Source organism: Hippoglossus hippoglossus, chromosome 6 (assembly GCF_009819705.1).
Source record: "Hippoglossus hippoglossus isolate fHipHip1 chromosome 6, fHipHip1.pri, whole genome shotgun sequence".
In the NCBI taxonomy this organism is placed as follows: domain Eukaryota; kingdom Metazoa; phylum Chordata; class Actinopteri; order Pleuronectiformes; family Pleuronectidae; genus Hippoglossus; species Hippoglossus hippoglossus.
In genome coordinates, this window is record NC_047156.1 from 22,578,126 (window position 1) to 22,650,214 (window position 72,089).

At 40.0% G+C, this 72,089-nt stretch overlaps 2 protein-coding genes across 3 annotated transcripts in view; one reads left to right on the forward strand and one right to left on the reverse strand.

The window, feature by feature from the left end:
* Positions 1-3,220: 3,220 nt before the first annotated feature.
* si:ch211-272n13.3 (ankyrin repeat domain-containing protein 26) lies at positions 3,221-31,678 on the reverse strand. 2 transcript variants are annotated; one of them, XM_034588080.1, is made up of 46 exons: positions 31,143-31,610; positions 30,183-30,471; positions 29,046-29,160; positions 28,740-28,913; positions 28,295-28,401; positions 27,620-27,757; positions 27,173-27,333; positions 27,020-27,046; positions 26,521-26,557; positions 26,368-26,437; positions 26,239-26,290; positions 24,430-25,750; positions 23,538-24,297; positions 23,157-23,343; positions 22,561-22,622; positions 22,373-22,472; positions 22,042-22,140; positions 21,485-21,543; positions 21,336-21,405; positions 21,202-21,246; positions 20,092-20,328; positions 19,889-19,996; positions 19,744-19,814; positions 18,314-19,276; positions 17,174-17,283; positions 15,977-16,210; positions 15,366-15,393; positions 15,127-15,268; positions 14,809-15,022; positions 14,502-14,685; positions 14,052-14,198; positions 13,381-13,843; positions 12,015-12,520; positions 11,721-11,873; positions 11,394-11,569; positions 11,027-11,120; positions 10,807-10,833; positions 10,346-10,423; positions 10,066-10,200; positions 9,419-9,531; positions 8,957-9,098; positions 8,572-8,862; positions 8,096-8,331; positions 7,001-7,250; positions 4,256-4,301; positions 3,221-4,142 (listed from the first exon to the last, which is right to left on the reverse strand). In XM_034588080.1, the coding sequence occupies exons 2-46, from the start codon at positions 30,380-30,382 to the stop codon at positions 4,012-4,014; spliced, it is 9,063 nt and encodes a 3,020-aa protein (XP_034443971.1). In that variant the 5' UTR covers positions 30,383-30,471; positions 31,143-31,610; the 3' UTR covers positions 3,221-4,011. The 2 variants fall into 2 exon arrangements, with proteins under 2 accessions (XP_034443971.1, XP_034443970.1); XM_034588079.1 differs by lacking the exons at positions 18,314-19,276; positions 22,042-22,140; positions 23,538-24,297; positions 24,430-25,750; positions 27,020-27,046 and adding an exon at positions 25,953-26,149 and having other exon boundaries at positions 3,462-4,142; positions 15,977-16,192; positions 31,143-31,678.
* A 39,453-nt stretch (positions 31,679-71,131) lies between these two features.
* Positions 71,132-72,089, forward strand: part of LOC117763227 — a 3,777-nt gene continuing 2,819 nt past the window's right edge. Inside the window, exon 1 of the mRNA XM_034588189.1 lies at positions 71,132-71,179. The gene's annotated coding sequence lies outside the window, so the exon portion shown is untranslated. The remainder of the gene's footprint in view (positions 71,180-72,089) is intronic.

Genomic DNA, 72,089 nt, shown 5'->3' on the forward strand with positions numbered 1-72,089 from the left:
AAACAAAACAAGCTATTTATTAGTTATTTCTGTAGGTGATTAAACAACCAGAAAATAAATTGATAATTAAAAAATATAAATCATTTAAGTTATTTTATGAAAAGAAAAAAATTGGACTGATGATTGTCTTGGGTTGGATGGGCAAAACGAGCAACAGTAAATCTTCAGAAAATTCTGATGAGAACTTTTCATTATTTTTCATTCGCTAAATAATTAGTTGATAAATCAATAAAATAACTGGCACAATAATGAATCATAATCGTATGATACTATAACAAATAATAATAATAATTCATAACATATATATAAAGCGGTATTGACAAATTAAATAACTAAAAGAACTAAATCAAGTCCACTAGTTACCTCTGCCAAAGAGGTGGTCTTCTTCTGTTTGTTTGTTTGATAGTTAGCAGGATTTCCATAAACTACATGAAGGATTACCATGAAACTTGGTGGAAGGATGCGGTATCACTCAGGGAAGAACCCATTAAATCTTGGTGCAGATCCAGGATTTTTGTTTTCATGTTCTTTAACATTGTAAGAAGGGGCGTTGTTCAACATTTTCATTTATATTTCAGGGAATTATTAATGGATTTTGATGACAAAAACCAGGCGCATTTAAGGAACTGATGTCAAAGAGTGTGACATTTGCTGCAGCTTGATGCAGGAGGTTGTTGGGCTTTGGTGAAGGTCTGTGATCTACTGAGTGACATTCTAGTGTTGTATTTGGACTCAGAGGGTTCAAACCAACAACATAATATATAAGTGAAGACTTTCTCCATCAAAGCTTAATTTCCTTTTAAATGCTATTAAACTAGAAGGGCACTCGGACATTACATGTTAGTTAGTTAGACCCCAGTTCAACCTTTTATAGAAAATGGTCTAGACCTGCTCTAAATGAAAATTGCCATTCGAAAACTAAGCTAAAATAACAAAATCAGCTATGATTTGGCAGAATAAAGATGAAACTGATTTGACTCGAGGTTTAAAATGACACTTTTAAATTACTGTTATAATAACTGTTATATGAATAAATAATAAGTAAATACATAAATAAATAGAGGAATACATAGAGGTCTTTTTGTTTTAGGTCAAAGTTTCAGGTTATTGATATGGTTTCACAAATGTTTGACTTTGCTTGTATTGTTATTTCGTGTCACGCTTTCCTTTGGGTGTAAAGTGCATTTGCACATGTAGCATTGTCTAAGATTTACAAATAAGATTCAGCCGACGGAGCCTCGAGGTCGAGAACTGACACCTTGTTTTTGTGAACAGTTGTTGGACTGCTTCTCTGAGATAACAACACTGGGCACTACAGACGTAGGACGACCCAGCGAGGAGCGGCTGGTTTTAAACCTGAGCTGCTTTTCAAAAACAACCCTTTCAACACTTTTTTTTTCAGAATCTGTCTATTTGTATTCTCGCCTTCCTCCAAAGCTTCATGACAACGGTTGTAACCTCCTCAATCAAAACAAGGTTTATGTGTAGCGTATGATGAGGCATCTATTGGAAAAAAGGGGAAATAATAACACCTAATAGTCAGTCTGTCAGATGTGCCCATCTGCTGTAAAGGAAACAAAAATAAATGTAACCAGATTTGAATATCTAACATTTGAGGCTGACGCCGAGAGGACGGATCAAAGGGAAGAAAGACACAGCGGAGGGGGGGGCAAATCATAAACACATTGTCTCATTTTAATAAGTGAGGGGAATGGTTTCTAAACCAGCGCATACAATCAAGTTTAACGTGTTTGGGAGTGTGAGAGGAGGAGGAGGAGGAGGAGGAGGGCGGGTGTGTGTGAGAGTGTGTAAAGTGAAGTACATCAAAACATGGCTAATGAGGGTTGGGTTAAAAATGGGTGTGCATGAAATATTGATGTTCAAGCTGCATTTTTATCTTGAATATACGACACCTGGAATCTAGAGACGCTCTGCAGAACAGAATAAGGAGCAATTCAAGCACAACAGAGTTCAGGATGAAAGATACTGTGTAGTTATACACCGAATTCAATAGTAAAATACATACGTGTAAGTTTTTGCTTGTTTAAACTATTGTGTGTTTGTTGCCACTCAGTCAGATACAAGGTATCAATTAAAAACAAGTGTAAATGCTTTTTAAAGAAGCAGATTGGAAAAAGAGAAAGAAGTGTGAATGTACTTTATATTTCAGTATATGTACTATTTGTATACTGACACAACAAATAAATCTGCATGTTAGAGTGTTTGTCACATATGCAGTGTTTGTGTCATACGTGCAATATTATTTTATCTCAGCAAGTTCATGCCACATTTAATCTGATATCTGGACAAATGCATTGTTTGTTGTTGCTTCTACCAAGGAGGTTATGTGTTCATGTCTGTCCATATGTTTGTTTGGTAGTTAGCAGGATAAAGCAAAAACTACTGGACAGACTTCCGACAAAACTTTTCCCCCCATTTTCCCAGATCATAATTCATGAATTTTGAAGCAAAAACATCTGGCACATTAAGGAAACTAATATCTTGAAGTGTGTGGGATTTGGTGCAGCTGGATTGGATCTAAGGCGTCTCTTGGTGGAGGTATGAGCTCTACTGAGTATCATCTAGTTTCTTGGTTTCATTTGCACCACCGGCTGTTCACGTGCTTACATGAAATGTACTGGTGATATATATTTTCCCCCCGGAAGTTGGCTAATGTTAGCTAGGTTAGTGTAATCTGATAGTTCCCATTAATGACCTCCGACCCCTACATTTATGAAAGACACTAACATGTAATGTAATATTAGTATTAGTATTATTTAATGTAATATGTCATTTGGCATCTGACATTTTCTTTTTGGCAGCTACAGTGACCTGCTGTTAATAGGTAATTGCTTTTGATTGGACAAAGACCAGGCAAACAAATTAGACATGACTAGTGACAATACATTGTAAACTAACTACAGTAGAAATTACAAAGAACTAAAGCTAATTCCCTCAGCCAAGGAGGTTATGTTTTCCTCGCTGTTAGCAAGATTACACAAAAATTACGAAACCGATTTTCTTGAAATTTGGCTGAAGGGTGGGGTACCAAGGAAGAACAAAGGTTTTTTCAGGTTCAATAACATTCTGAGACTAGTCGAGAGTGTGAGTTACTACTTCTAGTTTAGTGATGGACTCACCAAATGTAACCCAGGTGATTCGTCTTCTTGTTTTGTTTCCACTCAATATCCAAACATCAATGTCTCACTCAAGTTCAGGGTTTTTCCTGTTTTATTTATAACGTTAGAGTCTTCTGTAATGTACAGGCGTCATAAATGTGCATCAATATGTATAGTCTTACAATATTCATGGATGAAAATGAGTGCATTTCCCTTTTGATAGCCCTGAAAACAGACCAGGCAAAAGCTGAAATGACAAGTGTACAAATGCAGTCACCCTGTTTCAATAACTGGAGAGTATTCCAGCTCGTCTGATTCAAGTATATCACGGTCATAAAAAAAAAAGAAAGAATAAATAAAAGATTCATAAACACCATGCGCCAACAAATCTAATAATGTAACACCAAGACAGATATTGCACCATTTGATGGCACGTACCAAATGTAATATCTTGGCAAAAATAAATTCATGATGCATACATCAAATACTTATAAATTCAAATTTAGCAACACCAATATTCACAAACAAAAATCCAAACCACGGTTCTGTATATACAGTATCTTTTCTGCTAATCCAAACAAAACAGCTACAGAGGAATCAGAATTAGTCAGAAGGAACAAATACTTTCAAGGTTCTCTCTAATTGTACCCATCAATAATGCAACACACATATATTTCATATACATGTATATATATATATATATATATATGACTCATGCCCTCTGTTCCTGAGTGGTTAAGTGCAATGTGCATTATGTTTGATTTCTTTCATAAAAGAGGATACAAGGATGGATTGTTCTAGTTGCGTGACGAGGCTGTGGCTTTGGCCTTACAGATGCTGCTTTAATGGCTGATATAAGGAGACTGAGTTTGAGCAGCTGTGATGTGTGTGTTCAGATCATGTTGTTCTTCTTCAGTACCTCCAAGTACTGCTGTGTGGCCATGCTGACGGGGTCCAGCGCCACCCTTGAGACGGAGCTCACCGGGGACAACTGCGCAGAGGCCACGTCCAGCTCTGCTGTCGCTGAGGACGAGAGAGAGATGACACCATGAGGCAGGAGCTACAGGTCACATCTCTGATAGCATTAATTCCATGAGACTTTTTTTGTGCCGTGATTCCAGCTGCAGTGAACTCACCGTTGTTTAATTCCTTCGAGATGTTTCTGTCCAACTCACTCTGCATCTGGAAAAAAAGGAAGTTGGAGTTTGAAATGAAAACGGAAAAAACACGTCTTCAAAATAAATATTTACACAAATCCAAAAAGATGCAGGGATGATATTTCATCACCAAACACAACACATGGTAAATGAAAACATTACTGCGGGGAAATCTGAACTATTGTGTGCAACACAGCGGGACACGCCAAGCATGCAGGCTCTGCTTCGGTGTAGGATTATTACTGCAGGTTATTTCATGTTGCCTTTAAATCTCACTGCAGGTACAGGCAACGGTCAACTCAAGTCATCTGCCTCCACTAATTATACAAATGTATAGATAGAGAGATAGAGATATATTCATACTGAAGATGAATGCTTTTAGGTGAATATAAGAATCTCACATTAAGGAAACATGTTTCTGCGTGTTACATATATACAGTATATATATATATATATATATATATATATATTCAAATGTGTAGAGTTGCTGTTGAGATTAACTCAGTTTAGTTTTGCATAATTCATGTGTTTTCTACATTAACTGATTTTTGTTATCAAATCTTTTTTCTTATCAGAACTAACCCTGACCCTTCACATCTCCTTTGTCAGAGGTCAATGCCTGGATGATAATACATTTGAATGATGTGTGTAAAAACGTGTCATGCCTCTCCAACATGCTTACACAGTATTGTATGTTGTATCTGTTACTCTCCTGTGTTGTGTTAGACGACAAATAACCGATCAGATTTGATTCTGGCTAGTTATTCATTTGATCTCAGCAGGTTGTTTTCTTCTGTAAAATCTGGACACATGCTTGTAAGGAGGTGATAAAAGGAGACGAATTAAGTTTTTTCAGTTTCTTTCCTTGAGTGTGTTATCTCATTTCTTTGTGAATGTAAAAGTTCTGTAAAGTAAAAAAGACCAACATCCGTGGTAAAGTGAGTTCCTGTCCTCAGAAAACACTGTGCCTGAAGCTCCTGGTCAATAGTCAGGTATGACGATTTCATTTCAGGAGCTAAAACCAAGTGTTTCAGACAGAGGCTGAAAAGAGGAGCTGCATCAATGGATACTATAAGGAAAGGGTTTTCCCAACATTAAAGCATATAAACCTTTTCAAGTAATAAGACAAAATTATGAAACTAAATGAGCATAATAAGTCTCCTCTAAATGAATCTGACTTGATTTTTTAAATCAAATACATACAGGAATGTGGTGCGTACTTAATAACTTAATACAACTGGCTGTGTTTGAACTTCACTGCTAAAATCAGCTTTAGAACAGAGCATGAAGAAAACCAACTGAAAGACTTAGTGTTTTTACAAGTAGTAAATACAGAAGAAGTAAGAAGAAATACGAGTATTAGGCCCATGTGAAGAAATAATGAGAATAACGTCATATTATTAGAATTAAGTTGTAATTGAGACGAAAATCGCAATTTCAACAGAATAAAGTTGTAATTTAAAGAGAAAAAGGTCGTAATATTTGATGTATATTATAAAACGATTAATATAATTCATACAAATATATATATATAATTTATATAAACAAGTCATGTCAATTATGTTACTAACAACAAAAAGCACAATCCAACGTTCCTGCTCATTACAGTGGTGAAACCTATTGTTGACTTTGTTATTGTTGAATTTTCTATTTATAGATTTTGCAAATTTGACTTATTTTTGTAATTTGGCAAATATTTAAGAGATGATAACATCTTTATGTCGGCTTTTGACAATTTGTCATTTTAATTTAAAAAGGTTAAAAGAGGTAATGAGGAACAACCAGGACTCAGCTCTGCATCACTAATTTGATATAATTCTAACAGTTGTTGAATTACATGTCATTATTTGAAAAATAAATGCATGCATCTAATTGCAGTAGTGGGAAAGCTCAGGTGTTTAACATCTGTATTTTCCACTGTGTAAATCCTGAATGTGATTGTTTACACACACACACACACACACACACACACACACACACACACACACACACACACACACACACACACACACACACACACACACACACACACACACACACACACACACACACACACACACACACACACACACACACACACACACACACACGGCAAATAATAAAAAGCTGATTCTGATTAAATGGGAGCAGAGGTTTAAATGTGAGGCCACCAGTACAGTGAAGGCAACAGCAGCCGGTCAGACACTGAGCTCAACACATCTACACACCTGGTTATGAGTCTGGCTGAAGAGAGGAGAGATGAGAGACAGACTTTTGAGCTAGAAGCTAGAAGAGTGAGAAATAGAAGACAGGTTAGAAGTAGAGTCCCACTACATGAAGACTCGAGACAGAGCGAAGAAGAAACAATGTGTAGGAGGAAGAAAATAAAGTCAGGGATTAGAAATCATTTGAGTTTTGAAGGTGTTTTTGTAGAGGGAAGCAGGGCATTAAGAGAATTTAGAAAGCCACCTCCTCAATTTCACACCTATCGTCGGTTTTCTCACAATGTGAAATATTTGATGTGTAAAGTCTCGCAGAATAACACGTCTCCGCGGTGATGAAAACATAACAACACACCAACTGGTCTATAAAAAGCAACATCTTTGAATAACACGTCACCAGTTACACAGGAACAACACTGACAACCATGATGCTGTGGAAATGAGAATGACCCAAAATAAAGGAATGAAGTATAAACTTCAGTGAGTGAGTGAGTGAGTGAGCCGGGTTCATGACTGTACCGACCTTGGCCAGATAGTCCTCCACCCTGCTGTTCGGCGCATCAGTCACAGGGTTGAGGAGGGACAGGCCCAGGCCCAGGCCAAGGCTTCTGTTCAGGGACCCCAGTGTGGCCCCGTAGTTTGCCGGTGAACCCAAAGTGCCCATGTCCAGCGAGGGACTTCCAAGGCTACCGTTTGCTATACTGCTGGTGATAAGAGACCGGCTGCGCTCGTTCAGCAGCTTGGAATTGGCTTCTGTGAGCCGACTGTTGGACCTGCAGACAAAAAAACACAGCGAGGGTTAGTGGTTGATACAATACAGGTTTGGTGCCTTTGTCTAATTTTACTGTGCCACGTGCTGAGATTTGAATCATCAGCCAAGCTACAAGATTGTGAGGCGATGTTAAATGTTCCTGTAGAAGCCACAAGTTTGGATGATGTCAACTGTTATACGACAAATGTGTTTATTCACAGTGTCAAGGAGAAGTAATACACTAACTGCAATCTGCAGGTTTCATAGTGATGTCTCTGATTGGTGGAGCTTGCCGTTACCATGGAAACGTTAACCACAACTACTAAAATCACATAGTCTACGTTGGGATAGTTCAGCGTTACATTACGTTTACCACAGAGCATCCATGAATTCACTTCCTAACATGTTGTAGTCTTTTATAAGGAAAGGGTCCAAACAGGTGAAAAACACCTCAACAACATTAAATTGAAGAAGAAGCACTGGAGGTCATTGGAAAGGGATCATTCACCATGGTTTATGGGATGCATGGTTCCTTCACACTTTTATGTGCACAGACGTTTACCTTTTCCTTTTTCCAATATAATTTTTTCTCTGAATCAAATGTTTTCTGATCATGATTCATCTCGTAGCTCGTCGGTCTGGTTCCAGGCTTAAAAACGCTTTTTATAAAGATAAGCTGAAATGTCAGTGGAGAAAATGAATGGGACAATTTCCTTCAGGAACCAGAGCCGTTTTTTAAAGTGGGCGGTCACTGTCAAACATTATTTGTATTACATTAAATCAGTGATGGATATCAGGTTTTGAATACTTTGCAGACACCTGCAGCCGGACCTTCTTGTCCCTGTGGTGAGAACAAGCTGGTCTCACCTCTCTAGTTTGGCAGCCAGGGACTTGCTGAGGCGCAGCTCCTCGGAGTAGAGCTGGCGGTATCGCTCTAGCTCGGTGCGCGTGGACTCTTTTTGGTTAAGGCTGTCTTGCTGGGTGTTGCGGGCGCGGCCCAGTTCCCCATCCAGCTCCCGGATCTTCTGCTCCAGCTGAGAGCGCAGGTTAACCTCATTGGCCGCTTTAATCTGATCTAATGCTTCTTGGGATGCTGCCTGGGACTGGGAGATCGAAAGACACAATCATATTCAATCAGAGTTATACGATCATATAGTCGCTTCAGTAGCAACATTGGACATACTGTATATGCACAACAAGTTATTCAGTAAATTGTCCTGTCTCTTATTATACATTTTGTCGTTATGATTTTCTAAAATATTTTTTCTATTGTATAAACTATTTTTCATTACTATAACTAAAGATTAGCTTAATCACCACATTTTGCCAGTTAGAATTGTTACCTGCAGGAAGACGTTGACCTGCTCCAGTTTCTGTTGTATCTCTTGACGGGCCCTCTCCTCTGCGTCACGGCGGTACTGGTCCACCTGGCTCTGCTCCATGTGAGCCGTTTCCATCCTGCGTCTCAGGTCCAGTACCTCCTCCTCGAGCTGCCTCTTGCTCTTCTCCAGCTGGTCGGTGTTGTGGCTGAAGCTCTCCAGGGAGGCCAGCTGATCCTTGAGCTCCCGGTTCACCTTCTCCAGTTGGCTGCGATGAGACGCTTCCTTCTCCAGCTGCTCCCGCAGATCGTCCACCTGGGAGAGAATTGTTTGAGGTCAAAGGCTGAGGTCTAACACTACACCTCAGGGTTATTTGGGGGGGGGGGGGGGTTCATTCAGGCAGTCAAACCTTATCTCTCATTCGTCCCCCCTCAGCCTGGCTGTGTCTGCCCAGCTCCATCCTTATGCTGCTCATAGGAGAAGCAAACTCTGCTCCACCGGTGTCATGGTCCCTCAGTTTCTTCTTAGCAGTCTTTAATAGTGTACGCAGCCTTAAACACATATATGCACAAATAATATAAGTAATCAACAACATTAGGTTTGCAAAGAATCCGACAAAATAAATCAGTCACAATGAAGTGAGCACAAAAAAACAAAAACACTAGACAAACACCATAAATGAATAGTAATTTAGTTTAAAATAAAAAAACAAAAAACAGTGTTCCCTTACACCAGATACAGACATTGGTGCACCACAGCCACATAAGCCAGGAAAGACTGCACTCTACTGGATCCTACTTTATGTCTAAATGGAAGGAGAAGGCACTGCCATGGGTGAGGAGAGCCAGAGGAGGAGGAGGGTAGGAGTCACCTGTACATTTCTTTTTGAAGATCTGTGTTTCTCTTCATCTCTTGATCCAGACGAGTGTCTATGGCCTTCTTCTGCTCTGCTATCTTTTTGGCTTTCTTCTTCTCTATTTCCATCTGGAACATCAAGATCAGGAGGGATGATTATATGATGCATAATACTCATATTACAACTACTAATAACAACTATTAACAATTAAGCAGCACCAAATTTCCCTGACTCACAGATATCAGTCACCTAAATGTGCCTACATCTGTTTTTTCTCATCAAGATCCATGAATTATCCCCTGGGTTCTTCCCTGACCCATACCACATCCTGCGACCAAGGTTCACAGAAAACCGTTCAGATGTTTTTGTGTAATCCTGCTAACAAATAAACCAACCAACAAATAAAAGGATGGGTGAAAACGTAACCTCCTTGGCGGGGGCAATAATAGCATGCAAGCAAACGTATAACTAAAGCCCCTTTTCTACTGTTCAAATAACCCACTAACATCCGGCTTTTGTTTGCAATGGGACTGAGAGGGAAGAGAGCCAAACTCCTCTACTGGCAATGGGACGGGGGTCAATTGCCTATCTGAGCATGTTTACGCACGTTACAACACCTACATACACCCACTAATTTTGGTCTAAAAGAGATTTATGATCACCTGAGAGTTCAGTTCTCCTTTTTCCTTTTCGAGCTCTGCCAGGCGCAGTCCTAGTTTAGAACGACTCTTCAGCTCCTCCTCCCACAAGACCTGAGAGTCCTGGGCCGTGTGAGACAGAACACTTTGCTTCTGGACCTAACAAGACACAAGTTGAATTATTATAAATACAGTTGTGAATATCTATATAAAAAAGAAGAAGTTCCAGTCAGCTTCTTACTGTGATCAAATTTCAGATTGATCAGTTAGCCAAACATCCTGCTGTTCTTTCAGTGCCACCAACCTCTCTATTGAGTTGATCTTCCAAAGACATCTTACTGCTTTGGAGGTTTGTGACCAAATCCTCCAAATGACCTCTGACCTACAAAAATAAAGAAAGTCATTGTACAAATATAATAATTAAAGGTGGTGGGTTTTTAATACAAGAGATATATAAGAGAACATTTTTTAGATGTAAGGAATTAACATGGGTCATGCAGGAGGACATGAAAAGGAGTGAAAGACCCCACATACCAAGATCAGGCTTAGAGGACACATTTTAATATCACCAAGAAAACCCCAAAACCTACACCAAGCTATTACTACTGCTAGAAGTTTGGATTCCTGGTCGAACAGCTTGTCCAAAAAGCCCACACCAAAAAGTGCTTTTCATTTTGCAGATACATAAAGAATGATTTTATATTTAACATATATAACAGAGGTAAATCCACACAGAGTTACTAAGTCTACATCCACAATACCAACCCCTTCTCCAGGTGAGCAGTCAGATAGCTGGAAAAGATTGGATATCTTAAAATATGATAAAAGACTTGATAATTTTAAAATCATAACACGTTTCACTAAGTATGAGATTACTGAGATATTGTAAGATGTGTTTGGTCAAACAGAAGTAGACATGGCACAGTGAGGATCCTGTTTAAAATATGGATGTCCATGTTACTGGGTTATGTATTCAGTCACTCACCATGACAGCTTCCTGAGCCCCTTTCTGAAGAACTCCAATTTTGTTAGACTGTTGCTTTGCAGCCGCCTCCAGTCTGGCATTCTCTATCTCTAGCCTAATGGGACATTATACAGAAAACACACACCCATAAACTGTACATCAAAGTGTGTATACTCATGACTAAAAAGGCGTTTACACATATAAGCTCATATAATTATTATGTTTTATGGAGTTGGTGTAATTTACATTATTGATTTCATTGAATTTAAAATGGATCAATCTTTCTCTCAAATAAGTTTGTGTCCGTCTGTGTGTGTGTGTGTGTGTGTGTGTGTGTGTGTGTGTGTGTGTGTGTGTGTGTGCGCAAACAGCATATATTTGTAAATACCTCTGCACAGCTTCCTCCAGCTGTTTGATGGTGGTATCAGAGGCTGCTGAGGACGACAGCGCCTCCTGGAGTTTCTGAGCAGTAGTGGTGAGCTCCTTTTCCCTTTCATCGAGGCCGCTCTTCAGACTGTTAATACGTTTCTCAGCCTGCACGTACTGGTCTTCACTCTCCTCCAACTACAGACAAAAACAAGAGAACGCAGCTCATCAAAAATACTGACAACTAACTATTTATTTTAGGGGTTTACTTAACACTTCTTAACACTGCTGGTATCAGAGATATAGTGAGTGTATGTTGCCACAAGGTGTCACTGCTCCCTTCCATTACCTTTCTCTTTAGCCTGTCAATGTCTTTTAGGAGCCGAGTCTTCTCCTCCTCTAGGTCATTGCGATAGCGCGTGTTAACCTCCAGAGAGGCTTCGCTCATCGACAGCCTCTTGAGTGAGTCGGCGAGCTCCTGCTGCAGCTGCCTGAGGTTCGTCTGTGCTCAGGCAGAATCCAGACAAAGCAAAGATTGATTAGATGTGCAGGGAGATCCTTAACTGGCATGTAGTTATATTACTAAAAGTGGGTCTTGAGGAAGAGGTTAGTTCATTTTATTACCCTGCAGTCCTTAACTTACCTCTCTTTCATTCTTCTCTTCCTCCAACTTGTAGATCTGATCTCGGAGATCAGCAGCCCTACTGGCCAACTCCTTATTTCTCTCCTCCACTAGTTGTACCCTCTCCTCGCTGTCAGAGCGCAGCTTGGACAGAATGTCGCTGAAGCGCTCTTGGGCATCTGTCACAGCACGGTCCTTTGCGACACCTTTGTTCTGGGCCTCCTCTAGCTGTTGCCGCATTAACATACCCTCACTTTGGGCTTGGGCTAGCCGCTCCTGTGTGGCCTCTTGGCGAGCTGTGGAGCGGCTTGCCAGCTCCCTCTCGGACTGGAGAGACGCTTCTAGCTCCTTGGCACGTGCAGCCGCCTGGTCCTTCTCCCGCTGTAGGACATCCAGCAATAGGCCCTTCTCAGTCAGCTGCAGAGTGACCCGATGGACTTCATTCTCCAAGCTGTTCGTAGAAGCCTCTGCCTTTCCCAGCTTCTGGGACAAGCAGCTGACCGTCTCACGCTGAGAGGTTGCTTCAACTGTAGAGTAAATTTATTAGGAGTCATTTAGAAGCTCCCACTTATAAAAGATTGCAAACAAAAAGATTCACACACAAGCAAATAATCCAACAGACCCTCAGGCTACATCTATACTAATATATTTTAGTTTTAAAAGTAAAACGATAGTTATAGCTCCATATCTGTTATAATCCATTTCCATACTAACACACCTTAAAACACATTAAGTGACCTTTCACGTACACTGGCTGCAGATGATCTACTCTGCAGCCAGTTGCCTGCTTGCATCAAATACTATGAACAGAAAACAACAATGGTAAAGCTAAGAGAAGAGATTTGTTTTCATAAAGAGGTGGAACTGTTATTGACAGTAAATGTTTACAACATTTTGCCTTCACCACTGGTTCTCACGTTGTGGCTGAAAAGAGCCAATCAGGAAAGCAAATACAGGAAACTGCATCATCATTTTTAAACATCTCCTCCTTTGCCCGTCCAGACAACAACTACAAAGTTTTCAAAATAAAACAAGGCCTGAAGTGGTTCCAAACTTCTCCATTTTAGGTGCTTGAAAACTCTGGAGTAGTCTTATGGTTATGGCTGCCATGGTAAAGAGTGATACTTCCTTTGTGTAGTTACACTCCAAATGGGTTTGATTTAAATACAGTACAGAGTATGCCAAGAGTGGCAACCATATCAATAGTTGACTACGTCAAATCTGTTTCTCAGTGGCAAATAGGTAACTCTTTTAAATTTGATCTTCCTTTAAATGGATCATAAAGGAATGAAGCACATTATACTATTTAACACACTTTGATTAGTGAGTGTTTAAGTTATTAGAATGTTTAGCATGGCATTACCCAGCCATTCAAACTATCACTAACCTGTGAGTTTGTCTTTTAGACGCTGATGTTCCTCTTTCTCCCGGAGCAGAGCTTTCTCTGTGTCTGCGTGAGCTGCCAGGCAAAGCTCAGCCTCCTTTATTGCCCCCGCCAGTCGGGTACGGGTAGACTCCACCTCTACCTCCAGGGTTTCCCGAGTCTGCCGCTCATTTTCCATGCGGGTTGTGATCATAGCTAACTCAGACTTCAGGGTGGTCACCTGGTTGTTGCAATTGTAGACAGTTTGGGTCAGGGCGTCCCTGTTGAGTTTGAGATCTCGTCGAAAATCTTCTAGCTGCTCCTTGAGAGCCTCGTTCTCCTCCAAAATGTGGCTCTCTTTGAGATTGCTGTTGGCCTGCGAACGCTCCAGGTCGGTTCTAAGGATGGTCAGCTGCTCCTGGAAGGTCGCGTTCTGCTGGAGCAGTTCCCTCTCCCTGTCACTGGCTTCAGTGAGCTGAGATAAGGCCTGTTATTGACAATAGCAGAAAAAGCATGTAAATTTTGCCTCGAGTTGGCTGGTTCTCTTTAAAGTTTTGTCTTCAAAATACATTATTTATCCCCATAATTTTAAAGATACTAATATGAATCTTCTATCTTCAACACCACACTGTATCACTGTTATTTTAAGATACATGTTCCAAATTGATGTATAACACGATGAGTGCCAGGATTACCTCGTTGCTTTTGCTTCTATTTCTCTTGTTCTCCTCCTCTATCTGCTGCTGTTTATGCAGATGACTGTCGAGCAGATTCTTCTGCAGCATCCTTGCACTGCGCTCCTGAGCCAGCAGTCTCTGGGTCTCACTGTGGTCCTCTTCAAGCTACATACAACATAACCCATTAATGGAAGAATCACACATACTGCATGGACAACAAACAACACCATCTGCACAAGATAACATACAAGATACATACATACATATAAGCATCATTGTGAATTCTAAATAAATGATGCATAAGGAGTATTACTTATTGTACAAAATACATACTGTTTGTATGAACTGATCTATGAAAGTATCTTAAGTCAACTCAGGATGGGCTCTTCTAACCTTCATACTGATTGCTATAAAAATGACACAAACCAATATTATTGCAGTGAAAACAGAAAAAATGTGACAATGAACCTGTTTCATGTTGTTGACCAGTGTTCTCATCTCCAGCTCCAGGTTCCTGAGAGTCAGCTCTACCTTCTGTCGCTCCTGAACCTCTAACTGATGCTGCTCCTCCGTCCTCCTCAGCTTCTCTCTGGTGGTGTTGTACATCATGGTGGCATTGCGGCGATTTTCCTGCTCCTGTTTCAGCTGAAACCTGTCGCGCACAAAATAAAAACAGGCATTAGAGTTACAACAAGTACTGTAGGTGCGATGTACAAAATATGAGGAGAGAACAAGACAATGTTTCAAACTTTGGAGGAAAGGAAGTAATTCTCACTTGAGGTTTGTGACTTCAGTTTGCAGTTCTAGCTGATTTCGCTCCAAGGCAGATTTAAAATCTTTAACTTCCTCGAGGGCGCTCTTCAACTCTGCTCTCTCCATTTCCAGCTGGCTCACCTTATCTGCCAGGTATCCATGGCGACTCCTTGCCTTTTGGATGGAGCGCTCGTATTCGTGGAAAATGTTCTGCAGCTTCACCATGCTTCTAGAGTCTGTGATATGATATATTTAAGTTTTTAAAGGAATCTTTAAACACTTTATATCTTTAAAAAGGCATAAACATTAGAATTTGATTGTATTTGACCTGATTCAGTACCTAAAGTAGCTGAGTCAAGCTTCTGAATGAGGACAGATGCATGACGATAGCCTGAAGTGGGAGAGTCGATGTCGTCAGTGGCTGTGTCTGACGACTGAGTGAGTTCATCAAAGTCTTCAGCCAACTCCTCTTCTTCTGTGTTCTGAATATGAAAACAAAACATGGACTTAATGCTCAGTTTCTTTGTATTGTGTACATAGATTTAAAAAATGCAGTTACTGGCAGAATGCGAGTTTTACCTCATTTTTTGGTTTTCTGCTGGTTAACCTGAGTCCATGAAACACAGTGAAGAGATACAGGGGTTACTTTGGAAAAGTAATGTGCATTTTAAGAGCTAGATTAAGAAGCTGCTAGAAGAGTTATGGTATAATGCAGTATACAGTTCCTTTTTTAGAAAATCTGTGGTTAGTCATGCAGTTATGTAGGAAGATAGAGTGAAAATCAATTAAGATTGCAGCCTAATCATCACCCACCACCGATATTGTAAAGGTCTGTTCAGACTGAATGCAAAGCCAATTTATATCTAAATATCTGTAGTAGTGCAGACCAGGTCTGGACCACTAGAGCGTTAATTTGGGACAAACAACCAATCAAGACGTCATGTAACTTACCAAAATCTTTGTTTTCTCCCGTCTCTTATTTTGTATCTTTTCTCTATTAATTAATTTAATCAAGTTTGAAAGATTTAAGATGAGCATAAATGATTGGTTTGCATCGAGTCACTTCTTTCCATTGACCTTTGAAGCACTGGTGCCAGTACATTTCACCTTGACTTCAGCCTGAACTCTCATTACAGGTTAGTGACAAAGAAGTGAAACTGATACACAGACGTGGCATACTGCATATATACCTTCCTTCATCGTCCGACACGTCACTTAAAGTGCTATCGTCAAACACAGAGAGAGGATCTCCGTTAACATGGGTGTTGGTCTGAGGGGCTCTGCTGCGCCGGGCCCCTCTGACCAGCTCCAGCTTTAAGGTCTCTTCTACAGCCTGTCCCTCCCGTTTGTTGCTACTTTGGCTCTGCTGGAGGCGGAGATGCGATTGCTGTGGTGCCTCGTTGGTGCTAAAAAGAGCAATAAACCTGATAATCAGTGAGTTGTGGAACTTATAGGTACTGCTGATAAAATCATTCCTAACCCATTAAGACCTCGGATGTCGAAGAAAAACGCACTAACATTTAAGCATTGATTGAATCACCTTAAACACGAGGGTTTTTTGAGGAGCTGACAGATTTGCTAACTGTTAAGTGGGTTAGAAGGTGTCAATGTTGTTTTCATCAATGAAACTCTGCTGTACTCTGCTTTAATATCGCTTCTCTTGCTTTGATTGCCAGCCACCGTCTGAAACGCAATTTTAAATGATTTGCAGGCTAGGGGCACTGAAAAACAAACTACATCTGCCATAATGCATTTCACCTATCCTGGGGGGGGGGTAATCTCAGCAAATGTGTTTCATCAGTCTCATGTCTCGAAAATGATGACATCATAAAAAACACGTACATGCTCATCCAGCTCCAAAGGGAGAAGCATGCAAACGTTGCAAACGCTCTTTAAGGTTTATGCGCTTATGTTGCATCAGGTCTAAATGAGTAACTTAAAATACAGGGCTCTTTCTTTGAATGTGCCATTGAAGAATAAGTTGCATACAAACATGAGCATTACAGAATCATATAGAGACCACACACATGCCCCTTTTATACAGAGATCCCATTATATTGGTATAAGAAGACCCCTTGTTGAGCTTCTTTACACCGAACCATACAACCATATATTGCCGCCCTAGTGAGTGATTGTAGATAGAATAGTGGCATCCTGGAATCAGAGGCGTAACGTGTAAAACACAATGAGACCGTAAACAAAATGAGTAATAACCTAAAAGATAAAATCAGATTTTTAAATATGATAGAGTTGTGGAAGTTTTGTTTTGAAATTATAAAAGGGGGATACATTTAACATCAGGGCTAACAAATGTACAATAGGAAGAAAGAACTGCAGGCTGCTGTTCCTGCTGAATTGCTCCAGTTAGTCTCAACATGGATCCTAACCTGCTCTCCGGTTTCTCAGTACCCGGCTCTTCCTGGGTCATTCCACCAGTATCCCTGGAAGCACTGGATTTTTGCACCTCCGCTACAGTCTTTGTCATCTCTTTCCCAACCTGAAAAGACAAAGGCAAATATTTGATAACTCGACTTGTGACACTCATCCTAACTGGAAAGAGTCGGGGCCAGCCTTTTAAGATGCAGGTTGTGCGTGTACTTGCTCACTTTGTCGTGCATAATTCAGTGTTACCCCTCCCACCTGAGACCTAACACCCAGTGTGCTTACTCTATTTTACATTTTCAGTTAGTCACTAGGATGCACAATTCCATACACTGCAATGCTTGTGTCAATCTGTAAAACTGAATTGTGTCATGTGAATGGCAAGACACAAAAACTAGATGATATGGAATTCAAAGGTTATTTGTGAATTCCTTGTGCCCTCAACACATCTTTAGAATTAGTTGTTGTCCTCTGTGTGAGTTAACATGTCAAATCATGTAGCAAAGAAAATGTATATATCCTGTGTTTTCAGGAACACTCAAAAAGCTGGCAAAAATCACTCGTCAATTTTAATACCTCAATGTATGATGACTCACTTAGTCACATCATGCATTAATAGAGAACAAATCACAACTGCACTTCTTTCAAAGGCAAAGAAAGCATCACCTAGTTTGTACAACGTAAAGATACATGCAAAGTCCATGCATAATGACAGACAAGTCACAACTGGAGAACTCGCAAGACTTTCTGTAGTTTTCAAAAACAATCAAGAAATTCTTTTGTTTACTATAAGTCAGTACCCAAAAGCTTCTTGAGCGCAGCTCAAATGATCTGCAGCAAAATTTAAACCCAGTTTTATATGTCTTAGTTAAGGACACACAAAAAAACGTAAAGAGAAACATGCGGGATTAGATCTTCTACTTGAAATCAAACCTAAAGAAAAGAAATATTAAGACATGACTGACAAAAACAAGACAATGAACTTTTAACATGAAAGTCATAAGGTGAGGTGATGATGCTCGGTCAGTTTGGCCCTTTGGAAACAGCTGATGAAAAAGAAATGAAATTAAGTACATGAATGAAAAAAGAAAAAGAGAAAGAGAGGTGATCTAGAAGGGACTATGGGAGGGGCGGCCATCGTCTACCTCTTTCAGGAGTTGGGCCTTTTCTTTCTCCAAATCCATGAAGACAACCTTCAGCATCCCTACCTCAAGTTTAAACCTCTCCAAGTCCTCCTCCAGCTCCTCGTCAGAGACACCAGGAATAGATGCTGAATGCCTGCTTATTAAGGGGGGGCAAGACTTAGTGGCCTCCTCACGATCCTCTTCTGAACGGGCATTGTTCACCTCAGCTCCCTTTAGATCAGCAGTTTGGTCCTTTGAGATCAAGTCCAAATGTTGCTTGTGGAACGGCCCTTGTTTGGTCTCGTCCTTTAAAAATGAGCTAAAGTCAACATTCAAGTCGGGTATAATGTGACCACCGGTAAAAGCTGTGCTAGCGTGATCTCTGTAGCACTCTCTCTGTGCTGTGGTGAGTTGTGGTGAAGGAGACCTGCTCTCCTCCAGAGAATCATCAGTGAGTAGCTCTGGCTCCTGGTGCATGCTGCTGTCCCTGACCGGAGGCGGAGCGAGCTGCATCCCATCTTCACACCGAGAGTTGCCAGGTGACTCTGTCAGCGAGTCTTCCAGTCCAGACTCCCTCTGCTCAGGTATGGTGAGAAGGATAGTACTTCTTGCCCTAGCTGCCGGGCGCACAATGATTTCTCCTTCATCTTCATCACTCGACTCTTCTTCTGTAGAAGTAGATTCAGCTGTGGCCTGCTCCTCTTCTGCAGCATCTTCTGCAGCATCTTCTGCAGAACATCTTGAATTAAACAGCTCCCCAAACTTCTCTTTTAATTCACCAGCCACGTTCTTGAAGGTGGATTTTACTTCCCGCTTCTCCACCTCTACCCAGAGCTTCTCGTAGCGTTTCTCCCATGGGCAGTCTTCACCTCCTCCTTCGGGACTGGGTTGATCTCTTAACTCATCACAGTTTTCTCCTACACGGCCTGATGGCCATGGTTTATTTAAACCTAACTCACATGTATCTCCTGTATCATCTTTCTCCTTTGATGGCATGGGTTGACAAGGAAAAACACAACACACACAAGACAAAAACGCAAAAACCATGTTTTGATTTTAAATGACATACACAACAACACTGACATGAACGTGAAGCCATTATCACTTTCTACTTTTGTTGTTAGAAAATTAAATTACAGTGTTATTTTTTAAACACATTAACCATTCACCATTCAACAAAAGCTAATAATCAGAATTATCATTCAAAGGTGAAGTCAAAATCTACATTCACAAGCTGCAACTTCTTTGGCAATAAATTGTTATCCCCACATATGTTATACTCACATAGAAGCATTTACATATTTGCAAATACATATGTTACGATAATGAATTTGCATTTCTCCTATGATTGGGAAAGCATGGGAGATGCTGTTTTGTCTGGGCCTGAACTTGATGAGGAATGAAAATATGTTAAGATTGTGATACACAGTATTTTTTTTAGCATTTCTCACCTTGTGCTGAGGCCCGTCCAGCTCTTTATCCGTTTGTCTGTGTCCTGCCATTGATGAAAGCTCAGGAGAACCTAGGGAGACAGAGTGTCTTTATTAGAGGGCATGTGTGCACAAAGGCCTATTTAAAAAGACCAGTGATCCTTACCTGGTTTAACTACTGCCTGATGCTCAGCTGTGTATTGCCACTGATTGACAATTTTGTCCGTGATGGTAGAAGCAGAAGGTGCTACATTTTCTGGTTCCCAATCTGATTCTGAATGAGAGCAAATCAAAGAGAGAAATAGAAAATGAAATCCTATGTCTGTAAACTGAAAAAATAAGAACATGAAAGGTCTTCATACACTTTACCTTCTTCACTGTCTGGTTTCTGAGGGACCATCTTCCTTGCCCGAGGTTGAGGATGGGGTAAGAGTCGATGGGGTGTAATGCTGATGCTCCTCTGAGGTGGCGGGGGCGCTGCTTCATCTTGCTCATTCAAAGCTGGATGGGTGCATTCTGGGAACTCATCGAGTCCAGGGGAGGCCATTTTACGACCTGGCAGCGTTCTCTTGCTGGCCGTACTGGCTGAGTCCCAGTCTGATGCATCTGTGACATTAACACAAGAAGCTCCATGTAAATGAACACAGCCACGCACGACACAAGTGAGAATTTTAGAATATAGGACGAGAGTTTTGGTAGTCATTACTAAATGTGACTGCACTGACTCTAGTATCGGATTTGTGCAAACCTCCATTATACAATGCACTTGTACACGACGATGGGATATGCTATAAAACTATTGTCATAAACTGGGGTCTCAAAAAAGAACTACAGTTAACAGTAAATAAAATAAAGTTCTACTAATCTAATCAGCTAGTTTATATTTACCAACCTGGTTTTACAGCTTCAAGACGTGTGATGACACAAAGTAAACATACAAACAATAGAAAGGTCAGGCTTGCAAGCAAATGTATAACTTCCATCAAAAGCTTCAAACAGTCAGCAGCTCCTGCGTATTTAAAGGTGAAGCTTTCATTGAGTAGAGATGTCTTGTTTATGCTTATTTTTTTATTGAGATTTAAAACGAATCACTTTTTTTTTATGTTTACGCTGTTTACATCTACATCTCTGGAGGTTTTGAGCACCTGAAACAAATACTTTTGGAAACACTGCTTAAAATTCATCCATATTATCGTGTAATTGTCTGACTAGCACCTCCGCTTGAGTGTTTCTTCGAACACAATTTGATTTGCTGATGCTTCCAGTGCCGCATGAAACTTCCGCCATATGCAGCAACAGCAACATGATGCAACCGAACCACAATGCAGATGGCAACATGTCAGCCCATTCAAAGTGAATGAGCAGTGACGCGTCCAACCCGTACATTTGAGTCCAGCAAAAGTCTGAATGTGTAAGCATGGCTGTAAACCAATGCAGAGTCAAAAACCACCACCCAAAAATAACTAAAACTTATTTTACCTTCAAGATCATCAACGTCACCCAGACCAAGCTCTTCCATCAAGTCTGTAAAAGAGGAATACAGTAGTAAGAAAAAAAATCATTCTTCATGTAACTTAACTATTTGGGATTATACAAATCTTGATTTTATTTACCTGTCTTTCGGCCATTATCGCCTTCAAGTTTGCTCAGAACACTAAGTGGTTCCCATTTTGGCTTCTCAGTCTGGTAGACAGGCAAAATATTGCTACTTTATTTTAACAGGTCACAATTTTCTTTTATACCATTTAGTTGCTGAACTTACCTCTTTCTGTGTGATTTCATCTTTAGCGTCATGTTCTTTTCCATTATCATCATTTCCAACTACAGAAGAGAAAAGACATGTTATGTTTGAGAAGACACATTAAACACCATCAACTCCTTCTGTGAGAAACAAAACATCAATGTGATGAAGTTGGGTGAGTTTGCCAGAACGATGTGAAAACAAAGCATTCCCATGCAAATGTGCTCATGGGTTAATCAGCATGACAACAACATGGTTAGACAGCAGACGAGCATTCAGATTCCCCCGTTCTGGTTTTATTAGGACACAAGTTCAGCATCAGCCAGGAATTCTGACAACACCTGTAGCCATGTGTTAATATTATTAAAGCCAAAACATAAAAGAACCCCAAAAAAGCTGAAGTCGAACCCGTGGCCCTTTACGTCCCAAATTTGGGAGAATGGGGTTCATAGGTAGCAGGAGGAATGGAGTGGTGTATGCTGCATGCATTTTCTTATAATGATCATGAAGTGATAGTCAGGCCTCTGGTATGGTTAACATGCGGTTCTTCAGACCTTTGAGTCAAGACATGCATTTACCCTGGCTGCCTCTTGGCCTGTCTACACTCCTCCGAGGAACTAGAGCGACCATCGTATTGCCTCCTTCTCCTCTTAAAAATGAGGGAATATAAAACAAGTCTACAAAAGAAATGTAACATATTGTTCGCAAGGGTGTTTCTATTATGCATTTCAAATTCTACATATTTGCTGTAAACAGAAAGCTTTAACCATTAAATACTGATAATATTAATACATGCATTAATGCAGATTTTTAAAGTTTAATAAGGTCATTGTTGCTGTAGCATGAAATGGTGCCTGGAATGATTTGATTGCTCTTAAAAACAAAAGGAATTAAATAAAATGCACCTACTCTCTTTATTTGCTTCTTCAGCAGTGGACGTCTCTTCTTGATCCTGAGTAGGCAAGCTTTGTTTCTCCACATGTGGCATATTGGTGTCTTCAGAACGGGACTGGAAGGGTAAAATCGGTCTTAATGACGACACGTGTGTAACAAACATTTAATCCTACATGGTGATTAGAAACATGTCCTTACTGTACCTCAGAGTCCCAAGAATCGTGCTCTTCTTCTCCCTTCTCTAGACCCAGCTCAGAGAGGAAATCTATTCAACAAATGTAAATTAATTCAGCTGAAAATATTGAAAAGTCGTGCAAATCAGTCCACTTTATTTTGAAAGGGCACAAACATTGTCAACTGCATTTTTAAATTGCATTAAAACATACATTCAATCAAACTAGTGCAGTGCCGATTGTAAACCTGCCTGTTTGGAATGGGCGGTTTGCTTGGTTTGTGGTAATGGTGGTTGCAACTTTCACTCTGAAACTGTAAAAGGGACCTGCAGTAATTGAGCTGCAGAATTTAAAGACTGGCTGCAGGACTCAGATTAGATAACTTTTTTGTTGATAATACAATTAGTAGGAGGAATGAGGACTGAGTCTTTTTTCAGATTATGTTTGATTCAAATCATAGCTGTACTGCTCAGGAACCAGTATTATTCTCATACAATTAAATTATGTAATTTTGCTAAATGAACAAACGCAGCATATTGTGTGTCTGAGTGCCACCATGTTTGCTGTTGTTATGATATTAGTAGCCACAACAGCTTTTCTGTGATGATAAATGATTTGCCACTGACCTCTTTTCTTATCTTTTTCTGTCTCTGGAACAGTTGAAGCTGCCCCAAGAGACTCTCCACTCTCAGCAGGCTGATCGTTTTCATCTGACATGTCTCCTTCTTCCTCATCCTCCTCATCATCATCTCCCACCTGCTCTTTGTCGTCATTGTCATCATCCTCATCCTCATCATCAGTGGAATCTTCTTTCTGTGTTAAAAACATATTTTAGAAATCACAAGGCATCTCTGATGAACAGAGAAGTGCTGAACAAACCAACAATAACCATCTGAAAGAAAATGGCGATGACACAACTAGAATATTTTACAGTCCTTATACAAACCACATTACACTAGAAAAACTGCCACTAGTACTAAAAACTACCTGTTGTATTCCTGTTTTACCTGAGAGACACGGTCCTCAGTGTTTTTGGACTGTTGATATCTCATGCCTATTTTCTCTGCTTCATCAGGCGAGTCTAAATCAACATCATCAATGTCAGTCTGAGGTAACACTGGATCAAAAAATGTCTTCCCGTCATGCCTTTGATTAGGAGTGACCTCATCATCTTGATTTTGCTCTCCATCAATGTTGTGTGATGAGACTCTTGTCTGGGGAACAATGGCACCTTTGTCCTCTAGTGGAACATATGCTGTTAATCTGGCTGCGTGTTCATCATCTGACTTCTCGCCTCCATCAAGCCCGTTATCAGAACCGTCTCCCACGTCAGACACTTTGACTGTGGCGCTGGCAAAATCGTACTGCAACCGCTGGTCCAAGCTGTCAGAGTCTTCACTTGACTCCTCGTCCCTGGGGGGATCGCTTTTTATAACATTGACCAGCTTTTCTTCCTGGCGCCCGGTAGACTCATCATTTCCAACAATAACACATTTGGAATTTTCTTCATTGTTTTTATGTCCATTACCTACTTCTGTTTCTTCCTCTAACTGCTTGTCCATTGCACTTGTAGACCTCGATTTAGGTGACCTCACACTGGCAGTGGTAGAAAGATTCATCTTCAAGAAGCCGTCCCTGTCTGCCACTTCATCCTTTGTCTTCTGCTTTTCTGACTCATCACTTTCATCTTCATCATCCCAACTACTGTCATCACTTTTCTCTTTTTCCAAGTCTAATTTTCTCTCCATTTGTGATGACTCAAGAATTAAATCGACATCATCATTATCTGGTATTTTATTTCTGGTTGTGTTTTCATCATCGGGTACCAGTGACACTGCATGGGGAGGACCATTTGACTCTCTCTTATGACTTCCTTTATTTCCTTGCCAGGAGCCATCAGAATTGTGCTGCTCTCCAGTCTTGTTTGGTGTTACATTTGTTTTAGGAACTTTACCACAAACCACTTTACGTTTAGTGCAGGAGCCATTATCATTTTCATCATTTTCAGAAGAAGAACTCCACTCTGATACATCTACTGGTGCTTTACCTGGTCTGCTTTTGGATTGATGGACTCCTGGAGAGGATTTAGGTTTCTCTACCATTTGCTTTGGCGAGACACATTTAGAAGATGGCACCACAGGTGATGAAGAATCCCACGAGGTATCCGCATGGTCTTCATTCGATTGAGTTAATTTACTTTTCTCATTCAGTGCTGCTGCTTCTTGTTGTAAATCTAATCCTCGAAAATCACTTTGCTGATCGAGCATCTCCTTCTTAACCTCATCTTCTTGTGGGAGATCACCGTCACTGTCCTCTAATGAAGACCCCCAGGACGACCTGCGTTTGTCCTCTTTGAGCACTCCTTCTTTTAATCCAGTATCATCTTCAGCATCAGAAGCACCGTGTGTATTTTCTGCACAAACCTCAGATAACTTTTTTTTTTGATTATCAAGTACAGTGTTGCAACCAAATCCCACTGTTTGATTATCCTCGTCATTGTCACTGTTGTTCCTCACTGTATCACCACTGTTTTGTTTATTGCTCCAGGAGTCATCATCAACATTATCCTTTTCCATTTCTCTCTCAAACTCTTCCTCCTTAATCTTGCAAGGTGAAAGAGTCTCTGTGCCATGCCTGGATGGCATAGGACCTCCTGTTGAAGCCAGGTGTAAAAGTTTGTTTTGGTCTGATGACCAAATGCATTCCTTCCCAAGGCTGTCATCCTCATCAGAGAACTTAGACTCGACCCGAATGGCTGACACGACACAGTCGTCCTCTACATTTAATGTTTTTAGCATTGCAAAACTTGGAGTTCCAACTGGGCAGACAAGGCCGGTATTCTGAATATCTGTTTTGGCATCTTTCTCTGTGGCATCTACTTTATCAGGAGTAGTTCCATCACTGTAAGAGATGTCAGTGGCAGGTATCTTCTGACTATCAGCACAGTCAATAATGTTAAGGGCAGAAGCAACAGGGGGTTTTAGGATGTCTTCATATTCAGAAGTGTTGGCCTGGACAGCAGCCACACAGTTGTTGTCATCCTCCTCACATTCATTCTCTTCTTCGTCCTCTTCATCCTCTTCCCCATCTTCCTCATCACTTTCCTCATCATCTTCTTCTTCTTCATTGTCATCCTCTTCTTCCTCCTCCTCTTCTTCTTCATCTTCTTCATCATCGTCGTCATCTTCTTCTTCTTCCTCCTCCTCCTCCTCCTCCTCTTCTCCAACTTCCTCCTCAGAGTCCTCTGCTTCAGGGCTGCCCTCACGAAAGTCTGATGTTCCTTTACTGCTTGATGGTTGCTCTGAGTCTTTGCTTTTCCCCTGCTCAGCTACCCTGTCTGCTTATTTTTGGGCATTCAAGACAAAAGGAGAGAAAGATGTCAAAGAAATGCAACAAGCAAAGCTTTAACAGAAATATTTTACCTCTCTGTAGCTAGGAAGAGGGGTGGAAGTCATCTGGGGTGCTTTTGAAAGGAAGGAAATGGGAGTGGGATCTACAGGTTTCCGCAGAGCGTTGCTGGATGGTAACGTTTTTGGGAGGGATGGGATTCTCTGGACTCTACTTTCGCTCTCTGGATCAGATTCTGTACCGCTCAAGGATCTGTCAAGCAGTGCAGAAGCTACAGGGTAGGCAGGGACAAAAGATTACTATATAAACTACAGTGTTGACACAAAACAAAAGAAGTGAATGTTGAAGGATTATTTGTACCTTCTCCCTTTTTAGATGCAATCATTCTGCTTAGGTTTACTTTCTGTGGTTTCTGAAAGACAGCACAAATGATGGTCAGAACAAAATTTAGGGCCAAAAAAATACTAGGAAAGGGTGGGTAGCACCAACCTTTTTGTTTAAAACCAATTCGTCATCATCTTCAGATGAAGGCCATTCATCAGAGGCACTTTTTGAAACCCTTAGGAGGGAGCAAGAATGGTTTGAGCTGGGAAATCAAATTTAATTGGAAGTTGCAGATCAGAAGAACAAGACTGTGCTCACCGACTTAGTGACTCTGACTGAGAATTGTCTTCAAAACCTGAAACACAAAAGAGGAATCAAAATCAAATCAAAAAATGGCTTCTATTAGTGTTACAACTTTCAAATTGCGACATCTTGAGAGCATCTAAATTTTAAAAAGCTGAAAAAGTATTGGACACAAAGCACTACAATCTAGGCCACATAGAAAAGTATTTCCTAAACCAGTGATTCTCAACCAGGGGTCACCGCATAATTTCTAAAATTACATATTTTGATCTGTAAGTTGTTTTTACATTAAATTAAACTGTGGGTTAATAATTATAGTGTGGCCAAAAAACACATCCCACTTCCCCATCTGATCAGATAGGAGCTGCAGAACGACAACAGTGAGTGACAGGAAAAAAAAAAAAAAGACAAAATATCTAAATTCGATAGGTTAATTTCTGCTGACTATACTGGTGGGATGCAACTCGGAAAGGTTGAGAACCACTGTCCTAAGCTCATCTACACCAAGTAATACCTCCCCCTGCTTCATTTGCTCCATGCCCTAGATCCAGTCAAGAGGTAATGCATGAGGAATGAATGAAATAATCAGAGTCAATAATGAAGAGACACAATAATATCCTCACACTACTGGCATTTACTGTTACATGACAACAACTTGCACTCCTACCATCTTTGTCAGTGGCTGGTCCTCCCAGAGAGAAGCCTGCTTCCACATCTTGGAAAGGACTGCCCGACGCCCTTTTCTTCTTCTTCTTGCCCGGACCTTGGTGTGACAGGGAGGGGCCATCGCTCCTCTGGGTGCCATGCTCAATGATCAGGTGGGAACAACTGCAAGATAGGCAAGACACTGAGGACGTCGTAATGTCACATGCCTCCATATGCTGCTGTGATTTCAGATGTGGAAATGTGATAGATATAATGTGAGAGAAAAATGCGATGAATAAAACTGTAAAAAATGATTCCTAATAAAGATCAAAAGCAGAAAGGAGCAGTTGGTGGGATTTGGTTGTTTGTTTTGTATCAGTTTAATTTTCCACTCACACACCACTAAAGCATATATTACATAAAGAAATGCCACTCCAGGAAAATAAGTGCAAAGAAAAGAGCAGCTTACGGATGGTGCCCATTCATTCCTGCGTAGTCATCAGCCGACCATCCTTTGGTATCCTTTAGTGTTGTGTTTGCGTTGAACCGCAAGAGGAGTCGCAACATAACGATTTGTCCATTGCCAGCAGCTATCATTAATGGGGACCTGCAGATACAAATCAATGATAGCAATATATACAACTGTGAATAAGAGACCGTCTTGTGTTTGGTTTACAAGAAGAACGTCCATCTACATGTTGACATTCTGACCCACGAGTAGTCATTGCAACATTGTTACACGAGTAATGCTGGATTGCAGAGCTTTCTTCATTCTCTTCTTTCATTTTGACCTTAACTCAGACAAACACCTGTAAACATCTGCCCAACTACTCACAAACACACAGATAGTACACCGTTTCCTCTCCACTTCAACAGTCAACAAATGAGATAGTCTTCACTTCCCAACTTTAACCAACACTTAACTTTACTCATATCCACCAACCAAAAACCATCACTTTGCCCAAATGGGACAGGGGACAAAGCTTTTGTCCCCAATTAACTGGTCTTTAGTCTGAAATTTGTCCCCGAAGGTATCCCAAGACAGTCAGACAGACACACGCAGAAAACAATACCAGCCCCGCTGTCACTGATGGTAAAAAGTTAATCAGCAACATTAAAATCATTAGATGTTTATAATAGTTACCTTTGGTCTTGGTCCAGCAAATTCACATCAGCACTCTCGTTGAGGAGAAACTCAGCCATCTCAATATGGTCCTCGCGGACTGCCACAGTCAAGGGGGTAAATCCGTCCTAGAGAATGTATTACAGTCAACAACCTCATGAAATGTAGACATGTCATCAGAATAGCATACCTCATCCTGCGTGGAAGGAATGAATGAATACATACATACATACATACATACATACATACATACATACATACATACATACATACATACATACATGACCAAAACATGTAGATTGTTTTTCTGAAGATCCTTCATTTACAAGACCTTTACAGAAGCCTACTGACATCTACTCACAATTCAAATACAGTTTATCTGACACCATGATATTAACTGTGACTGTCCTAACGTATGGCTTATAGCTGACAAATAGAGCGGTGGTGGATAGAAAGACAGAACCACCTTGTTTGGGGCGTTGATGTTAGCCTCATGCTGCAGCAGCAGGATTGCGAGGGAGATGGATGGGATGTTTGCTGCTAAATGTAGGGCTGTGTTGCCATTGATGTCCACCAGGTTAGGCTCGGCATGATTCTCCAGCAGCATGCTCACACATCGCTCATGCTGGCCCTGCACTGCCTGATATGGTCAAGAATCAACACAAATACAGAGTAAGGCAAATACAGCTTAACACAATGTAGAAAGATGATCATCAAACATGTTTTTCATTAAATTAAGATTCAGTCTTCAAGTATCATCATCCAGGATTACCTTCATTAAGGCAGATCTATTTTGATTGTCACATAGGTTAAGCTTGGCTTTGCTTTCGACAAGGAATTGCACCACCTCCACATGTCCACTGGCACAGGCAATATGTAGTGCAGTTCTGTAATAGTAAAGCAGAGAGTTTCTTATATCCAAGTATTCATGTTCTAACTAAAGCACTTTCACTGACAAGGATCTCCTGTCCAAATGATAGACTGATTTTTAAGTTCTATTACTTCACTGCAGAGTTTGACATACTACAGTATACATCAAAAAACTTCTTCTCTGATCATGTTGATCATTGTGGCATTATATTATATTCATATGACAGACACTTTTCCCTGAAGAGACATACAATAAGTCCATTATTTGAGCCAAAATCCAGAGATGACTTGAGTGATAGTTACTGGTATACAATGCTAATATGCAGTTACAACAATCACGTTATATAACGTGTATTGTATAATTTGCAAATGAGTTGATTATATATATATATATATATATATATATATAGGGCAATAGTCCATTTTACCTATTCTGACATGTTGAGCACCTATCATCTTTTCCTTATTACAAGCTATTCAAAAAATTTCAAATGGTAACTTAAGCCTAACCTGAAACGTAAGTTGAAAAGAAACAAAGAGGTATCATTTACATTTGACTCATTTTGCTCACTCAAAACGCCTGGCAGTTTGTTTTAACGGTTAACAAGCTGGACATCATTTTACAGTACAACAACACAGCTATAGTTTATGAAACACTCCATACTGAAAGATATACTTAACAATTACACAAGGGTCTTAGACTTTTTTTTAACTTTATCATTATTCATATTTCAAAAGTGCTAGAAATAAAGCGACATATTAGTATTGCGGTGTTCACTTGTGGGAGACAATTTGACTGTTTATTTTTTCTGCACTAGTCAAAGAAAGCCTTTAACTATATCTCTTGATTTAAAGGATGTATTGGTCTGTTGTGGAATGCTAAAATACACTGATAAAACTTTAAAATAATTTATACAAGAAAATGAGAGATAAAACAATACCATTTCATAAAATATCCTGTATAGATCTATTTTAAAAGAACTATTCACCGAAGACCAACTTTGAAGGATGTGACAACAGCTGCTTTAATCCCACATACCTGTTCTCCTTGTCAAGCTGATTGACATCGTTCTTTTTCGCAAGCTGCTTCAACTTTGCCACATCGCCCGTCCAGGCAGCCTTGTGAACCTTCCCGAGGTCCTTCTCTTTCAGTTCATAGCCAAGGGAGAGCACACTACCGCTGTCAGGGGTACCGGACGGGTGTTTCTTTTTCTTAGTGAAGCTGAATATCTTCTTCATCGTGCACAGCAGCACAACACTGCCTCAGCACCTCCACTACCTGCCACTCATCTGGTGCTGGAGGATCACCGCGGGTGGCTGTCCCATCCCTAAGAATAAGACGTGCAAAGCGGATTAGAAGCCTATAAAGCTGTGCAGGGGGCACTGTGGTTTGCTATATATAAAGACAGAACTGAGTACCAGAAATACTGCTCTCTACACGGTCATTTAAACTGACGTAATGTTGGTTTTAACCCATAAAAAAACCATAGATCGGGTGCATGTAAAGGGAAGCAACATGCACAACGTTGGAGTATCTAATTACTGACGGTAAACACAGCTGTCATGCTAACAGGAGCGTTTCAGTGCATGCTAAGCTACACGTAGCCTGGTTTTCTTGACCATACCTCACAAGACGTCCTCTTCCGCGTCTGTTGCTCCTGGGTTTGATAAAACATGTCAGCGACCCATCGCTTCAGTGTTCAACGTGCACAGAGCCGATCATGTCCACGTTAGCTCACGATAACGCACAGCGTTGTTCATGTGCACGTAGCGTTATATCTTGTGGCGTTGTTACCATGGTAACTGAATGTACAAATGGCAGGCTAACGTACCCAGTCTGAGGTTCATCCTCTTTGCTGGTGTTCAGAACTGTGTAAGCACCGTGTTGTGTCATGAACAGACCCTCATCTAATATTACCGGGTCGAAGGAGAAAGACCCTGAGCTTTGGTCACTCATCCTTATATTTACGAGTATTTGTTGCCTAGCAACATCACCTACCTTCAGCTGACTCCGTGCTGCGCCTCCCACGTCGTCACTTCGCGAACGATGCAAACCGCCACATTTAAACAGGACTCAGAGCAGAGCCGAGCCCAACAGGGAGCAGGGAGCCGTGGCTGCAGCGCTGACACACCGCGGCGGATTTACAAGAGACTTCGGCTCAAAGACATCTGTCCTGCTCCTCCAGAGACAGAGCGGCGGTCCCTGGCTAACCTCGGTGTAACGACCGTAGCCCTGCTAACTCACTGCTAATTAGCACAGGATTTAAATCAAAGCTGAGCTGGCTAATACGTTGCTCAGCACGATACGTTTGAAAGGCATACACATAGTGTGGGAGTATGCTACCACAACTCAGGCTAGCACCTGTAGTAGAACAAACAACAGTATGTAAACTCTAACACTGACCTGTTGATTGTCTGAATCAGAGTAGTTTCACAGAGCTAAAGCTAACGAGCATTCGCTGAGAAGAAAATCATGCTAGCTGTTGGGATTTCGCGGAGCCAATCAGAAACGAGTTTCCCGCTCCCGACTGCGTAGCCTGACCAATAGGAGGCTGCGGTGTGTTAAAGGTTGGTTTACGGGACACAGATGGACGCTGTTTTCTGCTTGAGACGAAGGAGCCCTGGAGAAGAGTCACAACTTTACCACTTGATGGAGACATTTGTCCTGGAATAAAAAAGACCCCGGCACCAATTCACAGTCTGAGGCATAGAGAAGAAGAAGAACATTATTATGATCAGTGTATTATACATTCAAATAAGCTCATTCATAGCAAACAGACATTAGACAAGGCCCACAATTCTCGTTGTTGTGGCACAGTTTAGACCTTTGACTTAAGCTTTTTTTTTTTTTTTTAACAATAAGCCTATAAACTACAATATTATGGAACACGAGGAGATAACAAAAATATATAAATAATACCAACTGGCAGTATTGAGGCATCCAATGTGTGTCTATAGGGCTGGCAAATATCACTTTTGACCCCAATGATCAAAGTTTGCCAGCAAAATCGAAGTCTTGCATACTGTCTCTTCATACAGTTACAACAATACCATTTTAAAATTCAAAGATGATATATGCTTCGAGTGTTTTCTGTGGTCAGATATTTCAGGCAAATGTTTGCAGAAGCACGTTTTGTATACTTGGGGGGGGGGGCATCCTCCGTGTAGAGCAATTTGCCTTGTTGTTTTTGCCTTTTAATTCTTTTTAGTTGACATTAATTGAAGTCTCAAACTTTCATAGATGCTCGGGCTATAGATCTTCAGATGTTTTCTCAAACAATCCCAAAATTTAAATATTCCCAACCATTTCAAGGCTTATGAAAGATAATCATCTAGGAGCTTTTCTTTATTTCCAAACAAAGAGAGTATTATTGAGTCCATGTGCTTTAGACACCAAAGTCTATAGTTACCAAAAGAAAATTGCACTGCATAAAAAGAAAATAGATCTTCTTGTTACTATTGGGAATACAATTACAGCCCTCACTGGATGAATGCACTGTAAATATGAATGTGACTGCTGTGCATGTCCACTTGCAACAGTTGTTTCAATTAAGGTTGATGATTCCAACTAAGGGTCTCACCATCGCAGGATCTAAAGTAAAAGCCAACCCTAATAACTGGCCTTATTCAGGTGTTGTCCAGTATTATATCTTAATGAGATTCATAGCATTACTGAACATTGTGCTAGACATCATTAAACTGGCATTAAGTTCTTTTCAACCTCCACTGGAGCACAGCTGCTGTTGTGACATGATTGACAGAAATTTTACTTTACGAAATCATCATGGCTCTGTGTTGTAAAGCTTCAGAGGAAGAGAGGGAACTGATGCTGTAGATAAAACAAATCAGATAAATAGAATCAAATACAAAAATATTAAGATAAAAAAAACAAATGCAACGGATACAAAATGTAATTCCTTTTTTGTAACACACTGCCTAACTTTCCTATTAAATAACTTTCCTATTAATAAGATTTTGTTCTTGCACACAAATCAAAGGTCAATGCCAACTGTTGAGGGCCCACTGAGATAAACCAGCCAGATACTAGAGGTGATATCTGGAATCAACACTCAATAATAACCCATGCTTCTGATGTTATTTTCTGAAAGCAGGGATATTTTTGATCCAGTAATCAATGAGTCAGAGTCAATTCAAAATCCCAGACGCCAGTGACCAGCGATCCATTAACCAATCTTAATGACAGCACCATGGCAGTCGAGATGCCAGACACATCATGCATGCAATCAAATTACATGATAAGAATAGCAAAACATATGATTTGGATTCTGCTCTGTATTAAGCCAAATGAGAAAATGATTCAAAACCATGAAGTGTTTGTTAAACACATTGTCAAGTTACTGCTTGTTTTATTCTTTTTTAAATATACATATACAAAATGGTTTGTGGGTTTAGGATGTCTCAAATTAGATTAGTAGATTTACTCAAAAAGCCTCTGTTTAATAATCGTTCATTATCATTCTCCATTTAACACTCTGACAAATAATGGAATTCATTGCGATACTTTTGACGTTATATGTCTTTTGTGACTTCAAAGATATCCATGCCACCCTAAATCCCTCCTCTAAATGAACATAGGCTGCAAATAAGACAGCCAACTTCACCAAAAAGGTTGTGCTTGTATCATTGACTGCCTGGTTTTGTTTTCTTCGGCTTTTAGTTGTTTGTCTGCTAGTTAGCAAGATTACAAAAAACGACTTAACGAATTACCAAGAAACGTGGTGGAAGGATGATGTATGCATCAGGGAAGAAACCATAACATTTTAGTGTGGATCCAGCATTTCTGTTACATTGCATGATAGGACATTTAGCAACATTTTTATTGTTTTCTCTGAGAATATTTCATGTATCTTGTTAAAAAACACACACATATTAAATGGACTGATATTTATGATTGTTTGCAATTTGGTGCAGATCCAAATAAAACTGTGGATCTAGTCCATTTAAATGTGGTTTCATAAGGAGACTGTTTGAGGGCCCATTCTAAGGAACAGAAAACAACAATTCATACAATTTGGATAATTACACGCTGGTGAAAACATCTCTATCACGATTATTTTATAGTCAATATCTGCCAGTAGATCCTTTTCACCTAGATCTTGCACACTGACCCATTTAGTGATTTTTTTTCTTTCTCTGCAGATGCTCTTGCTAAACTTTCCACTCATCCAGCTTCCTATACTTTATAACTATGTTCTCAAATTGAAGTTGGCTTGTTTCAGAGCCATCCAGCGATCACCTCAGATGTTCACCTTCATGAAAGCTGTGTGATTTGAAGATATCCGTCTGCCCCTTGAAAGGAGCTTAAAAAAGGAAAATTACACAATTGTCCTTTATTTAAAGATAGGATGAATTATACTTTCATTGTGAAAACCTCACAGACAGTTCTTGTAATTTCTGCAAAAACCCAGGATGATGAAGGAGATATTATGAGTGACCACAAGAATCAGCCTTCCACTCTGTGATAATAATATGTTAATCCACAATATGAGTTTGTGTAGAGGATGGCTCTCTACCTCCAAAGTCTCAAATTATTTGGGTGACTCCATCATGTAGTGTTATGAGTCCACCATCACCTCTGTCCTCTGCCTCTTGTGGATGATTCATTTTATTTGTTAAGATTCCCATTTGGTCCAAATCCATAACAATTATTAAGAATATCTTCATGAACTTTATAGCTTGATCAGGTTATCCAATGTTCTTCATTTAGCATAAACATGGCTTTATCTTGTCTGTGATTCATGTTTTTTTGTTATAATAAGGCCTATAACTAATAACTAATTCTTAATCATTAAACCTAAACATGCACATGCTTACCTCCTCGTCCATCCTTATAAGAACATTGATCATCACTCACTATATCATTTTATGGCTTTAATCTGAAGTGTAAAGTATAACCAGACTATAGAAGTCTCCGAGGCTGTAGGGCTAGGTTAGTACTTAGATAGTGTTTTGAGATAAATGTTAACATCGGCCTGTTAACATTTATCATGCTAGCTGGTATGTTTACAATGTGCACCATCTGGCATGTGAGCATTTTATCATATGGAGATTAGCAGAAAAGAAAAAGTGCGGTTAAGATAGGTGGTAATTTTTGCAGATATTTCCACGGCAGCTGGTGCGATCATTAGCACCGTCAACTCACAGCAAGATGACCCCTGTTTGACTCCCAGATCTTGGCTCTGCCTGAGCTTTCTCCAGTTACTCCGGCTTCCTCCCATGCAGACATAGATCTCTTTCTATTGGCCCTGGTCCTGTCCAGAGAGTGACCCACCTCTCGCCCCTCAAAGGATAAGCAGTATAGATAATGGATGGATGGTTTTACACAAAAGTATTTGAAATATGTCAACCCTGACCTGATGATGGCACTGAGATGAGAAGTCAAAGAATGAGCAAAGTCATTTTGTGGTGGACATGAATGTTGCTATGGTCTCACTGCAAATCCTCCAATAGTGGAGCATGGCTCAAAGGTAAATATCACATTACCCCTCTACTGTCTGATTTGTGAACAAACTTAACACACAATGTAGAAATTCTGTTCAGTGTTCACAGCTTTGCATTAAAACAGGACAGGAATTTATTATGCCAATGTAAATTTGATTTTCACATACATGCAAGAGGCTAAATGAAAAATAGAACAGCCTAATGCCATCCCATTTACCTGACAGCGTTTACACAGTAACTGCTTGAACATGAATTTAATATACTTCCATACTGTTCATGTCCTGTGAACACACACACTTTTCCTGTCAAAACACTGGTGCACTGATGGAGGCGTGCGCTGCCTCACAAGACTCTTTCCTCACCGGGAGCTAATCAGCACCACATCGAATTGACTGACAGTCAACAAATGGCTGCTCCGCCAGAGCTGTGAAAGGTGGTAGTGTTAATGGGGGCTTTGAGCCTTGAGGGCGGGAGAAAAACAACATTGACATATGAATTCAGGATCAGTAACCCAGCCTGCATTTGTGGCAGATTGTTCATAAGTACATCTCAAAAAGAATTTCTTCAATTGAGCATAATCTGTCATATTCAATGTTAATCTTTACATCATTTATCACACTGCTTTTTCTCCTGCATGGAGACACTGACTCTCAACTTCCCTTACAACTAGTGTCATATACATGTCATATGATCTTTACGTTTCTTGCGATTTAACCGTCCGTGACTTCACTAAAGGCCCGCATTTCCCTGGTGGCACATGAGTGTGAGAAATTAGTGACCTGAACAGGGGCATAATTGTGGGACCGTGGATTTTTCTTAGTCTGAGGCGAATAGGTGTTAAGCAGGAGGACGTCAATAACGTCCTTTATCAGCTTTGTGTTAGAAAGGCATTTTGTGGTATGGTTAATTTAAACAACTCATGTGGCTTCAGAGTCAAGGCCACTTCATTTTTGGCTCAGGACGGAGCCAGCATTAAGGAAGTGGGTGCAGAAATATCCCCTTCCACAAATTGTTTCTTATTGCTCTCCCCCTGACCCAAAGAATGCATGGAAGGATATACTATGAATACTCAAAGACTCATCTGCAGGGCATATTGTGAAATAATGAAATTAGAGCACGGTCCTTCAAGGGGTAAGCTACATCAATGTCTCCATGATATGGTCAAATGCTCTTTTCAGTGTCCATGGTTTCAACTTGCTGCATTTAAAATAGTGTGGATGTGTAAACTGTAACTGTACATGACAGAGGAGGAAACGTTTTGACTTGAGTTACCACATCTAAATTGATTGGGCCCTGAACCTGGCTCACTCATGGTTGTGGTTAGAAGCTGTAAATAGTTTCATCTATCTGACATTTTCAACTCCTTTTACCACTGACACTGAAGTGGCACTTCAATTGCTTTTACTGTTTACAGCACAAAAAGCACTTTGGGCTCTAATTTACACCCAACACAAAGTGGCACTAAGCCCTATGATAGTTTCAGACTTATGCAGTTGTGACTTTTGTGTCCAGAGGTCACAATGTTTAAATAGCAATGTCTTGTGTACCTGTAAGTATCGTTGGTGCATTGCCATCTTAAAACACAACTGACCAACAAATTGACCAACTCCACCATTTTTCCACAGTATGAAGCTAGATTTGGTAATTGTGGGAAAGCTAGCAAGAGCATGCTACACTTAACAAAATTTAACCGATACACCCCCCCTCCCTCCTCTCATCAAATCAACGCCCCCAAAACAACTTTTCCGTGACTTGCTCAGTAACTTCTGGCTATTGCCTCTGAATCAGTGGTGTATGTCTCTCCAGCTTAACACAACTATAAATATGGAGTGAGATTAGGGCAGGATGCATGCAGGCAGGCAGGATGCATGCAGGCAGGCAGGTCTGTTAGTGACAAGTTTGCCGGTAAATCACCCCATTGATAGGTTGTGTTTATTACAGTCATGCGAGGGCCACAGCCACTGTGTTTTTTTAATAACTTTTTTAATGATTGCTATCAGGACGTGAAGAGGTTTTCAACAAATGAGATAAAAAGGGTTTCAGAAACAGTTTACCAATCCTATCTTTAAGTATCAAAATTGGATTTGGATAGACCACAAATGCTTTTTTGCACCATGCACTTTAAAGCTCATTTATGCTCAAAGTGAGATACATATACGGAAAAGGATGAAGCCTTCTGACTGTACTCTGCGTTCATTTCATCTGTATTTGTGCAAGTCATCTGAACGCTTACAGATACAGACGAAACAGAAGAAACAAAGCACTAACACTGCAAATCTAGGGAGCAGTGTAGCCAGTGGAGCAAGTGAGACGACCACAGGACATGAGGAAGAAATTTCCACAATGTCGGAACTTTACAAGAAGAAGGGTTGCAAGTTTTTTTTAAAGCTATATGATCACAACCTCCTCCACCATCGCCATGTTTATTGTTGTCAGAAACTCTCAACTCTGCTCTGGCCTCTAGTGGATGTATTGCTTAACAACCATGCTAACGTAAAGGGCATGGACGTATGTGGGCACTGACATTTAAATCGTTTGAAACTGTACGTAACGGCAGCATAAATGAGCCTTTAGACCGTGCACTAAGATTGAGCCCTTGAACTGAAAGGATTAGTTGTGGATTCTTTCTCACTTAAACGTCAACTGATATTATAATTCCATTCAGTCCTTAAACATTAAGCTGATGTCCTCATTTATAGTGAACTGCTATTTATTTAACATCAACTGGTTGTTATGTAATTACATTCATGTAAATTGTCTTTGACCATTTAATGATCACAACCCCTTTTTGTGACCCTGTGACCTTTCCTCTTGCCCTGACATTAACCCAATCTTCAGTATTGACATTACGTACCCCCCTGGCCGGTTAATGACACAAATGGTGTTAATTAAGAAAGCTATTGACTCTCAAGACCCAATAACCATTCCTTCAGTTCCATCACCAGTATACCTTTCAACTCCCTTTAAATGAGCTAATAAGAGATGAATGCACACAATCTGCTGCGTGTATGTATGAAGCAAACATGAAGACTCCTGATTTCCTTTATATGAATCAACTGCTTTATCTAGTGCTGTATTGACTGGGACAATTACAGCATAAATGTGGGTTATTATTGCCCTCGCTGCACTCTTCCGAGTCAGTCTTGTTCCCTTTATAAGACTGATGTTTCCAGCATGAATGCAAGATCAGAACATAAACACTGGGTAGCTGATGCTCATATTTGTTGCATTGGTCTGTCATGATCAAAAACATAATCACGATTCTTACACTTCAATAGGGAATTATTAGTCCAGTCAGGTTTGTCCTATAGAATAATTCTGAAAAGGACACGATTAAAGAAAACTGCTCAATACAATCAAGATATAAAAGAATTGGTACATACTGTATGTGGTTATCGTTGAAAATGACAACATTCTCTATATTACTAAAATCAACATTTATAGTAGAATAACAAACAAGTACATTTCTGTGCACCTGTCCTCACACACTACCTGCATATCATTTTTATTGTGGGTGGTTTAAAAGACTGAATAGAAATATATCCCGTCAAACATGCTTGGGTTCCTAATGCAGTTGTCAGCAGTGTTATCTCTTCATGCAGAGGTTTATTTCTTTCCTGCGTACTCCTGACAAAAAAATTTAAACAAAAATTAAAACTGATGAATTCCCTGAAGAAATCAATTATTGCCTCAAATAAAATTGTTACTAAGGCAAAAACGTTCTTGTAACAGAAATGAACAAACGTGACACTGTGTATCCAAATTTTGGATGACATCATTTAATGACAACCTAAGAAAACGAGATGTGGCTAAATTAACTTCTCAGGAAACTTGTGTGAAATATTACTGTGAATGTTTATTTTTGGCAACAGTGACAGATGGGAAAGTTTAAGTAGGTTACCCAAAGCTGAAAATAATCGGATTTTGGGGGAAAACATTATAAACAATTACAATACATGAACAATAAATAGTCTTTAAATGAATAATACTTTTATGAAACACAAACACACAGCCTAAGTTTAGACAGGCAAGTATTTGAAACCACCTACAAATCTAGTCTCATGAAAATAACATGCTGATGTAAATAAACTAGGTTTATTTGAGTGATTTTACGTAAGTTGCTCCAGCTCTGTCTGGGTCTCCTACACCCTCCGTCTTTTATACCCTTTGTACCAAAATTAGCAGGTATACTCAAGTTTTTTAAACGTGAGTAAACCCCCATGAGTCATGTTCACCGTTACAATTACGCTGGAAACCAATGCATTGGAAACCTTGCTGTCTTGCAAGTGTTGCATCTTGAAGGAAAAATCATTGTTTCACGTTGTTCCAAACATGAAAAATCAATAATCGAACAAACGTTCATCACTATTTACTGGACGAGGGTCGAAAATTGAATGTGCATCATAATGTTGGGCCAGAAAAGGTGCAGGGTCAGTCTCTGGACTGCCAAAATGAAGAAAAGATGAAGAAATTAGGATGCCAATCAGGTGAGGAGTGAATACTGATTCTATCTATTCCCATTGCAGGCAAAAGCCAGATGGAAAAGTGGCTGTAGTCTTGTCTGTGAAGATTTTCAATCATCCAGGTCACGGTATCTTCAGAAGTAGCACAAGTGTACGTAGGCAACTGGACTTGCTTGTGTTTGAAGACGTTTCACCTCTAATCCAAGAGGCTTCTGTACTTTAAACTGACTAAAAAACTGTTGCGGCTGGTGATAACATTTATTGGGGAGGTTTTTTTTCACACAATATGCCAGTCCTGTAGCTTTCATCGAAATTGTAGCGTCATTGTGATTGTGGCAACTTCCATGACATTTCCATTTTTCGGAGAGATGTTCTAGTTCTCGCAAAACAGCAATCCAGTGAAGCAAGAACAGACATCACTTACACCACATCCAGTTCAACTCTGTTTCTCATAACAAGAGCCGGAGATGCTCCAGGTGTGAGCTCGTCCTCATCCTTTGCTGCTGAATCTGTAAAACAGCTCGGTCCAGACCAAGCCCCTTCATCCTCTTTTTTTTCATGTTGGGGTGTTTGTAAAGAAATTACTTGATTATCTTCGCGGGTCAGCCTGCAGCCAAAGTAACAGCGGACGTATCTGAGACGGCGTCAAGGGTCGACCAATCACATTAGATTAAAAAAACGTAAATCAATACCTATTGGCTGTAAATAAAAGTGGGAGTGCCTGGGGCGCAGAGAGCTACGTGCCGTGGAAAATCGGCAAGAGTCAATTAAAGAGCAGCCTCAGGTCCCTTGGTTGTCGAAAACGTTCAGGACCCCCATTCACTTCCATTTGGCCGGCGCCCCACACCAGGAAGTATATGTATTTCGACAGAAATTAACCAAATACAATTTGAAAACAATTTATATTGTATGAGTAAACTATTATTATATTATAAATGTATGTTTAACATTTTCATACAGGCTTGCCCTAGCGACCTATATTAGCCAGCTGCAACTGGTAAAAACCTACAGTTGGGAAGAATCTAAGAATTCGGTTCGAGATTTATCGCTACAAAAAATGTAATTGTATAGCAGCAAAGTTTAAACCTGTAAATATTATTTAATTCACTGGGAACTTGTTCTTATTTGTTCACATCCTCTTCATAGCGACAAGATATTTAGCTGTTTTCACTGTTGTTTAAATAGAAATGTAGAGAGTTGAAGGTTAAGCTTCTCCAGCAGCAAGGACATTTAACTATGAAGTAAAGGCCATGAGGTCTCCTCCCAGTTGTGTATGCCCGGTAAACCTTCAACTGGCCCCCAGGAGGCATCCTGACTAGATGCCCACGCCACCTCAACTATCCCCTTTCAATGTTAAGGGACAGCAGCTACCTCCAAATATCCGAACTTCTCACCCTATCTACAAAGTTGAGCCCAGCCATCCAACAAGAAAACTAATTCTGGTCACTTGTTTTTGTGAACTTGCTCTTTTGGTCACTACTGTGGTCACTTGTGTTTATATCATATTCACTGATTTCTTAGGTCCTATTAGACACTTCAAATATATAGATAAAAAATGCAACACACATGACTAAGGTCAGGAAGGCGAACCACTGCTTTGATATTTCATTTCAGGAAACCCTGCTGTGTCTAATAGTTTACCAGTTAGTGAACGGAATAACACTGAAAGGCTTGGAGGTTGAACATTGTGCTGGCTAAGCTGAAATGGTGTCATGCAAACAGGACGGACGGTGTTTACAGCATGTGTTGCTGGGTTATCTCACTGAGCTTTAGCAGGCTTTCCCAGGAGTGATGATGGAAACCAGTAGCAGAGATGCTGGGTGGTATGAGGTGTTGTCTTCAGAGTTAGGAGATGCGATCACATATTTTGAACCTCTTCCAGGGAATTCCTCTCGTGAACATCCTGAAACCCTGCTTTGTATCTACACGGACTTTGCTTTTCTGCACACAACATGTTTAGTCGTTACAACTTTTGGGAAGCTAGTCCAGGAGTGAAAAGGTTATATGTATATTTACTTTGTGCTTCCCTGTGTATGTACCCTGTCTCCTCCAATTTCTGATAACAGAATAGCAGTTTTATTATTTGCTCAGAGACCAAGAGACCAGTACGACTATGCTGAAAAAATACTGCAAGATCACAAGATTTGTGTGTTGCAATTAGTCATGGCACAATATCAGCTAAAATTATAACAGCTCTTTAAAGTTTAAAGTTCATTTGGAAGCTGAGAAATTGGTCTCACCACAAGGCTCATTAACTAGCTATTGTGGAGCTTTTGATCATATCACATGATCTTCATCAGCAGGTGGTGTTTAGCCATTTGTTATAGAATTACCTTTTGTTCCAAACACTTCAGCCTATTTGTACGTTCTTGCTGAGGTTCACTGTTCATCCTTGAGTTCTGTGCCATCTGGGATGAAGATCATGTGATATGATCAAAAGTACAGCATAGCTACTAAATTGACCTTGTTATGAGAACTGGCTTAAAACTGCAGAGTTGGCACGTTGCTGTCAATACTTCAGGGTCACAAAATGATCCCATGATGTGGGACCCACCTTGATTGATATTGTTCTTCAGTGCTGCAAAATCCCTAATGCATATGTAACTGATCACTGTACCAAAACTCACTGATACGCTGCCAACTTGGACATTTCAGGGGCCCTGGGAAATCTAGCAAGGGCAGATGGCTGCTTTTGTATTCCAACCAAGGGGCAACATCCCGGGCTGAGCGATGAGGCCAATACGGAAGTGCAAAAAGCTGCAGTTCACTGGGTGGCCACTTGAGGCTGGCTCCAAGAAGGAGTCAATTCCCATTGACTCCCATGTTAAAAAGCCCGACTTTAGAGCAGAATTAAACCTGTTTACAGCATGGTTCAAACAACGGTTTTAGTCTCAATCACTAAGTTCTTCCTTCATGACAACTCTGAGGGGGGTGAATTTTTTTCTAACTCACTTGTTTAAATTATATAGAGGTTTGATATTATGAATAATTATCACTTGATGGACAGGTGACGTCACCGTTAGCTCGCGACTCCAGCTCCTAGCCTGTTGCCTGCTCGGCTTCACCTGAGCTAACAGGCTAACAGGCTAACCCCCGTCACCGAACAGGACCTGAGTCTGTGGAGAGGTTTCACTCACATATCGGATGAATAATACGGTTTGATGTTCGGCTTGTTCTCCTGACAGAGAAGTTAAAGACGTCTGCGCTCCCGTTTCTGTGGTCAGTAAAGTATAGTATGTTATGTATGTGTTAGTAGTGATGAGCAGGTATCGGTGTCTCTGTACCTGGCTGGTTAGTTTAGCTCCGCTAGCCTGCAGGCAAGATACCAGCAGTAATGGCGATGCTAACGGGACCGTACGGGAGTTATTGAACCGACATGAACCGACATGAACCGGTCCACACAGCAGAGAGAAGCGTTATGAATCTTTTAAACTGACAGGCGACTGTGTGTGTTTGGAGAATAAGCTCCACCACGTAAGATATCTAATGTTATGTAAAGTTGTTTCACTCGCCAACCCATTTGACTTGACTACGTTACACAGGTTATTATTCTGCAGAAACAGATTTACTGTGATCAACTGAAACGTGAGTATTTAAAGTCACATCTGCATTTTAAGAGCAGCTGTTTAAAGTAGCATTACGTCTCCTAAAGCTCTTTATTCAGAGTATTGGTGTTGATGTGTTGTAACGTGTTAGTGAAAACTAAACTTGTCGGCTACATTCAGTTTTTACATCGTTAATCTTAGGCAGACTTTACTGAATTATTGTGTTAAATAAGTGGACATGCAGAATAATGTATTTTTTTGTCACATAAATAAATTATACGAAGTGTAACTTTACTAGAATAGACAGTCACATAGAGAACCTGAGGCTGATGTCCACCACCTATTTCCTAAGCTGAAATGATTATGATCTGATGAACTTTGAAGTAATAAACTTTTATTTTTACCATGTCAAAGTCTGTTAAGGAGTTAACCTGGCACATGTATGACTTTACATATCTGTGTATTTGTGTTGAATGTTCCTCTAGGTGACTCAGACAGCCTGCACCTGTGGATGTCCAACATGAGACACAACTGGAATCCAACCAGACTGAACACTGAGTCATCACTTCAACACTGACTCCAGGTACAGACCTGTTTTCATAACTTACAAACAATCAAAGCAAAGTATTGCACATAATACATAATGTATTAAATTATATATGCAATACTATTAATGTGGAAGAACTCCATACTGTACATTCATTGTCTTGGTAGTGCACTGTTTAATCCAAAACCATATTCAAATACATAGTTGAATATCCACAGAAAATAAGGATACAAACTTTGTTCATAAGTAACACTTCCTCTACAATAATGCCATACTTTTATGTTTCCTGTCATTTTATTAGGGACAGACGAGCCTGAAGGACGCAGCTGTGCTGACTGTGTTCTGTCTCTTATGGCAAAGAAGAAAAATAAAACACTGGGTTTTTATCTAAAGTGTATCAAATCAGAAAGTAAAAGATAAACATTGTTCTGATAAGTGTTCATTTTTTTAACCAACCATAATGAATATAGAAATTAACTCTATTATCCATGACACTTAGCAATGACTGCCAACTCTAAACAGTTGCAGGCCATCTTTAGTTAAGGGAGGAAAACATGAAGTGTTGTGCAGATGAAGCTGGTGCAGGTCGTCCTCATGTTGACCAGCCTGAAGCTGCCGATCTCCACCATGTTGCTGCTGCCACAGTGGATGCTGAGGACATCAGGTGCTGCAGTGCTTCATCTAATGAAAAGAAGAAACTCACTATAAAAGGATGTTTTATGTTGTGTATGTTCCAGCAAAGACTGGTTCTTACAGTGTATTCTGTGTTCAGCAGGTGGAAGCACCACAGATTTCAGACAGAACCAATGTACTGGGCTCTGGGTTTGTACCCTCATGGTTAAATGCACATATTGTAAGTCGCTTTGGATAAAAGCATCAGCTAAATGAAATGTAATGTACTGAAAGAAATAAAACATTGTACAAATAGATAAAATGTCTTTCTACCTCATCTGTAATATTCAAGGTGATGATCTCTCACAGAGCTGTTGATAACAGTCCACATCAAGTCTCTCCACTTCTCTCAGTGTGAAAACATAATTATATAATAAATATGAGAACCAACAGTGGTGTGTGGAGATTATAATCTTATCTAAACTGTCTAATTCACTGTAAATTCCATAACAGGCTAAATAAACAACGTGGCAATAGTAATGGTGGTTATACCAGCCTGTATCAGAACATTTGTGAAACATATAGTTACTATCACATGCAACTTACACATGTAGCGTATTGATATTAACTTATTAAAATTAAAATCAAGTCACAACCAAACACACGACTCTGCAGTAGTGTAGTTAATTTGCTTCAATCTGTTCATTACACGTGTTAAATAAACGGTAACTTTTATAACAATTACATATTAAAAACCACTTGAGGCATGTAAGCATATGATTATGATAATAGATAAAGCAATAGGTTTTGTTGTTGTGTAGTTTCAAGGTTACTTACCTCTAGTGAGTTTGTTGTAAAGATCGCGACCATCCTGAAGCAACAACACCGCAGCGCTAGCCGGTTTGCGGCCGCGGATAGCATGTAGCCTAGCTCCTTAGCCTGAGCTAACCAGGTAACGTTGAGCTCTGCGGGCGTGGCTCAGCTGTCAGTCTTCACCTCTTTGCCCATTTATTGGTTAGCCAGGAACTAGGAGGAGTCAGCACCGGCAAGATGGCGCCGGGTGAACGCCTACTACTAGCCTCATTTTCACTCTTCAGAAACCAACGGGTGACGTCACGGACCCTACGTCCATCTATATATACAGTCTATGGTCTTCATCTGTGATTAAAGTATTACTTTGAAGTTGATCAAAGGAATCCTCCCTTAATAGGAATCCTCCTTTGATAGGAATCCTCCTTTGATAGGAATCCTCCTTTGATAGGAATCTTCCTTTGATCAACTTCAAAGTCATACTAGTGTTGTAGAATGAAACAGATCATAGCAAATTAGCTCACCTATTTAAGAGAAACATTTGTCAGTGGAACCAGACACGACGACCGTGAGCCAACGTCAGACACACGAGAAACTTCTCTCCAGTGACTTTCGACCATCACAAGACAAGAGAATACTCTACAAAATCTTTTGTACACAGCTACAGAAGAAAGTACTCTACAGAAACCTTCTTGCTACACTGCAGCACCTGTTAATCGACATGGAGAGGATCAAAAGCTCAGGAGATGAGCAACACAAGTGCAGCATGAAGAAAAGGCTCCGCCGGGCCCTCCAGGACTCGCAGAGGGAGAACCAGGAGCTGGCGGCTGAAAACGCCCGTCTGAAGGAGCTGGAGGCTGAAAGCGCCCGTCTGAAGGAGCTGGAGGTACTAAACGGCCAACTGGAGGCTGAAAATGCCTTGCTGAAGGCTGAAAATGCCTTGCTGAAGGCTGAAAATGCCTTGCTGAAGGCTAAAAACGCCCGGGTGAAAGACCTGGAGGCTGAAAACCAACGGCTGGAGAAGCTGAGGGCTGAAAACGCTGCTCCCAAAAAGCAGATCACCATGGACAATATTTCCTGGGGAGAAGAGAGGAAGAAGATGGTCAAGAAGTTGGAGTCTTCTGCCTCACTTCTGTTGAAGTCCAAAGACGACCTGACCGGCTTGATTCAGCTCATGGAGTCTGAAAAAGCCAAAAAGAAGGAGCTGGAGAAGGAGCTCAGAAACATGAACATGAGCTTTAAAGTAAAAGAGGAAGAGGTCGTCTCCCCGAATGCAGACCTGAAGCTCCAGCAGGACAAGCTGCAGCACTACATCCTCAAAAATGAGGGCAGGTCCGAGGAAATAGAGGAGTCTCTAAAAAAGGAAATCAAGCTGGAGGACGCCATAAAACTCCCGATCCAGCAGAACATTGTGCTTCAGGTACGTTACACCAACTCATTCTGATTGAATAATATTGGATTGTTGATTTGTTTCCGATTCAGACTTTGAAAAAGAAAAGAGTGAAACTTATGTTGTCTCTGTGTTTTCAGGAACAGGCCTTGAAGACCGACAGCTACAAGGAGAGGGTCAAGAAGGAGAAAGAGGAGAAGAAAGAAAGGAAGAAGAGCGAGAAGGAGGAGAAGAAAGAAAGGACGAAGGAGGAGAAGATGAAAAAGAAAGAAAGGAAGAAGGAGGAGGAGATGAAAAAGAAAGAAAGGAAGAAGAGCGAGAAGGAGGAGAATGAGGGGACGACGAGGAGGAGGTTCCCCTGGTTTCCCTTCAACTTCAAATCCTCCTAATCTCCTCTCCCATCCTTTCTCTCCCTCTGCCCTGTCAATCATCCCCTCATCCCAGCTCCCCCCACTACCTTACACCTTAACCCCCTACCCTCCTTACCCTCTTCCCTCCCCTCCCCTCCTCACCCTCCATCTACCTGTATGTGTTTGAAAATAAAAAAGAACGATCAATAACAGTGACCGATATCTCAAGAACTGTTCTTCTTATCAGCTACACACGTTTATTCAAAGGCCGATTGAAGAGCAGTTTTTGTGACTGTTGTGATTTCTTTTTTAATAAACTTTGAATAAACAGACAACCAGCGCTGTGGCTGATGTTTGGTCCACAATCAAAATGATGAAAACCAAACATTTATATGTAAAAAAAACTAAATATCTATTTATATTTTATTCCTTTGTAATTTAGCTGGAAAACATACCTTCTCTGCAGCACTATCCTTTTATTAGATTTAATTATATTATTTTGAAAGACACTGACAGACTATGTATCTACTTAACTAAGGTATGTTTACTTAGTTTTTCTGCGTATTATTCTGCATCAAAATATACAGAGGCTGTACATCACGTAATCACTCCGCTGCAGAGATCACATGGTTTTGTTGACACCCCATCGACACCGGTGTCGGCTGTCCTCACAACAAACTCTCTTTACGTCTTCATCCAGTCTATGATTCCAACCTTAATTGTAAAAACACAGAATAACTTAAACAACTCATGAAACATTGCTTGTGTGTGTCAGACTGGGTCACATTGATCATTGCAAAATTAGTGAAAATATACAGCGGGGTCCAGCGGACTCATTGTGTGGTCTCAGACTTTTGGACCCAAGTATAAATGCATAATGCAGAAATAACTACATAGCCAGAGCAGGTGATAATGGTTTAGTCACTCCATTAATGCTACACGCAAACACGCTCCCAACATCTGGCACCTGAGTGGTGCCGACTCTGCAGCCAAGTTGATACACATGCGGCTCCTCTGGCTCTGCACATGCCAGCTGTTTATAGGGATCAACCAACGTTTTTTTAAAAAGCCTGTTGATTTTACAGGGGAGGTAAGTGGACCACTTTGCCTCGTACTAAGCATTTCAATCATCTTTGCATCACATTTATATGCTGTTTATTAAATTGAAAACATTATGCACCTTGCTTGACAGAAGCCCAGTTGCCAGCATGAATGAGGTAGGAAAAAGCTGGAAATAGAGACACAAGCAAAGACAGCTGGTGAGATGTCCTGAGACCACATGAGCGAGAGCGACGACATCTAACATTTATTTTCCTATAACATTAGCATGGCTTCTCTGTTGAGCCTAAAACAATATTCCTTTCATGCAGGGAAAAGGCTGAATCTGATCAATCATTAAGTCGTTAATATATAAACAATGTGGGCTGCTAGAGAACATTTAAGCACTGTGCATTGATGGGGTGTTGTTTCAATGTAAGAGGCATTCAAGGGGTCGGCGAGTGAGGTCGCAAGCGTGGCCGTATATTTTCACCACCAACCAGGGACACCAGGGATGCCTCCTGCTGCTGTACAAGGAAAGGAAATCATCGCTGGCTTTCTAGACTCCCCGGGCGATGAATGAGGGGCCACTGGTCAGAACATCTGGAAAGGATTTGCCTGTTTCTCATCGTATTGCTCGGCTGGGAACCTTGGCGTGCAGTCAGGAAAGCGCATGTCACATCAGCTGAGAGAATCAAAGTTGTGGGAAGCGGCGCATGGGTATGCATTACTCCACAGAACCGTTTATGTTTAATTAGTCAACATTCGACCTTGAGAAAATATATTAATCACGACGGAGCGCCGGCGTCTCCCAGGGGTTACAGAGGCCGTCCCTGAACGGGATAAATGAGGCCTCAGTCTTTTGAAAAACACCTTGCAAGCTTAATTGCGTCCAGGCGGAACAATTCAAATTGTTCAATCACTTTATGTGAACAAGCTATTTGTGACTGTATACGTTATCCTCTCGATCCAGATGATAAATCCACGTTGTTGGAATGACAACAGTTTGGAAATAGGAGCATTAGCTACGTTCAGAGAACTGTGCATCCAAATTAGGCTGACAAACTAGAATTTCAAATATATTAAATAATAAAAACATCAGTTCACATCTTATCTTAAAAGGCTATAAAGATAAGATAAGGAACTCTAATGTATTTCTAGTTGCCAGATTATAAAGTACACACAGCTTCAGTAACTACAACTATGTAACAGCAGAATGATTAAATATAAATTAATACTTTATGTTAACATTCTGTTTTTTTTGAAGACTGTAATTTGTAATACTGCTGAACTACATTATACAGAGAGTTGTTTCTTGTATGTTATCCATTTATATCAGCGAGGGGAGAATACATATTTGAATCTTTTCTTTCTCTTTTCCCTTTCTCTTTTCTGTCTTTTTTTCTGAGATGGAACCAAACAATACCGAATGGGCCAAAAAATACAAAAACATGCATGTCATGCATAAAATTGTTTTGTGTGGGGAATGTAACTATGTGTATGTGTTCCAACCCCCGACTGATTCCTAGAAACAAACACAGCAAATCCCTGGCAACCAAAACATTCCGAATATCTTCATGACATAAACACATTTGATGCAGTCCAACTGCTTCCACCTGTTGCGTAATGTTCAGGGAATTGTTCATTTCAGGAATTTTGGCTTGGTAAAGATGTTGATCCACAGATTTTCACACATGCAGGCAAGTTTGCGTATCTGTCTGCCAAAAACGAATCTGGTCATATGGAAGAAGACAACAAATCTGTTAGCAGACGGGGGTACCGAGCGAAACTCCATGAAATTATATGAAGCATTTACACGTTAAAGTTTCCCTTGGCGACAGTGGAAAGCATTGATAAACATTAGATAAGTGCAAGTAAAACGCTTTTAAAACAGTTTACATACATCAAAAACCTCATGTAAATATTAACTGGATAATTATATCCAAATATGTGTCATACCCTAACACCTGAGTCTACGTTGCATCATGTTTTCATACTTGTAATGTATCCATACCGAGTACAATCGACTTAGGTGAGATGGTCCTGTACACTGCCTGTGAGAGACTTTGAATGTGACGCAATGCTGGAGCAAGCTGAGGAATGGTGCAATGTGTGAACAACAAACAGAATCTAATGCTCAAGTGGTTGTGTTTGCAGGTTTTGGAGAAATCCGTGGCAGAGAGAGCAGAAACGTCCGATGTAATCTGTATTTGTTAGAGTTTTGCCTCTATGTAATTAATTTGACCTTAATAATCCATATGATCCAAGCAGATTGTGTAATTGTGTAATATTATATGGGACATTTTAAGTAAGTAAATCAGTACAAGTCTCATCATGCATTCTATTTGATAATAGCGTGCAATGTTATTCTTGAGGCCTTAAGGGAAATTATTTAGCAATTAGGAAAGTCTGAGCCACATACATGATTGCTTGTGGTCTGCTTCCCCTACTGCATCTCTTACCACAATTCATGTTCTCCATTTCAATAGCCTTACCATGATGTACAACGGCTGCTTTAGTGGTTAACACAGTGGCAGGAGTAAATCATCAAACTTTAATACTGGGTCCATTGGCTGGGAAAGCTAAACTTTTCTCTTCCCTCTTCTTTTTCTTGATGTGAGAACATCACAGCTCCGCATGTGAGGATGTGACTCATCCAAACAAATCAATAGGCCAGACAGGTTCACTGAGTGGCCAGGCCCACGCTGCTCACCGACAAAGATCTCTCAGATAAAACCTGAAAGTGCATGGATGCATACAAAAGTCACACAAAACTGGACAGTTGGTGTAAAATGTGCCTAAATATTATGCATTTTGAAATTGTATGTTATTCTCCATTAATAATCAGGTTTCAGAGTTCATTGCAGTGTAGTTAGGCAGTACGAGGTAGTTTTTAGATACATTTTATACCTTAAAACAGCTTCGAAATCATTTTGATGGTACACAAACTTGGGAAATTGATCTGTATGTTGAAAACAGCTTTTTCAAACCAAAACAATTTACGTCCACACAAGCGTTTTAGCTCAGTATCAATTTTAAGTAATAAACAAACCTGAAATGCACATCACGTGACAACTCAAATACCCTGGGCAGTAAAATTTGTATCTAATAACCTCATCACGATCGCCACCTTGATATGTAAATTAGGCTTTAACAAATTAAAATGTCCTAATTTGCATACATTTGACAATTACTAAAACATATCACAGCCCCTGGTCCGGGTCCCTTGTCGGCGGAGAGGCCGACGCCTGCAGGCCCTGCTCCTGTTGCCAGGGCGTGTGTGTGTTATTCTAAATATATACTAAACTAGTAGCATAGAAAACATGCACATTGTGGCATAGTTGCCTTTGTTGTTGCTGCTTGTAACCACAGGCATGGTGTTACTAAATAGTTATTTAATTGTCTTACCTTCATTAAATCAGTAAGTTGACACACAGTAACTTAGTAAAATAATATTTATTCTTGTTTGATTATTTGGTTGTGGAGTATGAGGCATCACTCGCCTGTAAAATACACAGAGCGCACTTTGATTAATTATTCAATGTGGTGAAATGTTGGTTAATTGTTAAGTATTGACAAAAGACTTTCCCGGGGTCACAAATACCTTTTTTTATAGTTCCGGGAGGGTAAAACTAATTTATTTAAGTGGGCAGGGGGAAGTTTATTCAACTAGTAGGTTTTTTTGTATGTTATTTAATAGTATTTATCTGGGATGGTTTGATGGGTAAATATTTGTTAATTGTTTATGCATATTTTTTTGTAATGGTTTTATGTAAATATTTATTCTTTTTTTTCATCCTGGAGATTATGTGTGGGGTTCTTCGAAGATGGTTTGTGCCGGCTGAATGAATTGACAGCCATCTCTATATAAGGCAGCCAGTCTGAGAATGTGTGTGGATGCTGTATCACCTGTGCACCAGGGTGAATAAAATTGCTCAAGCCTGAACCAAACCTCTACCGTGTGTTTTTTACTCCCCCGGCACCTCGGCCGCTCGGGCCGGCTAACACTGCTCTTGTGATAAACCTAGTGAATACTAAAAAAACACCATTGTCTCTGTGTGAACTGTTGAGTATTTAAAAATAAGTCAAAGATGTGCTACTATATTTAACTTTTTGTTTTAAAACATTTTTTTTTAAATAAATAATTATGATAAGTTCCCTTTTTTTCACTTAAGCCCCTCAATCCATTTTGCTATCTACACTGGTAGCTGGGGCTAATGCTGGTGCTGTAGCTTAGAGGCTAGTGCTCTTCTGAAAGAGGTCATGTGATCGGGGCCGGAACAATCAGCGAAGGCTTCGCAATGGGTTGTTGTCTATTTGGCTCCTTTACCTGTAAAAGTCATGGTATAGTCAAGCTGTAATTTTTCTACCTTCTCTTTCACTTGAGATACAAGTTCATGTTGGTTCATGACTTCAATGCCATTATAATATGTTCAACCCCACAGTGCAATCTCCAGAATACACAATGGGTCTGGAAAAACAAACGTATGTAAGGCAGCTCTTGTGGCCAAATACTGGGAAATAGGACCGGGGAGACGTGTTTCATGTCAGTGATGGGTGAAGATCTGATATGACAGGATGGATTGATGAAATTGTTAATCTGGTTTCTCTTTAAGCAGGCTGTGCTAGGGTTAATATAGTAATAGAATGAAAAATGCGCCATCTAGCGTTCAGAAAAAATTACTTAATAGTGTTTCTGTAGTACATACTTACAGAATGTGTTGTAAATGCAAATAATTCAAACTTTTCTCTTGTTGATAAGAGCCTCTAAATATGATTGAGGAAAATTCATTGATTCTTAACAATAGCAATGGCTGTATTAACTTGAATATCTACTCATAGAAAGTTTGTTTGCTGTTGTACTTTACACTTAAACAACAATCTCCAGCATGCAGAGGTAACTGCATGTTTGGTTTGGAGTAGCTTTCACCAAATTATACACATCATTCACTTTAGTCCCACAGCATTATAGAAATACATTTAACACAATGTCTCACACTAATTTCCTTGTACAATGTTAGTTATCAGTTATCAGGACTTAATCAACATAATTGCACAATATTGACCTAAACTGGATAAGACTTCCTCTTGTTTGCTCCCATATCTGAAAGGAAATAAAAACAGTGGGTTTTAAATATTCAAGAGCTTGTTTTTAGAGAGACATTTCTTGAGGTATGTACACATAAGTCAGACCCCAGGACTTCAGTGGAGGCCTCTTTTACCTTGAATAACACTGACAGCTTGGCTAACTCTGTGTCAACAGCTAAGAGGCACAGCGAGAGACCGGCCGGCATCAGCACTTCTAGATTAGATTTAACCACCCTCATGTGATTGGGATTAGGACAAAAGAAAACTGAAGGAGAATATGCCAAAAGAGATGAGCCTCAAAATGATCCTCACACCCAAACATTACACCCACGTGTGAATGTTGTCTCTCATCCTAAAACCGTTAGAAATGTACGATGACAGCCTCCACTACTCCGGCGAGGCTTTTAGAAGCAGGCTCCGGGGATATGTTTTGTTCCTGTCCAGCCATAAGAGCATGAGTGATGTGGGTCAATAAGGCCTGGCTCGCCATCGGCCTTCCAATTCCTCCCAAATGTGTCAGACAGGGCCCCATGCGTTATCTCTACCTACTGCTTTACCTCTGCAGGAGCAGCAGGGGACTGGAGCCTATCGCCACTCAGTCTGACACTCAGGGCCATGAACATGGAAACTCCACACAGCCAGGCCACAGAATGATCCTCTACACCACAGTTGTGGTTTTTACTCCCAAAAATGCTCACTAAATCTATGTTCTGACTGTGCAAAATACAACTTTTGTGCCGCATTAACTCGTCACTCAAGTGAGGCATCCAATTCACCCGGAATTATTGGAGCTGCAGCCAGAACTCACATGGAGCTGAGCAGCCTTCTCTGTTGTTTGTATTGTTTTGCCAAACTAGGATATATAATGGCAGGACACCTTACCCTGTTTCTCATAGGCAGTTATCAAAATTTGGCCTGGACATTTTCTGGACGTGTTCACAAAAACAGAGGCATTTATGGAAAATTCCCAGTGGTGGTGTCTGGGTAGACCACAGAGGAGGCAGGACATGATCACATCAAGTTTTTGTTAACAGCACATCGACAGTGGCTTCGGCCCTTATTACCAGCAAGCTCCAAATTGTCCTGTCTTTCCAAGTTGAAATCTACATCGGCATCTTCCATGTGTATGGCACTTTTCTTTCACCCGATGATATTTGTATTCTGTTTGTTTTTTTCAGCTTAATGTCATTTTCCCTCTGTATTACCACATGGGGGTCCCTCACTTTTGTTTTTCTCACATACAGCCCCTCCAGATAATTTCAGGAAAATGTCTGGGGTACAGTGCATGTCTGAATGCAACTATAGAAAGAAATTTGGAATGAAATCCCGAGTGACTGCTTCTACAACCATATAGGTTTCCATATGTTCTTGCGTTTTGAAATTGGGCTGGTGTTTCTGGTCTGGTGTTTCAGATGCACTATATGATTGTGGACCCTGTATCTCTGTGTCAACTGACATTAGGTTCACACAGCATTCCTGCCTGTTTCTAATTATATATAAACACGTGTTGGTGTTCCTGCCAACAAAATGACCAAACAGTGTGAAATGTTTTCTACGTTCACTGAAAAACCAAAACAAAAGTGAAGAAGAATTGCAAAAACACATGGATATGAAGTTGCACGAAGGGTTGTGAATTACAAATGTTCAACCTTTGTGTCAGCATCAATTTGAGTCGTGAGCGTTTGAAAAACATGTGGTGGCTCGAGAACGGCAAGAAACGATTTATAAAGGCACAACAGTCTGGTATTCGCTAAGGGGCAGATCTCCGCTGTGAACTGAGGGCTGTGAGTCAGACTGCCCAGATTTTTGTCTTTTGGGAAAGAGTTGTTGTGCACACACAGAAGAGGGAAGACAACAATGAATTATCACTGGAACAAGCGTCATCAGAGCCAACACTGAAACTACAGAGGAAACGCACAAACATGTGCGATCTGTGCAGCCGTCTATCAAGTGGTGAGAACAGCAGAGCAAGAGGTCAGAAACATGTTGCTTCCCCCAGCATCGACCGACCTATTTAAAAAAAAAATTCTAAACACGCAAAACCTCAGCGGGTAGATGCAAAGTTGAGGCCTCGGTGACCGCAGACAAATGATTGAAACAGTGATCAATAATCCTTCCACCCCAGAGCAGCAGAACACCAATAGATCAGACTTACTCAGTGTTTTCAGATCCTGCTGCGGCTTTTCTCTTCCCACCGACATTCCTCACATCTGCTCAGCTGCTCGAACAGCTGGTGAAATGGGAAAGCCCGACATGTTCGTTGAATCAATTCAGTGTTGAAACTGCAAGCTCCAAATCGTTACCCTGTATAATCTGTAGTCGCATAAACGTTCACTTGGATTCAAGGATGAATTGATTCGATTTTGCTGGTCAAAGGTCAAGGTCATGGTGACCTCACATACACATTGTTTGCCTTGTGAATGTGATATCTCCAGAACGCCTTGAGATGAATCCTTTCATATTTGGCACAAAATATCACTTAGACTCAAGGATTAATTGATTTGATTTTGGTAGCCAAAGGGAAAAGGTCACTGTGGCCTCCCAAATTATGTTTATGTTTTTCTTAAACATGATATCTTAAGAGGATAGTTCACCCAAAAATGAAAATCCACTCAGTATCTACTCACCACTATACCGATGGAGGGGTGGGTGAAGTGCCTGAGTCCACAAAGCCCTTTCGGAGTTTCAGGGGTAAACAGCGTTGCAACCAAATCCAATACAATTAAAGTAAATGTTGACCAATTCTTCAAACGAAAAAATTACAGAAAAAAAGATGGTGTCATCCAAGTGTTCATAAGCCCCTGCATTTAAATTCGACTCAGAATAAGGTCATTTACACGATGTTTTTAGCCGATTCGATTTTGGTGCCTGGAGGTCAAAGGGTCAGGTTCATGGTGACGTTCCTGTGAATATATATCAGGATATGCCCTTAGGAAATATCATGACATTTGGCACAATTCACTCAGACTCATTGATGACCTGAATAGAATTAAGTGGTCAAAGGTCAAGGTCACTGTGACTTCTCAAAACATTTGATTTGCCATGAGAACACGGTATCTCAAGAACACCTCGAGGGAATACTTTCAAATTTGGCACTCATATTCACTTGGACTCCAGGATTTACAGATTTTATTTTGATGCCAAACATGTTTTTGGCCTCTTGAATGTGAATTTCTTCAACCTTTGATCAGCTACCACTTAGACTCTAAATTGAAACTGATAGATATCAGTGGTCAAAGGTCACCATGACCTTGCCCTTTGACTATCAAAATAAAAAAAATATTAATGAGGAGTTGAAAGTAATTTGACAAGTTAAAACAAACTTTAATGGTTGCAAATTTCCTGCTATCTGAGTTCACAGAGATCAACAGATTCTTGATGTCCTCCTTGGTAATGATTTACCAGATCTGTGCTCAGCCATGTTTACTTTGTGTTGTTTTTGGAGCTTCTAGTCTCCAGTCTGATCTTCAGCAAGTTAAAACACATGGTGACTGGTTTTACCAGTGAAAGTACCACTGCTTTTTTATTTAAAATTCATAGTTTGGGGACTTAGTGCAAGTCCTACAGTGTTCACCCATTTTGAATGCAAAACCCCTCAAATCAAAGCTGAGAGTTTTCACCAACACCTCATATACTCCAGTTAAACCAGGAGTCAGGATTGCAATTGCTTGACCAACATTTACAGGTGTAAATGCACCCAAGACACATTGAGGACAGGTAGAGATCTAATCAGTCAGGGACACATTGTGACAAGTATTAGGCTCTAAAATGCTAAAGTAAAGTGTACCTGCATACAGTAACTTAGTAAATGTACTTTGTAAATCTAATCTAATGCTACCAAAAGATATTTTTATTGGAGGAGTGGGCTCAAAAATATTGTTTTGTTTTTAAATGGCCAAGTGGGATCAAGAGGTCAAACTTGGCAAACAGACAGATGTAATATATGATTGTTGTAGTTCTTGCAAAACATTGCTGAATGCTGTAAATCAGAGAATGGTACCAGAAACTCGCCAAGGAGGTTTATTGCAGCTGTCATTGAAAAATACTCCCATTTTTTGGTATCGGTTCACCACTTATTGAGAGAGGGAAGAAAGGAAAAGACAGAAACATCCGAACATCTAGTTTTGAAAGTATGATACCATGCACATGCTTTAGTGAATCAGCGTAAGTGACGGCTGATCTCTGCTTTTGAAACAGCGAGTCAGGTATCTCCCATCATGTCATTACCTCCCACTGAATCAATTTATGCCAATCCAGTGCCAAACCTGTCCGTGCTTATTATTTTCCCTTGGCCTCTCTGCATGGCATGGTCAAACTGCATTGAGCAATACAAATACAGCATCCAAGAAAATACTCAGCAAACTCAAATCATCATAAATTGACATTCAGAAGAGAGGAACACAAGCATTTGAAAATCCCACTTTAACTCCATTAAATGTCTCTGTGGCTCTCTTTGCAAGTGCATTTTTCACAACTAGAATTCAATTATCATATGAATGAGGCTACATTAACACCCCTGTGGTAGACAGGGGAAGGTGATTGGCATGAAATCTTCCTGATGAGAGGACCTTCAAAGTGGAGCCGCTCACTGCGCACACTCGCTGTAGCCACATTACACCGAAGACAGCTGCTGTCTCCTCCAGACAGCTCACTTGGAGTGATGCTTGACCTGAGGAGGCTGGGGTTATGACGGATTATGGGGGCAGAGGTTGGCATGCCAGGTTGGTGTCCATTTCATCATCTGAGTCATGTTTCCACTTGGCCTGGCCTTTCATCTGACACTAACAGAAGTGCACAACAGATTGTCTGTCGAACCACATATAAGGTGAAATTCCTGCGTATGGTTATTGTAAATCAATCTAAACAACATTAGATTTTTTTTTGTATTATCTCCAAATCTAATGTGTGTATCCATACAAAGGTCAAATAATATGTAGTATATAGGGAGGAAGAGTTGGAGAGATGGTACTTTTATTAGCTATATTTCTTAAAATAACTTAGAATGTTAATATAAAATTGTTACAGGCCATAGAATTAAAAATGTATTTTAGATTTTACACATAACCTGAAAATGACCTTTGGAAAAATGTCTCACACCAACCATAATCAAATAATTGATGCAGGTATAAATATATATTTTGAACAGGCTGTGTTGATTGATGTGTGGAGAGTACATCTGGAGACATTTCGGTCCGTAGCATTACACCACAGAGTGAGCACTCCTCGCTTCCACGCTGCTCTCCAGGGTGAAATCACTCCACTACCTCAGGTCCTCCTGTCTGCTTGGTGAGGATGGCCGTGACGTGACGGGTGCACAGCTGTGGACTTGGATCCAGGGTGAGTCTGGGTAAGACGGAGGCAGCTGCCTGATCGAGCTCCTAACATTTATCTTTTGCCTTCTGCTCAGAAGTGGTACATTTACAGCTCACAGCAACTGAATCAATGTAGTCTTTGGCTTTTGTTTGATTTCTACCAATCTCTGAGTTCATCAGCTCTTGTCTAACTGCGAATTAGCCTTTAGGGGGAACAGCCAATATTTTGGGGCTTCCGGTGTACAGCTGATATCCGGTTCAAGACATTTTGGCTTATCTCTATTAACAACTGTTTACATATGAAAGCAGATAAATTAAAAAGCTGACTAGAGTTTGGGGCTGGGCTATCAACTTGTTTTTTTATGCTACACTTTCCTGCAATCAGGGATCACATTGAGCTTTGGTCGGGATCGGACACACAAAAACAGAATGCTGGTCAGATTCGGATCTGGCTTGTGTTTTAGACAGAAAATTACAGCCCAAGGCACATTCTCAGATGATGCTATCACCCTGATAGTCCTGCCAAACCCAGTTATAAAATCTGGTTGTTAAATAAAGCATTTTTTAATAGTTTAAAAGGACGAAATTGCCGTAAGTTGAACCGCAAAATTAGATTTGACTCACTTTATGGTACAGCCTTAAAACGTATTGAAACTGCTGGAAGTTGTTGAACAATGTTTAATTTAATATGTTTAGACAATTTAAGAGAACAAACAGTACTAACTTACCTCATCCGTTGTGCATTTGCTAATGATTAATAACAGAACTTGAATGAAGATTAATGACAGAGCTAAATTCTTGCTCTCTGAATGAAAAAAATCTGTTTTTGATGAAGCATCTCTTCTGTCAACAGTTGTCAGCATATATGATCCAACTGTGCCTGCTGATGTTCCATGAGAATCTAGCAGGCTGCATCAGTCAAAGAAAGCCTGAATTATGATCGCATTTTACAGTGGCTTGCCAGAAATATATCCGGGAAGATTTTCCGATGATTATTTTAAGCAGTGAATGAAGTTCAATATGTATTTTTGGAGGGCATTTTATTCATTTGTAGGACCGGGGCAACTGCGTCAAACAGTAAATTTTGTTGAAAGTGTTTGTCTATGATCAGGAACAATGACGCACTGCTGGGACTTCTCTGAAGACGTAACTTGGGTCAAGCTTGTGTGCTCAAGATGCCAACGACAAAATATATCTTGTATTGAGAAACATCACCAGATATATCTGATTTCCTGTTTGGTCTCTGCTGTACAATATTTCAGCCTCTCTCTTCAGTACTGTGACAATCTGACTTGAGCACTAGGATGGAAAACGGGCTCTGCCAGACACCTGTGGTTTTTTTGCAACCCGGGGGTCGGTGTAAATTAAAGCTTGCTTCACGCCTCGTCAAAGGATTTTATTTTTGGTGTACACATGTTAATACTTAAGCGGAATGTCAAAAGTGTTATTATAAAGAAGATCAGGAGATATTTCTCTGAATTAAGAGTTCAGTTTAATTAAAAGCTACATCTCTGGGTTAACGTCAGCCACACAGCAGAGCCCCTGAAGCTGAAAGATATTGCTCATTGACACTTCGGGAGTTTGACAGCTTTTTGATGTCTGAAGGTCAGTCTGATTATTTGACTATTTGCGAAAGCCTTTCTCCAAACAGTGACTATTCAATCATGCAGTAGTTTAGTAGACATTCAGCCAGTTTCAGTGACACATTAGTAAGTCCTCATCATAAAAGCTTTTTGTGAATTCTTAAATCTGATTCTGAATCTGTACTTTTCCGCGTTTCCTCATTAAAACCCTGGCCCAGTAATCTTTTATCTTTCCAGCTTCCCTAAAACAAGTGCAGTTTCCGTTCTGAACCTGCCTGTTTGGAATGGGCTGTTTGCTTGTCCTGTGGTGATGCTGGTTGCAGCTTTCTTTCTGAAATTCTAAAAGTGATCTGCAGCAATTGAGCCACGGAAAGTAAAGACCGGCAGCTAGACTCAGTCCACAGAATCCTGAGGCTGCACCGCCGCTGCTGCACAAAAAGCTGATCACTCGAAGTTCTGTGAATCTCGACTTACTATGAACCCTGAACAAGAGAATCAGTTGACATTATTGTGATTGCGCAAATCTGAAAAAACAGACAGAACACAATTATCTTGTGATGAAAAAGAGGAGACCTACACGCTGAAGACACGGATGAAGTTGTCAGCTTGGAGAGCCAATGAGGTTTGTGACAATCATGAAGTTAATGTGTGAAGACAAACTTATCCCAGACCTCATATTAGAAGCATAATGAAAAGGGATTGGATCAGTTGCAGGACCAGCACTCACTCATTGAAAGATCCGCCTGTGCCTCTTCTCATCATGGTTGTTTGGTGAAAGCATGTCCTGAAATAATAGCACTTTAATGACAGCAAATGAGACGCTATCAAAAACCTGAACCCTGGCATATGCATGCAGATGTGTGGAGGAGCAAAGACTACATTTTAAAAATAATGATTAAAAAAACATGAAATGATTCACAAGGCTATTTTGGACAAAGGTTGTCTATTCTCCTGGGGCGTCCCCCGTTCTTTTGTGTTATGCCTTGATGATTAACACATGCTGGATACGAGAAAGGAAACTGTTGAAGAAAAACAATTTCTTGAAAAGGTCACATGCAGCTTCTTCTTTTTCTCCTCATGTGTGAGAGATGATAACAGTCGAGGCAGGTCAGCTGAAAGACTCCCTCTACCTTTTAAGGTAACAATACATTTGAACCTGTCTTATCCTCTCAGTGTGTAAAACACACACCACTGAGCATTAGGATGTATAGCTTTACATTTCCACAGCTGCTGTTTAACATGTATGCATTTCCGTGATGCATGATATTTTTTGGGGCTTGACATCAAGGAAACCAGCCTGAGGACAACCGCCTTGTTACTTTTCAATAGCAAATCAATGTAACATCCAGTCTACATACAATAAGTAGTGCCATTCACACACATATGCACACACACGCACACACATATATATATATATATATATCTCCAGAAATTAGGCCAAAATATCCTGAACGTTAGCACTGCCAGCGGGAGGTCGTGCTGATACCATTTGCTTGACCCATCACGACCAGTCTCAGCCGTCAATCAGGATATTTGACCCTGTTTTTATTGCATCAGATAAATAAAAACCAAACTTAGCATAAAGCATGAACACCTTAACAAACATTAGTGTGATATGAACTACTTAAAATTACAGAAACCTCCTTTGAGAAATATTTATTTGAGGTGTACTTTTACTCTATAATTTAGTATTTGTCCCCTCCACTTACATGGAGGAAATAAAAAAAAAAACCTATTCAACGTCAGAGAAATTTACCTTTAACTCTATGTCCTATCCTATGTCAAACTCTTCCTTAAAGAGGTCCTCAAAATATAGAAACACCTTCAAGATTATAGTCTCCATAAACACAACAGTACACGCCAACACACACACACACACACACACACACACACACACACACACACACACACACACACACACACACACACACACACAGTCCATCGTTCCCTAGGTAAGAAGTTTCACAGCCTAAAATCTAACGCTGTATTCTACACTCACACAAACATCTATTATGTATGAGTAGCCTACTCAGTGCTGTCTTCATTGCAACGTTTCATGTAAACCTTGAATGAAAAAACACCTGCCCTTTAAAGACCTGCAGAGCGGTCAGACGGGAAAACGTGAGCATGTGTGCGTTATTCTACGATTACAGTACACGATTTCCAGGAATTTAAAGTGGAAGTATTCCCGCCAATGTACATCATACATGGATCAAGACAGCTAGTCCCTGAGTGAAGAGAGGTTTTGTATTTCAGCCTTGATTATTGCCCCTCCATCCCCATTTGTGGTTAAAGCCATTTGGTTCCACTTATATTTTTGACTGCAAGAGCTGAGAACCAAGAGGGACGGATGTGTGTGGGATATCTGTGATATTTCATGAGCTTGTCAGAGCCATTAAATGGAGCGGGGTCCCTTGACCACAACTAATCAACCAGATATTGGCCTAATGTATTGTATGGGCTGAAAAACAGGGACCCCAGAGGAATTTAAAGGAAGATATTTTAACATACATATTCACACCTTATATATATATAGTGTTAGGGTTATATATATATATATATATATATATATATATATATATATATATATATATAGAGAGAGAGAGAGAGAGAGAGAGAGTTAAGACAAATTCATAGTTCACATTTTCCACATGTGATGTTACCATTCCACACATAAGAAATATTTGATTGCACCGACGGTAACACCCTGGTTCAGTTTACATTTCTGAAATGTTAGAAGCTGTTGGGTCTCATCACATGAGTAAGCACAGGTACTCATAGTTAAACACTTGAATACAAACACTTCACTTGTTATGCCAACACATTTCAGGGGATTTAAACACCAGATCAGATGGATGTGGTCGATGAAGGTGGTTTCCAACCGAGAATCCAGACAGACGTGATGTCATTCTTACAGTTGTACTTATTCAGTGCATGTTTATCTTGAGTGTGGTCGTCGTGGTGTGTTCCCAAGGTAGATGTCATCACACTCTCTGAAGCACGTATGGCACATAAAATATATTCAACAGACCCCTTTTGAAACCCCATCTAAATTCACTAGATCCAGAGTTTTTTTTTTTTTGGAAGTGCAGTTAATAGGTAGGTAAGTAGTTTCTGTGTTATCCTGCTAACAAGACAAACAAACACAGATGAGAACATGACCTCGTTGACGGAGGTGATTTCAGACAAATTTCAGACAAATGTCTAAACATGATAAGGTAATGAAATGATGACATTTTTAAGGTTAAAGGTCAAATTATTTGACTTGCAGGAGCTCACCCTCATCACTTTGTCTTCATGGATGACAAGCAGAGAGGTTGTCCTTCTGGTATCCACCACAAAGTCATTGGTTTTGCCTATATGGAGCTTCAGGTGATTGACACCATGTGACAAATCAGTCCTCTGTCTTCTTCTGTCAAAAATATGTGAACACAGCATGCTTCTCACTGGAAATTATTCACCAGAACCATATGTGTCAGTTTAATGAGAACTTCCCTTTTGACAAAATAAATATTAAATAAATAAGATAAGATGAATTAACAGCTAAGTGGTAATTGTAGTTATTATTGGACATGATGTATCATTCTGACATTGCAGGAAATTTTGTTTTGTAGAGAAACAAAACAAATAATGCAATACAATACTAATACATACTTTGTACGCTTCAGGGTGTGCAATCCCCTATAACTGGATTTTTTAATAACAAGGTATTTTTGAAAAGTTTGTATGTATACAGACACTTCATGAAGTGTTTGGACACACAGCTGTGCTGCAGTTCTTTCCTGTGGCACCTTCAGCTGACCCATTTTAAAACGAGGCGAATGATGCAATCCACCTCTCTGTGTACTCACAATGTCAACACTGATTGACATAATGTATTTGCACAGGATACACGCCTATGGAGAAAATGGGAACACTGAATAAACACAAGGCAGAAGTGTTCATAAGCTTTTATATTGTAATGTCCGGCTTCCACTGTTACATCACAGATGATAGCAGCTATGTTTTATACTTCTTAATATGGTACGAGTCAATTACATTGTACTAATTCTGGATAATGAAAGTGTGTGCACTACTGTGTGTGTTTGACCAGTGGAGTCAGGAAACCATTACACTCTTTATTTTGAATGGCTTTTAAACTACCGGGTGAAACAAGTTCCCGGGTTCTCCATTCCTCCTGAGTCTGAGGATCATTTGGTTTGTGTCAGTCTATAAGTAAGAGCCAGAAAAGAAATTCTACACAACAGCACAGATTATCAGCACTGAAATATGAAATATGGGCTTCTTTTAGTTAATTTAACGTATTTGAGTCTGCAGTGATAGTAGCGTGTATTTGAAGTTGTTTAACAGGACATGAAAGTCCAACATTGATTATTTTGTTGGTTCTTGCTTGCTGGTTTATTTGTCAGCAGGATTACGCAAAAACTACTGAACCAATTTTCATTACACAGAGATGGGGCCTGGAGTTGGGATCCTTCCGACAATGGTGTGGGCGTTCCCAATTCGAGGCCAGTTGGAGCCACTTTGTCTGCCCAAATAAAGTGTGAGGGGTTTACAAAATAATTTGAATGTTACAGATTGTGTCAGTGGCTCCTCGATCTCGATTCGTAAATCTTTGACATTTCCGATAATTGGCTCCGACAGAATACTGAGCATAAACCCGCAATAGCCAATGAGAGAGAGGTGACCATGAAGTGTCACAGACCGAATGTTCCATAATTAAACAATAACTGACTCTATAGCAGCTAAATGCTGGCAACAATACTTGCAATGTTTATCAACTCATCATTAATTTTGATTTATATTTGGTGGATCTGGACTTGTGCATGTCACACAAACAGGGATTAAAGCTAGGGTTGGTAATCCTGGAAAATATAGAAAGAGCAGGCAACACTTTGAAAATATGCAGTCGATATATCCCACCGCCTTCTATCGGCCCTGTCATCAAAGCTAAGGGCCCAAAACACATGAACATGCACTGCCAAACAACTGATGACTATATGTTTTAATAAGATCAACCATACGAGTATATATATATATATATAATGGATATAATGGATATAATATAATATAATGGAGTATATATTTCTTGTTACTTTTTTGTTTAGCTGCCAGTGTAGTTTTCAGCAGACTATAGCCTGGGTTATACGATGGGAGCAGTAACTGGGAATTAAAACAGTAAAGTTTTCCCCCGCAAAACCAAAACTATAAATTGAAAGACTCTTACCTGCTCCTGTATAATTTTGGTGACTACTTTGTGGAGGTTTGTCGCTATGATCAATGCTTTTCACAATATATCAACACATTACATTACTAGTGGTGATATTTTCCATTCCTAAAACTCTATGACACTGTAAGAAAAAACTGTATAATTGCTTTAGCAGAGACCAAGGAAATGGGCACAGATTAAGGACCATTAAACTTAAGGAATCTATAGGCCTGTGGTTCTAGGTCTTTTTATTTGTTCATGCGTGGCCATTAAAGGAAACATCTATTTCATATAAACAGCACATTTTGGCTGTAAACTATGATATAATTTTAGCCAGACCCTTTACTGTGGATGACATTAAATTAAATTCTGTTGAACTAGTTGGACATGCACCATTAATATCACCAAATGTATATTGCATCTAACTAAAACAGATTTTCTTCAAGTCTGAACCTGATTTGTTCTCAGAGCCTCACCAGTGTAAAATATAAAGTTTGTACCTGTATTAAACCTTTCACTAGAAATTTATTTAATAAAATAGGCTTCATAAAAAAAGCTTAAGTCAATCAGGTTAGTGATACTTCTTCAATTTTATATAAATCCATTTCTCTAAGCTGATAAAAATTAGGCATATCTCAGTGTGTGTGTGCACAGATCCAGACATACTGTGACAAGATAAATATCCCTCGGTCTGCTCCTTTTATTCTCAGATTATCTTCTTCATATGAAAAACCTGATGTCTATTTATATCAAATTACTGTATGTAGATTCAACTGCAGCATTCCTTCCATTCACCTGGGCCATTTAATCCTCCTCATTCTATGATCCATTCAATTAATACAAAACCTTGACTAAACTGTGTCGAGGAACTGATGGTGCACTGACACAAAAGGTGAATTTTGTGTTTGTTGAGGGATTTGATGTGATAATGCAATCTTATCATCGTATGTACACACAATGTGTATTTCTAATAACTGTGTCGGGTGAAACCTATTTGTAATCTGTTTGTCTGCGTATTAAACAAAGCACTATCACTTCATCTACTGTTATGAATGGAAAGAAATAGACACTATGTAAACAATGAAAGCATGCAGCTAATAAAGTCTTTCAACCTAATATTGGGACCTCAATGGGAATGCCTGACATGTAGACGCCTGAATTTGAACCCCTTTCTTTTTCAAGGCCCTCTGATTTATCATACATATATTTTTGCACACTGCTCATTAGGCCCCTGAAACACCTCAGTATAGTCCAGCCAATACTTGTGGGTAATAATTATGTCATGTGCCCTATGCCCAACATTTGCATAATGAATGCATATAGACTAGTCTGACACCCCCATTAACAAAGCCAGGTCAAGTGAGAAAGGATGCCCACATTTCCTACATGGGCTGAAAGTGGTTGACCAATCACAGCAGAGTGGGCATTATCAGGAGGAGGGGCTTAAAGAGACAGGAGCTTAAACCAAGTGTTTCAGACAGAGACTGAAAAGAGGAGCTGCAGTAAGTGACAGTATCAGGGAAGTGATGTGTTTTCTGAACATTAGAGGAAATTAACTGTTTCCAATTAAAATTGTGAACCTAAAAATGAGCAAAACATGTCTCCTTCAATAACAAACAAACCGGTGGTAAGACATAACACTCACAACAACAAACCACTTGCACCCCTGACCATTCTGAAATTAATGGTACAAGATGAAAAGTCATGAGGTCGCCAAAATCAGTAGGGCTCTTCCACTGGCTATGGTAAATGGTCTGTATTTATATAGAGCTTTTTTTGTAGTCTTGATGACCATTCAAAGTAATTTATAGTCCAATTCACACACACATTCAAACAGTGCATCTACTGTATATGCAACACTTTCTCTTTAACACATTGCCTGCACAGCCACCAGGGGCAATTTGGGCTACAGCGTTTTGCCCAAGGACACTTTGGCATGCAGAATGGAGGTGCTTGGAATTTAGCCACCGACCCTCTGGTTCGTGGATGACGCACTCCTGAGCCACAGCCACCCACATATGGCTACCATACAGGTTTGTCGAAATTTTCATCATGATCCAGTTGTGGAGATATTTCAATCTGGAACAAAGTGGTGGATACACTGACACAAAGACTAAAGACTGACATTGCCAATAACAGAACACAAGCATTGAAAACTAGTGAACAGACAATTGCTGCATTTGTAAACAGACGTGTCAATGCTTGCATGCACAAACACTTATAGTACAAATACACATGATCCATGCCTCTATGAACAGATAAATACAAAAGTCATTATAGTACTCTTTTAACCATGACGACTGGAGAACCAGGTCACAACTTGTCTGCCACGGCAGGAGAAGACATTTATTTTTGCCTCAGTTGGCACATGAACAGAGACAAAGAAGAAAAATACCACAGCAAACTTTACTGCAAATTTATGTTCAGGAAGTTGACGTAGCAAGAAGAGAAGCTAAGTCAAACTCCATTTCTCATCGTTCCAGTTCAGACACAGTAATATATAATACTTAGAACTAACCTGGAGATGCAGACACAAACACACACACACAAAGTTCCACTGTCAAAATGTTCCGATTACCCATCTGCCTGTCTTAAAACTGTCAGTACTAATAAATTGTCTAATACCTTTGTCACAGCCAAGGTAAAGAAAACTGCCTGAGTAACGGTTAATGCGCTGAGGGACCTGAGATTTAAACGCTTACATGAACTGAATATTTTGCTTAAGCAAAGATTATAATGCTGTGGAAGTGTTTGCAAAAGGATTGCTAAAAAAGTCAAATGAGTTTGGCATTTATGTAGACATGGTACATAAACTTTTCTGTCTGAATCCTTAATAACTTGCTAAATGGAGTTTGGTCCAGATTCTATGCAAAAAGGTGAGGTGTAGCAGTCTGTGTGAGTGGTCCATCAATTAGCTAAAAAAGCAACATTCATGCTTGATGTGTTTTTCAGACTTGTCAATCCATAATTGTTGTTGTTAATGGCTTATAAGTAATATTTAAAGGAAGATCCCCTCTAGACTCAGCTTTGAGTAATATTTTATTAAGTGGTATTTCTTTTTAAAAAGCTTTAAACAAAAATAGCTATCCACTTCTCCCTGATGAAAAGAAATCCATAAATGAATATATATATGTAAAAATATATAATGAATATATGAAAATATGAATATATGAAAATGTAAACAATTTTTTTTCAAGGGTCCTCAATTGAAAAGTTCATTTTAAGAGTATCTACACTGGAGGCTTACAGTTGCCATGTCACAATTTTGTACACACGATTGTGACGTCATGGTTGAGCATAAATTAGTCTTAAAAATCACCTTCAAGGTGAGCACAAGCCTTTATGAATAAAATGTACTTGACACTAAAGAATCTTTTGCGGCCAATTGTCAAAGTCTGAACATACATGATTCTGCACAGTGAAGGTCAAACATCCGAGTGATGTTACAACAGGCATAAAGTCTTTTGAGTGGAGGTTTTAGTTTACAACTGATGAATTCTCAGCCAAAGCTGACATAAAGGTGGGGTAAGCGATTCTCAGCAATGACTATTGATATTTGAACCTTCACTGGTCGTCTAGAAGCTCCACAACCCTTATTCATGCATGCACATTGCCAAGTTGAACCACCGATCTCAAAAAGTTGGAATTAATCCCCACAGGCAAATGGGACAGCACAATAATAACAAGATATAAGCGAAAATAATCAAGTTGAAACAGATCTCAACGTTCTTCATCCCTTTTCATTGCTTTCAACTCGGTTGTCTCTCCAGCGTTGAAACCCCTTACCGATTTTCACATGGGTCTTCACCCTTTTGTTATTTTGTAACTTTCAAAAGTAAATCGCTTACCCCACCTTAAATGTAAAGTGGTTTTAAAAATATCACATCGTTACCGAGGCTTCAGGTCTCTGCAGCGGCCCAGGTTCCATTCCGGCTTGGGGCCTTTTGCTGCATGTCACCCTCCATCCTATCAAAAAAAAAGGCCAAAAAGCACCACAAAAATATATACATTCATACATAATGTCACAAATCAACATCTGTGAAAACAATGTTCATACCTCACATTTGAATTTTCTTCTTTGTATATTCATCCTTATCACATTTCGTCGCATTACAGATTCTCTTCTGTCTCTCTTTGCCTGCGAACGTTGCTGCTCATCAGTTGTTGCGTAGTTGCACTTTTTCACAGCATGCCTTTTCAGACAAATGCACTACCCACCTCCACTGAAGACGTCTACTCAGTAGACTCTACTGTACGTATGTGTCAGTATGTTGGTTGTGAAAATGTCAACATAAATCTGTGTGTGTCAACCGCAATGAAGTGGTTCTCATTCTGTGAGCCTTTAGAGGTGTAGGTGCTCTACACTGTGTTTGGGTCGAGTGAAAGGTGTTAAAGCGTTCAGCATCCTCTCCGCTCAGTGCTCCTGATGATGGTTCTAGATTACAGCTACATTACATCGTTAGAGCTGCTTTCCTCTTCACCCTGAGGCAGTCTGTTCCCAAAAGATTAGCAGGGGTCTGTGTGTGAGAACACTGAAACTGAACAGAAATATGATTTTTCCTCCCTTGATGGCCAGAGCGTTTATATTTTCAGTTTTTTATCTGAGTGTAATGATTTGAAGAGCCTCTTTTCAGAGGGGAGATGGCAGTTTTATTTCCTCTGCTCTAAATTGTTCTTTAATGTCAGATGGGATAGGAAAGCCGTTTTAATGAATGAGATTCCGGTCAGTATCTCACTGATATTAAAATGGCCCTGGGTCAATGGCAGAGACAGCCAGTACTTATTATATATATATATATATAGTATATACTGTATATATATGTATATGTATATACATATATATATATATATGTATATGTATCTTTATTGGGTCACTTCTCTTGATGACGGAAGACCCCCAGAGGAGAGTGTGAACCTTGAAGTTTTTATTTATTTTTTCTGTCATTCAACAATGACCTCATACAAAACAGAAACAGTGGCCATGAGCATTGAGCATTGAGCATTGAGTCAAATAAAAACACTGCCAAAATGTATCATGCATCGAAAACTTAGGCGCTCTCTCACCTCACCTCCCACCATGTAATTTGACCCGCATTGAATGCTGATTGTGTTCATTCCCACTGCAGACAAAAGCCCAATGTAAGCGGGTGTTGTTTTCTTTTTGACCAGTGGACAAGTTCATTTTTAAAACTTGTTGATCAGCAGTGTTGTTACAGAGGGACCGTGAGTGTTTTTTCTCACTGGTTCCCGGTCCAATGGCTTGGCTGAGTGCAGGTGAATCACCTTCACCTTTTCTCCGTCCCACTGCACAGGAAGTAACCCTGTTCCGATGCCACAACTGATGCACTAGATTCAACTGGACATGTTGAAGCACACAAACCCGACTAACAGGCTGAAACATGCAGGGTGATGTGAAGGTCACATGACTTTACAATTGTTGTCATTAAAGGTGCAGTCATTGTATTGGTTTTACTCATGTTACAAAGCCATTGGGCAAAGACAATATAATGTGCACTATGCCTTTAAAAGAACTCCAAGCAGTGTTCCATTTTACTTTTTATTTTCCTACTTCCGTGTGTTGCTGCTGACGACTCGTTGCTGCTCTGGTTAATGTTTATTATCTAAAGGTATGAATATACTTTACGATTTTTCCTGCTTTACCTTTGTGAAACGACTGATTTTAGCAAAAACAACTGCAGGACAATGATTTAAATTAAAGAATGACTAAAAGCCTATATGATTTCTGATATTTACTTTTGTTAACACTGTTTTAGAGAGGTCTGGATCAAAGTACTTTTTTGTAGGATGTAGTTTATGGTCCTTTGTTTGTTCATATATACAGTATATTTCTGAATTTGTTTATATTTACATATATGGTTAAACAAGCTATACAAAAGTGATTGTCATAAGCTGATTTATTCAAGCACATTGTTTTAGCCTCAGTTGGCAATGGAGTACACACATACAGTGCTGTGAAAAAGTATTTGCCCCCTTCCTGGTTTCTTATTTTTTTGCATATTTGTCACACTTAAATGTTTCAGATCATCAAACAAATTTTAATATTAGACAAAGATAGCCCAAGTAAATACAAAATGCAGTTTTTAAATGATGATTTCATTTATTAAGAGAAAACAGCTATCCAAACCTACCTGGCCCTATGTGAAAAAGTAATTGCCCCCCCTTGATAAATCATGAATGAACTGTGATTAACCAAATTTTTTGGAAAGCTGAGTTCAATTTCACTAGCCACACCCAGGCCTGATTACTGCCTAACCTGTTTAATCAAGAAATCACTTAAATATAACTTGTCTGACAAAGTGAAGTAGGCTAAAAGATCTCAAAAAGCAACACATCATGCCGCGATCTAAAGAAATTCAAAAACAGATGAGAAACAAAGTAATTGACATGTATCAGTCTGGAAAGGGTTACAAAGCCATTTCTAAGGCTTTGGGACTTCAGCGAACCACGGTGAGAGCCATTATCCACAAATGGAGAAGACTTGGAACAGTGGTGAACCTTCCCAGGAGTGGCCGGCCT

Bases quoted from the DNA above. Each gene is read 5' to 3' on its own strand.
- si:ch211-272n13.3 (XM_034588080.1), bottom strand. From the start codon at position 30,382: ATGAAGAAGATATTCAGCTTCACTAAGAAAAAGAAACACCCGTCCGGT. The intron at 24,298-24,429 runs TGATGGCTCCTG...TGATGTCGATTT, and splicing joins ACTGGAGAGCAGCACAATTC to AATTCTTGAGTCATCACAAA. The intron at 4,143-4,255 runs GTGAGTTCACTG...TCTCGTCCTCAG, and splicing joins CTCGAAGGAATTAAACAACG to CGACAGCAGAGCTGGACGTG.